General features: G+C 32.9%; 3 protein-coding genes across 10 annotated transcripts; 2 read left to right on the forward strand and 1 right to left on the reverse strand.

The window, feature by feature from the left end:
- Positions 1-1,871: 1,871 nt before the first annotated feature.
- pygo (pygopus family PHD finger) lies at positions 1,872-11,860 on the forward strand. 2 transcript variants are annotated; one of them, XM_088225950.1, is made up of 3 exons: positions 1,872-2,255; positions 6,583-8,620; positions 8,802-11,860. In XM_088225950.1, exons 2-3 carry the CDS (start codon positions 6,645-6,647, stop codon positions 8,920-8,922), a joined length of 2,097 nt encoding a protein of 698 aa, XP_088082076.1. In that variant the 5' UTR covers positions 1,872-2,255; positions 6,583-6,644; the 3' UTR covers positions 8,923-11,860. The 2 variants fall into 2 exon arrangements, with proteins under 2 accessions (XP_088082076.1, XP_088082077.1); XM_088225951.1 differs by having other exon boundaries at positions 1,872-2,134.
- LOC148281894 (tubulin polyglutamylase ttll6-like) lies at positions 11,072-37,313 on the reverse strand. Of its 7 annotated transcripts, XM_088225944.1 has the most exons (19): positions 36,841-37,228; positions 36,587-36,729; positions 32,693-32,783; positions 31,509-31,764; positions 30,866-30,958; positions 28,631-28,888; positions 26,716-26,844; positions 26,325-26,478; positions 25,790-25,861; positions 25,530-25,699; positions 23,049-23,159; positions 20,790-20,916; positions 20,542-20,700; positions 18,071-18,193; positions 16,731-16,934; positions 14,866-14,920; positions 14,130-14,277; positions 12,006-12,037; positions 11,072-11,185 (listed from the first exon to the last, which is right to left on the reverse strand). In XM_088225944.1, the coding sequence occupies exons 1-19, from the start codon at positions 36,956-36,958 to the stop codon at positions 11,172-11,174; spliced, it is 2,457 nt and encodes an 818-aa protein (XP_088082070.1). In that variant the 5' UTR covers positions 36,959-37,228; the 3' UTR covers positions 11,072-11,171. The 7 variants fall into 7 exon arrangements, 6 of the variants coding, with proteins under 6 accessions (XP_088082070.1, XP_088082073.1, XP_088082071.1 ...); XM_088225947.1 differs by lacking the exon at positions 36,587-36,729 and having other exon boundaries at positions 36,841-37,313; XM_088225945.1 differs by lacking the exon at positions 25,790-25,861 and having other exon boundaries at positions 36,841-37,229.
- A 1,562-nt stretch (positions 37,314-38,875) lies between these two features.
- Ubqn (ubiquilin) lies at positions 38,876-57,239 on the forward strand. Its single transcript, XM_088225952.1, has 11 exons — positions 38,876-39,023; positions 39,166-39,352; positions 43,003-43,100; positions 48,595-48,738; positions 49,368-49,506; positions 50,065-50,172; positions 50,257-50,504; positions 52,229-52,342; positions 54,030-54,203; positions 55,591-55,720; positions 55,993-57,239. Exons 1-11 carry the CDS (start codon positions 38,922-38,924, stop codon positions 56,067-56,069), a joined length of 1,521 nt encoding a protein of 506 aa, XP_088082078.1. The 5' UTR covers positions 38,876-38,921; the 3' UTR covers positions 56,070-57,239.
- Positions 57,240-72,089: the final 14,850 nt, after the last annotated feature.

Below are 72,089 nucleotides of genomic sequence, written 5' to 3' on the forward strand. Positions count from 1 at the left end.
TTTCCATGGAGACAGGACTGATAAGAATACTGTCTGACGTTATAGTGGCGATAGACTCTGGCCATCTGGTGTTGATGGCTCTTTTGGACATGAGTGCTGCATTTGATATTGTAGACTATAATAGACCGTCTCAAGAAAACTTATGGTATCCATAATCAGGCACACCTGTAGTTCAGTTCATATCTTCATGAAAGAGAATATGCAGATATATTCCAGGGTAAAAGCTAACCCGACTTTCAGGTGTCTACTGGAGTACTTCAAGGGTTAGTACTCGGACCACTTCTCTATCTCCTATACACTAAAGATGTACAGAGAACATTATCAAAATGCGGTTTGTGGTCTTACTGCTATGCAGATGATACACAAGTCTATTTTTATTGTAAACCAGTGAGATAAGTGTGATTGTTAATTTAATTGATGGATACATTGAGAATATTTGAAATTTGGTGGCTGAAAATAGACTAACATTAAACCCCTCTAAAACGGAGCAACTATGGATGGCTTCAGCCAGACGACGGAATTTAATTTATGATACGGCACTACCCGATGTAAGGAAAACCGCTTTACCCACCGTTAAACTACCACTGTGAGTCTTCCTTAATTCTGACCTTTCTCTTGAGGCTCAAATTTGTAGAACGATAAGTTCATGCTTCCACCAGCTGAGACAAATTAAATGTATATGCAAAAATTTGCCTGATGATGCAAACAGTCAATTAATAAATGCATTTGTAGTGTTTAGAGTCGATCATGGTAATGATGTCTACGCAGGTCTACCAATGAATAAAATGACTCGCCTGTAGTCTGTTTTAAATGCCACAACGAGACTAATTTTTGGAATCCATAAGTTCAGTCATATCACTCCACTACTTCAGGAATTACACTGACTCGCTTCAAGGGAGGGTGGATCACAAACTCTGTGGGCTTATGTATAAGTCACAGCACAACTCTGCTTCGGATCTGGAATATATAAAAGAACTATGCATCCCAGATGAACTAGCTGACAGACGCCTTACGCTTATATCAGCTACATCTACGGCGAGGGGAAGAGTTATTATACCTCTATGCAAAAGCATACTAAATTTGCCATAAGTGGCATGGAATGCTTTCCCAGCAGAAGTGTGAATTTGTGAGAGTGAAGTGATATTTCGGAAATAATTTATAACTCACATGTTTTCTAAATCATTTTAATTAATCCGTAGACTGTGATAACAAAATAAATATTGTTTTACTTAAATTACTAGTTCAAAATTTTAAATTAAGCTTATTTATTTATAGAACTACTTTTCAAAGCGTCTTTGAGGTATGATATTACGTAAATGGCTCTATATAAGTTATCCATAATATTAACATACATAATAATCTTTCGTATCAGATTTACGAGTTTGTTTATTTTCTATCGTGTTTCTTGAGAATTTCCTTTATAGAGCACACAAAAAGCCGCTCACTAGTCCGGCTTACTTTATTTGATCTTTTTGGCACTTTTTTATTAAATAAACTCAAATTATTTAAAGAATTGAATAGAACCTTTTACATAATAAAAGCATGTCATAAATAAAAATATATTCCGTCACAATTTTATTTTTATTTTTAGACACTAAATGCTTAATAGTTCATTTTTTAATGAAACACAAATCACTTTTATTTTTCATGGACCCATCCAAAGATGTTGAGCCAGCGCATTTATTTTTTTATTTGTAATAATAATGTCCATTTTAATTTACGTAAAACATGAACAATATGTACTGTTTTTATTATTGAACTTACCCCTATAAATTTATGGCTAGATATACATTTGATTATATAACGTAAAAATTCCAAAATGGCGTCTGTTTTTAGACTGCCATCTAGCGGTGGTAGATTGCATTAAATTACATCATGAATGTGGCGTGTGTTGTTTGGCTTTCGGGAGATAATTCGTAAATAAAAATTGTTTTTAATTGTTACGGATTAACACAAAACAAACCTCAAATATTAAAGTGTATTGCAAAGTTTTTACGGATGTGAGTGGTCAGCGAATTGTATCCAATACATTTTTTGAATTTCTTGGATATAAGTTGACGAAATGCGTTCGGTTCATGGACACCCGAAAAGGACAAAAAGTAACAAGATTCTTAAGTGTTAGAGAAGTTATGATGTTAGTGCATTTCATTAGTAATACAATTTAACTCATATGTTTACATTTTTAAATGGATGCACACAACAATTCAACCTGATGCTTCTACTGAAAGCTGACAAATACTTTGTCGTAATGCTAGGTTAGTAGACTTGTGGTATAAAATGTCATTCGGCCAAATATCTCTATAAACACAGCTTTTCCATCCCTTTAAACCCATCTTTGGCACTATTGTTATTTTTTATTCGGCACATTTATCAAACTATTATTTATACTGTTTTCTGATATTATGATAAATCTGCAATTAATCCATTATATCTTACCATTATTTTATGGGATTATATTATGGTACTTGTGTCTGCAAAAGACAAAAATAAACCTTTTTCAAAGTGAAATATAATGTGCGTTTACTTGAATAATGTATCACCAATAAAAACTCGCCTTTATTTTTGTCAACAAAATATATAGGTAATGTAATAATGAATTGAAGTACATTTATAAAGATTTTAATGAATCAAATTAAGAACTTACATGTTCATTGGGTAATCAAATAATTATTTTTAATATTATAAGTAGTTATAATTTAATGAAAATATTCCATTTATTACTAACTTATTAAGTATGTGTTTCTATCTAATCTTAGCTTGTTTAATTTTTAGTTAGCAATACAGATGCCATATTTTAAGCTGTCCAATGTAAATTTCCTTCGAATAGTGGGTTTTTTCTAACTAGTTTAGGAAATTCATAAATAAATATGTCTTCATTTATTTTGAATTTTAAATAACACTTGCTATCGCAACAAATTTTCTCTTGGGCGTTGAATAAATTAAATTTGTTATGATAACTTGAGAGTACAATAATAGACATATTATAACTATCAATTTGTGTGTTTTATATTTATTTAGTCAATCAACTGGTTAAAACTTTAAAAGTAACAAAAACATGGTCATAACATGCGTAAATGCTATGCAGATGATACACAGATTTATTTTTATTGCAAACCAGGCGAGAGAAGTGTGCTTGTCAATTTAATTTATGGATGCATCGAGAAAATAAGAAACTGGATGGCTGAAAACAGACTAACATTAAACCCATAAAAAACTGAACAACTATGGGTGGCTTCAGCCAGATGACAGAATTTGATCCAGGATACAGCCCTACGCCATGTAGGGAGTACCGCTTTACCCACCGTTAAACTACTGGGAGTTTTACTCAATTCTGACCTTTCTCTTGATGCTCAAATTAGTATAACGATAAGTTCATTCTTCTACCAGCTGAGACAAGTTAAAAGCATACGCAAAAATTTGCCGGTTGATGCCGCCTGTCAATAAATAAATGCATTTGTAGTGTCTAGAGTCAATTATTGTAATGGTATCTATGCAGGTCTACCAATGAACAAAATGACTCGCCTACAATCTGTATTGAATGCTGCAGCGAGACTTATTTTCGGAATTTCTAAGTTCATCATATCACTCCACTACTTCGGGAACTACACTGGCTACGTTTTCCACAGAGGGTCGAATACAAACTCTGTTGGCTTATGTATAAGTCACTGCACAACTCTGCTCCGGAATATCTAAGGGAACTATGCATTCCATATGAACTAGCTGACAGGCGTCTCACGCTTAGATCAGCTACGTCTACGGCGAGAGGAAAAGTTATTATACCTCTACGCAAACAGCGCACTAAATTTAGTGAACGCGCATTTGCGGTCGCAGGCCCTATGGCATGGAATGTTCTCCCAGCAGAGGTGCGAGGCTGTGAAAGTGAAGTGATGTTTCGGAAAAAACTTAAAACCCGCTTGTTCTCTAAAGCATTTGAATAAATCCGTAGCATGTGACAACAAAATAAATTGTTTTAATTAAATTACAAATTTAAAGGCTTCAATTAAATTAATTTTACTATAGAATCACTATGTAAAGCGCCCTTGAGGTATTATATTATGAAAATGGCTCTATATAAGTTATCCATGATAATAATAATAAAAAAATGCTTTATTTATTCAACTAGTTGTTTATTGTTTACTTATTTATCATAAACATTTTACAGATCCGTTCATCCATGCGCTTTGTAGTTACAAGACGTCGGCTAAATGTATATAAAATTATTTCATACTTCAATTTTGTAAATAGGGTCTAGTATTCCAACTATCCTTGCGCTCCATAGCGTAAACAATAAAAAAAATGCACTCAAAAGTCAATCAGTAAATAATGTAAATTCATACCGTCCTTACGCTCTGTAGTTCCAATCTAGCTACTATTTGTTATTAAATTCTATCATAATTGGAAACGAGGAACTAGAATCCCAACCATCCATGTGCTCTGAAGCTGCGAGACGTGTTCGGATACTTATTGTAAAACGCCCTTGAGGTGATTTTCATAAAAACGGTGCTTTTTAAATTATCCGTAATAATAATAGTAAGCAGTATACAGAAGAAAAAAGCTAATACAGCATAGTTCAGGTACAGACGATATTGGTTCAATGTTTGTCTAGGGTGTGAAAGAAGAAATAAAAGTGCTTCTTCTGGAATTATTGCCTTCGCTGTAGGAACACATCTTCACAGATATTTGAGAAAATTTACTGCACTCTCTTACATACAAGTAGAGGAGAAAATAAGATGTTGGTTCTAAAATTTCCTACGGCAAACACAGCATCTATTCACATATTGTGTGGAATATTGAAGTTGATCATGGGCATCTACATACTTACATAGCTTAAAACTACTACTACCATCACGCAATTTCACTGTAGGGGTAAACAGAAAGGATGGAGCGTCTATCCTAATATATTCTTATATTCTTCCACATTCTTTCATCTTGTCATACATACCCTTCAATTGTATCTGCTTTTTGCATGGCCAGGTTTAAGATTTTGGTTTATCTGATCATGCCACATCTTTCTTGGTTGTCCTCATCTTACATTACCATTCATTTTTGCCATATATTAATCTGTTTTACCATTCATTCTTCATTAATTCATTCGTTCCACATGAACAAACCATGTTTATTTTTTTTTGCACCACAACAGGCCAGGAGGCCCAATTACAGTGGTGAATTACAACACAGAACACCCAGGCTTGAGAAAAATCACATTTAATTTTTGTGTTCTCACCGGGAATCGAACCCGGAACCTTTCGTGTGTGAGTCAAGCGTTTTGACCACTACACCACGGAGGCCGCCTCCTGTTGGTGATCCTTTCATAATCTTATCAATTATGCCTGTATTTGTTTTACAAAAAAAGTTCAAAGTGTTCCAATAGTAATAAAATCCTTATAATCTCCATAGCGAGTTCAATCATTTGATTGGTCCTATTTTATTAACGGATATTCAATAATGTTTTACGATTATTTCCGACTCAGCACTTGTTTTCTAGCGAGTGGGAGCAGGTACACAGATACAGATGTGTCGTTTTATGTTCTTGCTGTATTAATTGCTTTCTTTTAATTCCCCGTAAGACTGTGATCATGATATGTCTGATAAGAGAACTCTACTAAGAAGTGATAAATTTGTTATTGATTAAGAATAATTTGGTACTACTCTGACCATTTTCTTTTATTATTCTTTTCTATCCGTCTCTCGCTGGTAACCTGTATCAAAATTTACAGTTTAGCGTAACACCATTGTAACATCCATAAAAGGTACACTAGTCTCACACCGGAGTATCAAATTTTATAATAAATATTTAATAAATGTTTTTAAATATTTGGAATTATTTTGTCAGGACACCAAATAAACCACCATGCAAAACCCACTATACTTTTTATATTTAATATTGAATTACAATATTTTGAGTTTGTGGACAAAATACTGGATTTCCATTGCCACTTAAACCAGCCAACGACAGGTCATAAGCCCTGTAAATGCCTAGACTTCCATATTCCCTTCTCTAAAATGTTCTCTATCTTTGTTGTAATTTGTTAATCTTAATGTTGAATGTTTTTTATCTAGTCTACTATTTGTTCATCGTCGGTTACTAATGAGAATGCCCTATGCATTATTGGTCAAATGTGTTTTGTTAAAACTACATTTCATCAATTCTAAATCAACCTGATTATAGAAATTATGGTAGAAAATACATTTGTTTTTTAAGACCTCGCACAAAGTCCTAAAAACAATGTTACTTTCTATCATCAATTTAATAATGTAATTCCACAAAGTAAAAGCTAAAACCATAACCATAATAATACTCTTATAATTTAAAACAAAAAATCCCTATCTAAGAACAGGGTGAGCCATGTTAGATGGAGACTAACCTAACCAGAGGACGCTCCATATTCGTGCTCAAATGCTCTAGTCGCCCGTCTGATGGCAAAACAATGCATTTATAGATGCATCTATAGGAAAGATCTGTTTTAAATTCCATAAAACATTTTAAAGAAAATTATCTCAGCAATAAATTTATAAATAAATAAACAGTAAAGCTTAATGATTGTTTGTTATAATAATATTTATGTTGTGTTAATTTTCTAGCGAGCAGCAGTCTATAGAGCGCACAAAGTAAGATGGCCAGCAGGTAGGAGGCGCCGCTCAGTATGAGTCACAACCTGGCGGGCATGGCACCCTACCGCCTCCCCGGGGCGGGGCTCGGCCCCCCGGACTTCAAGCCCCCGCTGGACACCCCCGTCATCCCCGCCCCCGCGCCCAGCAACCCCAAGAAGAGGCGAAAAACCTCGGCGGCCAACAGCCAACTGCCGCCTCAGCCTCCCCCCTCTGTGCAGGATCTCCTCCCGCCACCCCTCACCGGGTACGGAGACACCATCGTGGCCTCCAATCCCTTTGACGACTCCCCTCCCGTCTCGCACAACGGCCCCATGATGGGTATCCACATGGGCGGCATGCCTCACCATCCGCTGCGCCACATGAGCCCGCTACCACACATGAGCCCGATGGGCCAGCAGATGCCGCAGCGAGGGGGGATTAGCCCCATGGGCAACATGAGCCCCATGGGCCACATGGGAGGCATGCCCGGTATGGGAGTCAGCAATCATAGCATGGGCCCTTCTCGCTCCATGGGCAGTCCTATGAGTGGCGGGCCGCTGGGCAGCCCCATGAACATGCCCATGGGCTCCCCTATGGGAGGCGGCCCTATGGGCAGTCCGATGAACAGCATGGGATCCATGCCCGGGGGACACATGAGCAGCAGCCCCATGGGCCCTCCCCTCCACAGTCCACTGGGAGGTGGCTCTATGAATGGGCCCATGGGGTCGGTCCCCACGAGTATGAGTGGCCCGAGAATGAACGGACCCATGGGACCGAATTGTTCGAATGGTTCGTTAGTTTCATCAAATAACTCTATGGTATCAAGTCCCATGTCATCGGGAGCTATGGGACCGGGGCATTGTGGTCCTCTTAGGCATAACAGTCCTATGGGCCCTAATAGTGGACCAATGGGCCCTAATGGACCCATGGGGTCTATGGGACCAGGGCCACCGTATGGAGGAAATTCAATGGGACCCATGAGTCATATGGGTCCAGGGGGGCACATGGGACCTATGGGACCGAATGGACAAATGGGTGGATCTATGGGACCAAATTGTTCCATGGGTCCAAATGGTCCGATGGGTCCAAACGGTCCTATGGGACCAAATGGTCCTATGGGTCACAATGGTCCCATGGGCCATAATGGCCCTATGGGACCTAATGGACCAATGGGTCCTAATGGGCCAATGGGGCCTGGACCTATGGGGCCCAATGGACCTATGGGACCTAATGGCCCGATGGGTCCTAACGGTCCTATGGGTCCAAATGGTCCTATGGTGCCTAGTGGACCAATGGGTCCAAATGGCCCGATGGGACCGAATGGACCTATGGGGCCAAACGGACCTATGGGACCTAACGGACCAATGGGACCTAATGGCTCATTAGGTCCTAATGGCCAAATGGGCCCTAATGGTCCAATGGGTCCTAATGGTCCGATGGGTCCAAATGGTCCAATGGGTTCAAGTGGAGGTATGGGACCTAATGGACCTATGGGACCTAATGGACCTATGGGACCAAATGGTCCTATGGGACCAAACGGTCCTATGGGCCCAAACGGTCCTATGGGCCCAAACGGTCCTATGGGCCCTAACGGTCCTATGGGCCCAAACGGTCCTATGAACATGGGACCTAATGGGCCGATGGGTCCTAATGGGCCTATGGGACCCAACGGCCCCATGGGACCTAACGGGCCTATGGGGCCAAACTCGGGCAACAGCGGCAACTCCATGGGCGGATGTGGTCCACTAGCCAACATGAGCAACATGGCAGCCATGGGTGGCCCCAACATGCAGGGCATGGGGATGGGAATGAACCACCAAATGGGACAGATCGGGCCCATGGGAATGTTTGGCCCTAAACCGATGCCCGTCAGTGCGGGGAAAGTGTACCCTCCCGACCAGCCGATGGTGTTCAACCCCCAGAATCCGAACGCCCCCCCCATCTACCCGTGCGGAGTGTGTCACAAGGAGGTCCACGATAATGACCAGGCCATCCTCTGTGAATCTGGCTGCAATTTCTGGTTTCACAGGTGTGTATATTTGTTTTGTTATACATTTTAGCGCTAAATTTGTTTACTGGCTCGCTCTGCGTAACATTCACCATTCTGCCTATGTTTAAATATCCACATTACCTCAACTCTATCATGTGTGTATCTTCAGTCGAGCAAAGTTTCAATATGCATGTGTAATTCGAGGCTTTTTTACTTACAGAGGATGTACGGGCTTAACGGAACCGGCTTTCCAGCTCCTCACTGCAGAAGTATATGCGGAATGGGTGTGTGACAAGTGCTTATCTTCCAAAAACATACCTCTAGTAAAGTTCAAGCCATAATGCACATTGAGCGGCTTTGTGCCACATAGTTAGTTAGTGCATAAGACAATTTGAACAATGTGTTAGTGTATTCGGAAGACTTTATAATCGGCGATATTGCGGGCATTCAACAAACCTTTTGACTTTAAACCGAACCGTATCCTCGTGGCGATACGACGACTGTCAGACGGAAAGTAGCGACACGATTTTATAGTTAAATTTTTTACAATTATTTTGTTGTCACATTTATCCTTGCCAATATTATAAGTTCTTTGTTTTCCTGTGTACCTTTTTAAAAAGTTTTTTGTTTTGAGATTCTGTATTGTGTGCATTCGAATTTGTTTAGAGAATTGTAATGGACGGTATCGAGGGAGTATGTCTCGTCGCACTGATACTACTTACAATTTAAGTAGCCATTTTAAGCGCACGAATGTTTAAAAGCATTTTCGATTTTAGTTTGTCACGATTGTTGCTTTAACTTGGGAATTTTATTAATTATGTATGTGTAAGATTAATTTTGGTGCAAGTGACAATTGTTGCGCAAAATTGAGTATAGTTTAGAAATAAATCTAAATATAAATGTCTCTTTAAGGACTTCTTCGGCCTGTAAATTGTAAATAATCATCCCAGAAAGTAACGTTACGCTTTATTCTGTATTGTCGGTACTTAGTATTATAGTTTTGTAAAGGGCTTCAAATCTTGCGACATCTGTAAACGAGAATAAATTTGACTTAATACTCACGTAAGTAGAATAGCACTTCCGAGTCTGGCGGAACTTTCCCAGTGGATATTCATAAAATTAGATGAAGCCAATTACAATTGTACATTTATACACTGTGGTCATGTTTCGCTTTAAACTGTTGCCTTTGTCTAATTTTATGAATATGCCTTTAGATGTTAAGGGTTTGTGCGTGTCAATAGGAGATTAGAAACTTCCGAGCTAAATTTATTATTGTGTAAAAAACTATATTATTTTTAGTACAAAAAAGCTATCAAAATTGACTTTTCAAAAATGTATTTGACAAACCGCCTCTTAATGTAAATGGGATACTTAAATTACATTATAAGTATTTTTATGGCGTTTATATTTAACAATAATGTATGACTTGAAATAACTTTGCATAATCCAAGTGACATTTTATGTTTTGCTTTATACTTGTTTGTAATATATTTTGCAATTTGATTTTTTGATTTATTTATTTAATTATACATATCTTTCTGTGCATACCAAAATTGATGCTCTGTGCTAAGAAACACATGTACATAGTAATTATGTATTAATTCATTTTATATTTGAGATATTATGGGATATAAGTATTTTTTTCCAATTTAAATCTGAAACTACTGTAGAAAATTCTAAAATCATCCCGAAGTCGCAAATTTATTTCACTGCTTCCGATAACTTATTTTCTACATAATTATAATGTAACTCAAAGCCATTCAAATAAATTTATTGAACTTTTTTTTACACTATATATAAATATTTTAAATTTTTTAATAACTATTCTTCGATACGGAAGATTTAAATCCAGCAGTGTCATAATTTTATTCTCAATACTGAATGTAATATTTATTACGCTAAGTGTATTTTAAAAAAAATCGCACAAAATGACTGAAACATAAAAGGAATACAATTGCACATAAAATCACAATCTTTTTGGCTTACTTAATCTGATAATGATCTTTGTTCTTTTGGCATAATTTTCCATATAATGGAGCAAATTGAAAATGCAATGTGTAATATTGACAATCTTTAACTTACTGTCTATTTAAACTCTCACTCGGAATATTAAATATCAACATTATCTTAAAATATTTTATGTATGAAAAATGGAATTGATTATTGACATCGAAAATGGCTAATTAAATGTTGTTCTGCTTGTTGGAGCAGTTGGATTAGGATAGTCACAAGATTGCCCAATAATATTAGTAGATTATCAAAAATTGAAATTCAATTAGAGATTCTATCGTAATGCTATGTGTTTTTATTTATTTTTGCAAGTAGAAAATTGACATGGGATTTTTATCAGTACTTAAGAAATATCTTGCGTTTGAATAAAAAGAATAAATAATTCTCATAAATTTATTAGTTGTAAAAAGTGGAATTATTTTGGTATATAAAAAATATCAATATTGATTAAATATAAATATTATGAAAATTGTATAAAAATTTAATGAAATTTGTGGTTTTTGTGAACTTTAAAAATATTATCCATTGGATCTTGATCTTTTACAAATACTTGAAATTAATTTTGCCTTCACCGACAGCATTAATCATCTACACCTGAAACAAATGCAATATAAGTTACATATGTAAATATTTTATCGTTTAATATAAATCCCTAAAATAGAGGTCGATTTATACTCGGTTGGCGATAGGGATTTAACAGGGGAAGGGTAATGAATCTCTTGAAAATTTCCAATAGCGGTTTGCAGAAACTAATAGTAGTCTAGATAATCCCAGTTTGTACAGAAGGCACCCACAACCGACCTCCGATATAAGGCAGCATCCTATTCATGGTCTGTGTTCGTTACTCACTACTTACGCGCCGGCAGTTCGGAACCGGTTATAATATTTGTAAGCGACGTTCAATATTTTTATAAAAATGCAATTGCTTACTGAATGTAAATATTATGTGAGGTTTCCTTGTTATAATGTAACTTTATTTTCCGAAGATTATCGTGACTTGTACAGCTTATTTTATTAATCTAAGCGTCTACTTATATTTGTAGCCAGATTGTTTATTTTAATCGACATCAATCATACTTGAATGTTAAATGAACTTCCAGATTCTTATTGAATGAATTTTTAGAAATATTTGTGTAATAAGTACTGTCGACTTAATTGACTAACAAATATTGATCATTATGGTAAACAAATCTGTGCATAGTTTATTTTTTATTATGTGAATATTACTACTAAATATCAGCAATAATTAATAAAATTGTTATACATTAATGTCCATCTTTTTACTCTGTACTTCCCCATTCTCCCCTCCTTTCTCCTTAAATCCTCGTAAATATATTATGATCCCTTACAATTCATATTATGACCCATCTTGAAGTAGGTATCACTATTCACATCTCAATATATCTTTACTAACCTGCATCGAATTTGGCTCTTCTTGGGTCAATGCTGAAATAATAAAAAATATTCATCAGTATAAATCAGAAGACAAATCCACAGGCTTTCTTGTAATATGTACAGCAGTGGCGACTTTCCCTTATGTCCATTGGGGTCAATGACCCCCCAAAATTTGCAACCAATTTAAATAATTTACTTAAAATACATTATAAAAAAGTATATAATATAATGCAATTGGGTTTTATAATATTTTCAAAAAAATCATTCGTTCAAATATATAATGACCTATTGATATTCATGTTTTTATAGATGTCATCTAGAAAACTATTAAGCCGTCAAATATTCGAATGCGCGGGTCATTTCTGTAACTGTCCCAAAGCTAGCGTCGTATCTTTAGATTTTCTCACAAAAAGAAAGAGCTGAAATGTCCCGTGCGTACATTGTCCCGGTAAAGATAACTATATGAAACAAGGAAGATAAGAATAAGATTGATAATCATAATATAACATTGGCATTGGTCTAGACTGGAAGGGATACGATGATAAATGAATTCCTATGTATTTTACATACCTATGCTTAAAAAGGAGGAATTCTTAATGGAAAGGATTAAAATAAGTTTATAATTTTTTGTCCCATTTTTACAAGATTGAAATGTGTTTTGTGAATTAATATTATTATAATATATTGTTTCTTGCACATATGTTATTCGACGCTAAAGCGAATAAAGACCTCTTTAAGAAACTCTATGAGCCAAGGTAAAGTGCACTCGCTATGATAGGTATTTTGTAAATTTGTGTATCATGTTGAAAAAATCGAAATAGACATAGATATATTCATGTATTTTTACAAAAAAAAATTGTGCGAAAATTATTATGAAATACGCATGTACCTATTTAGTAAAAAAAATGACCCCCCCATTTTAAACTTTTTCAGCCGCCACTGATGTACAGTATTATGTAATAATATATCTGACTGTTTTTGACTTTGTAGTAAATTATGCAATGTAAAAAAAAATTTGTCAAAGAATAATGTGTACCATAAAGACAATGTCAGCCTCTTGGTCTAACAGTCAGTGCGTTTGCCTACCATGCAAGAGATCTCAGGTTTGATTGCCGACATGGTTGACATGAAATATTTTTTTTACACTAAAATATTTTTTTAGTCCCTGGACTGGGACCTAAAGTGTAAGACTGATCATCTTAACTTTATGTAACGCAAAAATAATCGAGATATGCTGCGGTTGGTAGACCAATGCAGTGCCCTATGCACCATTAGGTGCAAATAGGGAAATTATGATGATGACACAGACAATTTATCTAATTAATCAAGTAAAAAAAATAAAACACAGTAAAAGACTGATTTTTTTAAATAGCAGAAAAAAGTATGTAACAAATGCTATTTTTTTAAGGCTGCTTTTTACCAATCGCACAAAATATACTATTTCAAGATGAAGCAAGTAAAAGAAAAATCATCATGTTCTTCAATTTCTTACGTATTTCTTCATACTTTTGCTAAAAAGAGAGAACGTAATTTTTGCAAGATTATTATATTTTATTTTATTTAGTAGATGTGCGTACAACAATTTGGAAAACTACTTAAAATACAACTAAAAATCTGCGCAAACCTACTTCTGAAGATTGTGTGCGGTGTTTTTTAAAATACATTTAAAGTTTTAAAATAAATCACTATGCACCAGAGAGCATGTTTACAGGACCGGATTATTTGGTCACTAACTTATTTATCAATTTAACTTTTACGATTCAAACCATAGATTAAAAATAATTATGTATAATCCACTAAGTTTTGTTGAATATCGATATATTTTAAAACTTGTACATGCAAATATACTTGGAATCACTTAATTACAACAAAATACTAAGTTTTATTTACTGTCAGTACATATGTATGTGTAATCCATTATCATCTGTTGATTTTTCGGATGATGGGCATTATATTGACTAGAACACATTTTTTCCTAAAAAAAAAACTTTTAAATTACTCCCCCATAACAGTACTACCCTCTTACTATAGCTTTACAACTTGATATAGTTTTTATCTGTTGTTTCAAAATTAACTTTAGACTAGGAATGTGTGAATGTGAACAATTCATTACTAGTAAACATACTCAATAATTTATACTTACACATTAACAATAGGATTTAATAGCTGTCTTGTATCAGACATTACATGTTTGATTCTACTTTTTTTAATCCCTCTACTTGGAACATCATAAAAAATACTAGGTAAATTTGGCTTTTTTACATGCAATGGAAGTTCAGAACAATGTAATTCTGAAAAATTATTTTATGCAAGATCAATATATACTACTATGCGAGATAAAAAGTTCATTATTTCAATAAAATCTTACTAAAACACTTATTTATGTTTTAAAAAAAACATTAAAATAACAGCAACAATAAATAAAACAGGAGAGGATGAAAAGCAATAGGACAGATCCGCCGCTTTAAGCATTACAATATAAATCCAATTAGCATGATTTAATTTACACAATGCAACCAATCATTATGTCGTATATATTTTTTTATCATTTACAATAGGTTTATATTTGACATAATCTCATTTCGTTTCTATTATAAATAATCTATTTTTATATTACCTCCCAATATTCTAGGTACCATTTATTCGTCAAATACTCGAAAAATAATGGTGTGTGGCGTACTACATTTTCATAGAGGAGAATCAACAAAATAACCTAAGTTCATAAATAATAACTAATTTTGTTCAAACACGTTTTCACAAACACATTTATTACATAATAAAAGCAGATGAACTTGGAGAAAAATTGTTTTAGTTGAAAATGACATGTACCGTTTCCACAATAATGGTTAATTAAAATAAGTAATTCATAGCATACATACCTTCATTTAAAGTACTTTTTGTTTCAAAATCACGAAGAGAAAATGTTGGAGGCAGCTAAAAATAAAATAAATAAATATACTACTTATATATACATCAATATATAAATCGAGTGGCCAAAGCATTTAACGTAAAATAAATATAAAAACAGCATACGAATAATGTTAACAACGACAAAAAAAAACATTGTTCAGTCCTTAGAACAGTGTGTAGAACTCTTTTAAATTTGTATTTTATAATGTATAAGATATAAAAAAACATATTGCTAGCTGGCAAAAGTGTCATAACACAAAAACCTTTCAACAATGTTTTGAGTATGTCCAAATGCTTGCAGACTGGCTGGATTTTCTCCCTAAGGAGTTCATATTTAAATTTGTTGCAACAGAGAGGGAAAACATTTTTGAGAAGGGAATATGTGAGTCTAGGCATTTACAGGGCTTATGACCTGTAATTGGCTGGTTTAAGTGGCCACTTTATACACAGTGTAACATTCACCATTCTGCCTATGTTTAAACATCCACATTTCCTCAACTCATCCATCTGTTGACAGGTCATAAGCCCTGTAAATGCCTAAACTCCCATATTCCCTTCTCAAAAATGTTTTCTCTCTCTGTTGCAACAAATTTTAAAACAAAAACCTTTGTTTCAAGAAAATTGGGTTTTTATGATTTTTTAATATTTACCGTGTTGATAGTGTAAAAACTGAACTAGTTTCATCATTGAAATTTTATTTACAAATGGCTTGTTTATTTATATATCATATGGCTTAATACAATTTTTTTAAAGTAACTTTCAAGAAACAATAAATTAGAAGTAGGTATGTTTTAACTCTTTTTTGGAGACATTGTGAGTAGTTTAAGAAATGATACACTTTTTATGAGGTGTTCAAACTATATTTTACTAATACAAAATAGGAAATAATAACAAAACCGAATATTAAAAAAAAAAACAGCTCAGTGAAAAAGAGAAGAACTTAGTGCTATATTTCTGCAGCTAAGCGCAACACAATAATGAAACTTTTACAGCTGACCAAATGGAACATTTGCTATTGAATAAAATAACTATGTCAAAACGTAATTATTATGTGTTATGACAATTTTTTTGCCGGTAAGCGATATGCTCTCTGTTTCATCTTGGATTATTTATTTGTAATAACTTGGACTTTGCTCTTAGTTCCCCGTGTCCGAGTGCAATTGAAAATACAGTTCTGTGGCTGAAAAAGAACCAGAACCCTAGACGAGTGTTTTTGACTCAATGGATACTTTTAAGTAAAATCATGAAAAGGAAATCGAGTGGGGATTAGTCTGCCTTGAGGTCTAATGGTAAACGTGTTCGCCTCGCTTAAAGTCCTGGGTCCAATTTTCGACAAGGCTGATGAGAAATATTTATTTAACAAGTGGCTTTTACCACAATATTGCAAAGTCCCTTGACTGAGACTTATAATTTTTCCTTTATATATATTACAAATCACGACGTAAGTTTAAAGCCAAAGTGCAAATTTCTAATTTTTGAGGTTTAAATGCAAAACCACCATATTTGTCACAAGCTTGAAAGTATAAAAGGGAAGTTAGTTTAAATTAAAACAACTAACACATAAACGAAAAGATAAAATAAAAATCTCAAATCTCCCATATCTTTAAACTGCAGTATACTATAGTTTTACACCCAAGGTACGAAATGATCTCTCATACGCCGCGATCCAAGAGCCCTATGCATCATGGAGTGTGGATTATGGAATGACAATAATGAGTTTCTTAATTTTTTTTTATAAGAGAAATTGTTACTATGTATTTAAGTTGGAATAATACACAACTTTAAAAAAAGAAATACTTATAAAGAAAGGTGCTTTAATTTCAGTTGTGATTACCATATTTGTCTGTGAGCTGGTAAACACATTAGAGGATTTTTTTAGGTTTAGTACACTGGACAAATTTGAGTTATTCTGTATATCTGCACCATCGGCCATCACTATCTCATTGTTGCTTTTGTGCTCCGACATCCTGTCATATAATCCATATTTTACTCTATCGTGTGGCCTGAGTGTACCCGCTTGCTTCATCGCTTGATAAATCTAGACATTTGAAAATATTTATATTTTAGATTAAGAAGACACTCTACAGGACTAAAGTCACGTGTTGAGTTGTGACTGATATATTTTATTATGATTAATTATCATACTTAAGATTTTTTATTTTATTTATTGAGACGAAACGTGAAAACGTATTCCTGTTTTCTCTCCCTAGATTATGGCACAAGAGCAGTGATTCTTTTACACACTAGATATTTATCAACAGTTTATTTGTCATCATTTTATTTATCAATCTTTTTGCTTTTTTGATAAATTGTTTTTTATGGGAGCTAAGATCATCAAAAAACCCATAAAAGCGCACAGTTTTATCTGCCGTCTTTGGACATACGGTATACAGATAAATCATTTTGAAAAACAGAAAAGGTACCAACACAGAAAATTTCATTCTGATACTCTTTTTTGAAAAAATAACAAAATCAGATCAGTTTTGGGTGCGGAAACTGGACAATGAAACATCAATTTTAGGTGGACATAATCAGTCCGACGTGCAGTTGTCTTTTTCAGGAGGCATTTGTGAGAGAGTGACAGAAAAACAATGTTCAAATACCTATTCATCAAAATTGTCTGGCTCCACATATCCTCTAAAGGGGTTATTTACAGACATTGTCATTTATACAATTCATAGGGATAAATATTAGCATATAAGAACAGTTCAAAACATTAAAAAATAATAAAAGAAGCATTGACAAAACATAAGATATTGAGTTATGATGGAATAATAATAAAAAAACATTATTAATTATTTTAGATAACTACTTTATTATAAGTAATATGTATAAAGTAAATTACAATCCATTAAAATATTTAATACCCTCTGCTTTATGTGTGCGTGTCACAATAAGTTTTCATATAAATCATTCAAGTGTGAAACGAAATTTGTATGTTTGCTTGGTTCACTGACAGGCACCAAGACATAAATAAAGAGTTATTAAACATTTGAACGCACTATATCTACTATCTTTATTACCACTTAAAAGTTGCTAATAATTCATATATTTTAGTTTATGGTACTGTATTTTATATTTTTTGTTCTCTTGCTTTTATTTTTTTTAAATAATCATTTTGTTATTATTTTTATAGTAGGTATAGCACATATCATTAAATATTATAGTTTATACCTGTTCCAGAAGACCATAACTACGAATAAGGAAATCTCTGCGGGACAGTTGTGTTATCCTCTCTCTCTCCTCAGCCTCCACAATCGGCATTGGTTCAAATGAATTAAGAGAAAATCGTTTCACCTGGACCAAAAATAAATAAAAACTATTTCACTCTAGATATTATTATCTGTGATGATGGGAAAAATAAGTCAGGTTATTTACTGTATTTCTTAGTTTTATGCAAAAGAGGAGACCTGGGTGGGAATGTTCAAAACGACGTAGTCACAATAAATGTTTCTGACTAGGGGTAGCTGCGTGCCAGAAAAAAATTAATGATGGCGGAAAAAGTAGCTGTAGGAGAAGCTAAAATCCTTAATTAGTACTTTTTAAAATAATTAAAAAAACTGTGGATGCCTGTAGTTAATGGTACATGTCATGTGAAAGGCTATGGTATTCTGAAAATGCAATTTATTCTCTTGGAAATGGGAATATTAATCAATGATTCTGGTTTTAACTGCACGTATTTTACAGTCGGTGGGATTATGATTTTCTGATCCTGATATCTGATTCTGATCGGGGGATTTCGCCGATAGGCGGAGGTATTTTAAATACACAAAAGCAAATGTAAACACAAATGACTTTAATGTGTCCAATCACCATTCTTGCAAAGTTCAAGAAAAATGGCGATGGCAACTACTTTTAATTTCTTCTCAGAATTTCCCCTTAGCTTTGCAAAGCGCTATATAAAACAAAAATAATATTTATGTATGTAAAACTGTTGGTCTCCCAAATAAAATAAAATAATACGTAGCAACATTGGGAGGATCATTATTGCACCGCATCTACAGGCAATATTACCAAAATATTTTCTCCACACTGGCAGACGCAGCTAACTTCTGTCGTCATCACCAAACTACTTTCGAGATGACCCAAATCTTTACCGGACACGGAGCTCTGTTACCTACATTGGTTTAAAATAAGGAAAGTCGACTTTAGTCCATGCCGTAATATCTCCTCACAAAGTGTCGAACATCTGTTATTTGACTATCCGTTTTGCAGCTGACAATGCCATCATCTTGAAGCAGAAGCATGAAAGATGAAATATCCCTAACAGATGTTCACATTGGCATTACATTATATACGAGGCGAGTTTTTTAAGCAATTACTGTTTTGATATTCCGCCGCAACAGTGCTGCGATCGGTGTCCCGCGCAGGCGCACTGTGTACCTGCATCTGTTGACAAGCCACAGAAGCCATCGCGGCATTCGTCAATCATGTTACATTTGCTTTTGCATATTTAAAATGCCTCCGCCAATAGAACATCCTGCGGACTGTGAAATACGCACAGTTATATGTTTTCTTAGTGCTTGAGGCGAGAAAGCAGTTGACATTCACCGCTAAATTTGTGAAGTGTATGGACAAAACATTATGAGTGATGGAATGATACGCAAATGGGTCAGAGCTTTCAAAGATGGCAGAACGAATATTCATGACGAGGAACGGAGTGGGCGACCCTCAGTAATCACTGTAGATTTGGTGCAGAAAGTCGATAAAAAAGTGAAATAGAACAGACACTTGACGATTTTTTTGTTAGCAGAGTAGTTCCCTCAAGTTTCAAGAAGTGTTCTCTATGAAATTGTTACCGAATGCTTAAACTCTCGAAAACGTAATGCGTACCAAAAATGATGACGGAGGCGCACAAAACCAAACGTTTAGGCAGCGCCTTGAACGTTATAATGCTGAAGGTGACCATTATTTAAGCCAAATTGTCACAGGCGATGAAACATGGGTGGCCTATGTTACACCAGACACAAAACAACAATCCGTGGAATGGTGGCATTCAACAACGCTCAAGAAAGTAAAATTTAACCAGATCTGCCTTGGAAATCATGTGTACATGTTTTGGGACAGGAAGGGGGTGTTGCTTGTTGATTTTTTGCCTCGTGGTGACACAATAAATTCCCAAACATATTGTGAGACCTTAAAAAAACTGCGCCTTGTAATTCAAAACAAAAGGCGCAGCATGCTGAGTAAAGGGATCGTTTTCTGTATGACAACGCCCGTCCACATGTGGCCAATCGAACTCAAGATCTCATTCCATCGTTTGGCTGGGAACAATTTGATCATCCACCGTACAGCCCAGTGACTACCACGTTTTCTACATCTGAAGAAGCATCTTGGAGGTCAACGCCACGATGATGATGATAGCCTAAAAATGGCCATGTTGCAGTGGCTATCAAATCAGGCGGCAAACTTCTATCACGACGAAATGGTGTCTTAATATTGATGATAATTATCTGGAAAAGTAAATAAAACTGTGGACTTTCATATAAAAATGAAAAAGATTACTTGATTTTTTAAATATCAAAACGGTACTTACTTAAAAAACACGCCTCGTACATAGCTATGAAATATAATGTTTTCAGTATAATAAAAGTACAGAGTGGATTTGCAGTTATGACGCATGTTTGATTTTGTCTTTAACTTACACAATTAGATTTTATTGGTTTAAGTTTTTCTTTTTTTTCATGGGCATGGATGTTCTCCTTAGTGTCTTTATTTGTTTGTCCCTGAGTTTCTGCATCAACCTGTTCCTTAAAGTTTCTCAATGGCAGTTTCTTGAGTGCCTCAGCCTTCAGTCTTGCTTGCTAAAAATATAAATGAATTAAACTGTAAGAGAACTGAAGAATGGAATAGTTATTAAAAGAGCAATATTTTATGCCGTAAACATGAATACCTCTATTTCTTCACGCTGCTGTCGGGCACAATCTCCTCTCAGTCTGGAACTGGTTGTGCTTGTATAAAGAGAACTGGATGGCTGATGGAAGAACTCTGAATAATCATCGCCAGAAGGATATACACGTCTAAAAAAATAATAAACAAAGATGGCATACTATTATTATTATTATGGATGACTTTTATAATGCCAGTTTTGTAATATGCATAATACCATGAATATTTATTTAAATTTGACTTAAAATTTAGTGCGCTGGTTGCGCAGAGGTATAATTACTTTTTCTATAGCCATAGATATAGCTGATCTAGGCATAAAACGTCTGTCAGTTAGTTCAACTAGAATGCACAGTTCTTTTAGATATTTCGGAACAGAGTTGTGTAGTGACTTATACATAAGCCAACAAAGTTTGTATTCCACCCTCTGTGGAAAAGGTAGCCAGTGTAATTCCCGAAGTAGTGTGATATGATAAAATGATATCGACTGAACTTAGAGATTCCAAAAATAAGTCTAGCTGTGGCCACTATATACACTAATGTAATACATTACAGTAATGCCTTTTTTAAAAAGCCATGTTGGAATCGGATCTAATGTGCATTGTTTGTAGGGTAATGCTGCAACAATCTAATATTATACTATGTGTGTAAGTTATTGGACATAGTTTACACGGCAAGTTTGAATAAAGGGCTAGAGATGAATATTTCCAAGACTAAATGTATGGTTATTCGGAAAAAGCCACAAACTTTCCCAATGACTTTAAAACTTGGAGCGCAGTTTATTGAGCAAGTTCATCAATATAGATATTTAGGATGCTGGCTGAATGATAAATGGGATCACTCGCAAGAGATCAAAGTCAGAATAGAGGTGGCGCGAGACTGCTTTTTCAGGATGCGTGACCTTCTTTGCAGTAGAGACTTTAATTTAGACCTCCGAATGCGCATTACTCAATGTTACGTCTTCTCGGTACTTTTTTACAGCGTCAAAATGTGGACACTCACCCAAAACACTTCAAAAAAGATCGAAGCCTTTGAAATGTGGTGCTACAGGAGGATATTAAAAATCTCCTGGGTGGATAGAGTCCGAAGCGATGATGTTCTCCGACGGATGGAAAAAGATAAAGAGGTACTGAAGACCATAAAGAAAAGAAAACTTGAGTAATTTGGGCATGTGATGAGAGGCGAAAAATATAAAATTTTACAAGTCATTCTACAGGGAAGGATTGAAGGGAGACGCAGTGCAGGTAGAAGGCGCATCTCTTGGCTTAAGAACTTGCGCGACTGGTTCCATTGCAGCACTCAGTCCTTGTTCAGGGCAGCTGCCAATAAAGTACGAATCGCAATGAAGATTTCCAACCTCCATCGGGGAGAGGAACCATAAGAAGAAGAAGATGTAAGTCTAACAATTTAATACCATTGATTTTGGTTATTATTTTTATTATTAATATACTGTCAACTTAAAGGTTGTGTTTGATGCACTTAGTTTTTGAAAAAATTATGATGATATTATCATACATATTATGTAACTGATTTGTAAACAAATTTATCCTCCATTATATTAATCACTTTCACAGGAAGACTGTTTCAAAATTTTACGACTAGGTTAGTAAAGAATTGCTTTCTTGTTTTGAAAATGAAAACAGCATAAAAAAGGGACAAGAAATATACCCAAATTGCAGCAGAAAATATTTCATATCGTACCTTAAGTAACAAAACCGCTTAAGTCATTTTTGTTATATTTACAGGACGGCGATTAAGACTGTAAATTTTTTTAAATTGAAGGGGAATTAGGCGTAAAAAATGTAATAGGCGACAGTTTATGGATAAAACGTTTCATTTCAATACATTTTAAGGCGTAATTTAATTGAGCTTTTTAATAAAATAAGCCGTTTTTTAAAAAATAACAAAAATGACTTACACGGTGTTGTTACTTAAGGGATGATGTCTTTAACAATTTAAAAGTAATTAATTTTGAGAGTGCTAGTAACAATAATACTTAATTTTTTCTTTTTTTTTCTTTTTTACTATGTAAAGTTTCACTTTTTATTTTGCATAGCAGTATGCTTTTTATTGTTTCTACAGGTATACAAAAAAGCGTTGTTTATTTTTTAAATTATTACTTACTATGTTTGTACTTACCTGTTTATTTTTTGTAAATGCCCCTTGGGCGTATTGTAAAATTAAATAAATAAATAAATAAATATTTACACATACATAAATATTTTTCAAGTGTTGAGACCAAAATGGATAGTCATATTTCACAGACCTGAAATTTCCAAGGTGTGCTTCTTCCCACTGTATTTGTGCAAGCCAGGGAGATTTCTCTTCTTCTTTCTGTATTTCTTTTTCAACACTATTCAACCTTTCGAGCATTACTCTGTTAGAAAATTGTTAAAGATTAATTACATATGTTTATGATTAAGAATTTGAAGATACTTTATTTATTATATTTATAAAATAATTTTTCATTTACTTCCCAATAATTGATAAGCTTTTAACAAATTACAACAGGGATGGAGAATACCTTAAATAAGGGAATATGGAAGTCAAGGCATTTACAGGGCTTATGACCTGTCATTGGCTGGTTTAAGTGGCCACTTTACACACTGTGTAACATTCACCATTTTGCCTATGTTTGAACACTCATATTTGTGAAATCCAGTCTTTTGTCTATGAATATTTGGACAAACTCAAATATTGTGATAAGCTTTTAATTACATTATTATTATAATGAAGAAAATGACCAAAATAAAAAACAACCTCTTAATTTTTCCATATTTTTCTAAGGAATAACATCAGTAACAAAAAATAGTATGTATTAAAAAAAAATGCTTGGTGAATATTTTGACACAGGCCTGCCTACTAAAGATACAGGGCACTGTAATAATTTATTATCAATTAAAATGATTTTAAAAAATTATAAAATTCTTTTATTTGTCGATTCTTATTATGATAAGCTATTTCTTAATGTCATATTATCCATGTGTCAATAATTGTGACGCTAAAAAACAAACGTGGCCATCTCCGCCGTTAGCCAAACCGAGTAAATATACTTTTTTTCTTTGAGCGATTAATATAACCACGGAGTTCCCGTAGTGCTATTCTATAAATGTGCTTTTATTAAAAAATACGATTTCGATAGTGAGTTATAGTCACAATTCGTTAAAAAAGTCGGAAATTGCATTTAAATTTTGGAGATGTCCATGTTTGTTTTGCACTGTCTGGATTTGGCCAGTTTTGAAATAAATCGCATTGGAGATGGACTGTTTTGTTTTGCACTCTATCTTTCGTGTCTCTCCAAAAATCAACAGGGATGTGCTAAGATAAAAAAGACACATTATAAAAAAAACATGTATATTAAAATGAATAAAAACAAAATTAAGTCTTTAGCAATACTTATAAGAACAACACTCTAGACAACGCAACGTTAAAAAAAATATAGGAATATACTCATATAAAAGAACAATAATTTAAATCTGATACATAATAAATTGTATTTTTAAAATGCAATTCAGTACATCATCAACATTATCATTTTCCCATGTACACCCTGTGGTGCATAGAGAACTTAATTATATGGCAAATATAAAACATACATTAAGGCAAAATGATAAGTTTAACGCTTCAGCTCTAGTCCAAGGACTATGAAATATAACAAAATAAACCCATTTATTTGATATATTTATCTTAATGTTGCCGGGAATTAAACCCAGTACCTTCATTGCTTTTTGGGGTTTTATAGTACACAACTATATTATTTATTTTGCTAAGATACTAGGCTTTGCAATTAACCATATTTTTTGGTCTTCTTCTTTCGGTAGTTGATGTTTTGATAAATTGTAGCAGGAAATTGTTTTTATTTAAATTTATTTCAACAGAGAGGGAAAAAAAATTTGAGAAGGGAATATGGAAGTCTAGGCATTTACAGGGCTTATGACCTGTCATTGGCTGGTTTAAGTGGCCACTTTACTTATTTATCTAAACAAAAGTAAATTAAATGATAACAAAAAATAATGTAGATATTAGGGACAGCCCTAGCAAGTTTAAGACGTTGAAAGTTTAAGAAGTTGAATTTCGAAATCACCTTACAGTTTTTCAGTCGTATTTGTACGTTTAATGCTGTAATTAGATATGGTAATCTTTCGTGCTTTATCTGCAGTCACTTTTTCTATATTAGTCGTATTGTTTTCCATACACCATACACTTAAAAACTCAAAGAGCACACACCGCAAGAACGACAATCTTTTGGGCAATGGAACCCATCTTGATAAAATGCTACGATCTGATTGGTTCAAACGGATATGGACACGTTTGATTTAAAACACTCAATGGACATGGCCACGTTTGAAAAATAATACGATTTTCAAATTGTTTTTTTAGAAAAAATAAAAGAGACTGGGTTGTTTAAACTTAATATTATTATGTAAAACATCGTAAGCATTAATATTAACCAAAAATCTCAAATATCACGGTGGGTGGAGATGGCCACGTTTGTTTTTTAGCGTCACAATTATCCATGGTGGTTTTGTTTTGTGTAAAATTTATTTTGGGTAAATAAATACAAATTAGATATTAATGTGGAGTGAAAATAATATTATATTCACATCTATTGGAGTTCACCCAGTGAGACATTCATAAAAAAAGCAAATGAATAATGTTATTAATTCAGATAACTGGGAAATGTTTTGGCTTTTACCATATAATTATGTATTTTGAATGATTTAGCAAGATGTTATTATGTATTTACTTGTGTGGCTTCTGAAGTAACCTATCCTTGATCCTTCGGCGATCTTCTTCCAATACTTTTCTCCTGTCACATTGTGAGATGTTCAGTAGTTGAAATGTATCAGACAAAAGACTATCCTTGACTTCTTTGTCCAGAGCGGTTTCCGTGTGGAAGCTGGGCGAATGATTGACCTGTTCATTTTATAATAAAATATTTGTGTACCCAAAATATGTTAAGAATTTTATGATTATCAAATAAACCTATCTTCATAAAGAACATACCTCTAAAATAAAGGGCTGCAAATTTTGATCCAAAAGTATGTCAAAACCCAAAATTTCAAAACAAGCTTGGACCTAAAACATTAGACCAAATATTTTTCTATTTAATTTACACAAAGAAGGATGTAGCCAATATTTTGGCAGCAAGCTGACTTACATAATTTGTATTCCGTAGAAAGCAAAATAACAAATTAAACACATCTAAAGAAGGTACAGAACTTGATAGATTATTCGAAACTATATATTTAAACGTAAATATTTTAAAGTTAGTAAAAATACTGTTACAGCATTTTCCCCCCCCCCCCCGAGTCTTTATTAAGTCTCAAATTAACTAAAGTAATAATGCTCCCTGAAACCAAAATGCTAATAAAGAACTAGTTTGGAAGACCTGATTAAGATAAGTCTTTTATCCCATTTGGTGGAAGACATTTGATCGGCATGACTTTAAATAGCATTATAAATAAAAACACATGATTAGTTTCATCTTATTAAAAATAAAAGTATTTTGGTTTTTGTGGAGTATAATCGGAGAACTTACAGTGTCGTGTGAAGGGAAACAAGCTTTATAACTATGTCTCAGAATAGGCCATGCAGATATGACTGTTTTCACAATAGCTTGGTCAATGGATTGCCACATAGCTTCCGTATCAACTCCCTGCGAATTTAGCAGCACATTCAGAGTAGATATTTTACTGAAAAATAAAGATATAAACAATAACATAATATATAATCTTACAAACAAAAATTTCAATGCTATTATTGAGTATAAATACGCGATATTTTCTAAGACAAAGGCATAGGAAGTATTATTTATAATCAATATTCCAATTCCTATTTCTGTGAAGCTGTGGAGTAACTGTTTTTTATCTTTAGCACACGGATATGCAAAACACAATAAGTAATAAATGAATAAATATTATAGTTCAAACCGTTTGCTTCCTGATTCATTATCATTAACAAATGTCCGGCTATGTCTGTTTACAGCATAGTTAGTGAGGTGCATGAATACATTAGTGGTATTTTGACTGTTAGGGTCTGCATACTGACTTGTAGCAAATCTAGAAAAAAACAAAAAACAAAACCATATATTGCACCTCCTCGTCAAGAGTGTCACAAGCCCAGCACATAACTACTAATTACTTTTCAACCTGCAAATTACGCCCCTTCAAATTCAGACTAAACTAAGGTTCATTGGTACTCATATAAAAACAAAGTATTGATGTTAGGTTTGTTCTTATGATTTGAAGATAAAAATAACATAAATGTTATCAAAGCAATACCTTTAATATTTGTTTTTGAAAAGAAATACAAGAATTTTAAATCATACTAATTTTGTGCTATTTTGATTAAATTATGCCTTCAACAATGTTTTTTTTTTGTTAATTTGAACACATAATAATTATTTATTACTATCGGGCAAGTCAGCTATCACCGAATGTTACATGCTAGAAAATTCAACAGAGAGAGAAAACATTTCTTAGAAGGAAATATGGAAGTCTAGGCATTTACAGGGCTTATGACCTGTCTACAAACATCTGGACATACTCAAAACATTGTTAACTAAACTAACTGGTATAAGAAGAAGTATACAAATTTAAAGGTATTTTCAAACATTACCTAGTAGGTGAAAATTCAGCTAGATGAATCTCACCTACATCCATAAAGGTTTCAGATCTTTTTTTTTCAATCCAAATTTTCATATAAATTTAATACATATATTTATATCAACGAACCCATTTTACTTCACAAAAATGAGAAACAGATGGAAGAGTTGAGGAAATGTGGATATTTAAACATAGACAGAATGGTGAATGTAATGTGGCCACTTAAACCAGTCAACATACCCGTCAGAAAAGTTGTTCCAATACATGAAGGTGCTGGATATGAGACACCTGTACCTGAAAGAAGCACTTACACACTTCTGGTAAAACAATAAGGAGAGATCTCAGCAAAATGTTCGTACGAGGTTTTCGCAGAGTACGAATTATGTCATACCAAAATACCGTATGACTTTTGCCTAGAGACATCTCTCCTTTATCGCATCGAGGGTGTTTAATATTTTGGAAGAGCGCATTAAGGACAAAAACTAATTTGAAGAGAGGAGTTAAGGACAGGATTTTCCTTAGTGGGAGGGATTTGAGTAGGAAACTCCTTGATGATTTTCCGAATGTTTGAGTTTTGCTGTTTACCACATTGATGTGCCATATATTTATTTTTTTAAATTATTATTATGTTTCTGACCCAATATAATATTTGTGGTAACATATTCAAATGTCCTGTGTCAACTAATTACTCGTCCCAACTTAACACAGGACTTTTAGTCCCATGGAGTTGGGACTTATGTTTCAAAAAATGTGTAATAAACTATTTATAAGTAACAAATTACAACAGGGATGGAGAATACCTTAAATAAGGGAATATGGAAGTCAAGGCATTTACAGGGCTTATGACCTGTCATTGGCTGGTTTAAGTAAATAAAATAATAAAAATAAATGAAAAATCATAAACCCTGTAAATGCCTAGGCTTCCACATTCCCTTCTCAAAAATGTTTCCGTCTGCGTTGCAATAAATTTCGATATTAATAACTCCCTAGGGAGGGAAATCCAGCCTGTCTACAAACATTTAGAGATACTCACATAAATGAATTAAAAACATTATTTAATATCATTACCATAAATGAGACTCTTAAAACTTTTTGTATTTCAATAAAACTTTTTTTTATTATTAAGTTACTAAGATTAATTTAATTGTATAAATAGATTTATAGTGCAGAGGAGGCCTCATATGCCTATGTAATTATTTTTTTGTAAATTTATTCTCATAAAAATGTAATAAAAGCATACCTTACAAGCCCTTCTTTGTAAACAAAAAGGCGCAATGGATCACAAGATGTTATCAAAGTGTAAACGCGGATATCAAATTTGTATCCATCTATTAAGTAGGGTTTGGAAATGTACTGTTGACAAATCAGTCTTTCGGAAATCTTCAAGTCCTTAAGATTTTTTGTGAGAAATATTCCTCTACCTTGACTTCCACATTCGGGTTTGATGATGAATGTTTTGTTCTTGTGCAATTTGTTGTAATTTAGAGCGTCATTCAGCCTATGAAAAGAATTTGAATGGGTAAAATTGGATATAAAAGAGGTTTTCTTACAAATTAATTCAATAAAAATTAGAGCATTAAATTGTACTGCAGAGTTTCTGGAAAATTTATGAAAAAAATAATCAAAGATATTTTAATAAACTAATTAACTACTTTGAACGACGTCACTAGTTCATATGAATCAATCCATAATGATAAAACAGTTGTGAAAGATTTACGGTACGTCAACGGACCAATTGGCAGAACTGACTGAGAAGAAGCGGAAGAGATCTTGAGACCTCACAATTGGAGTAGTTTCAGAAATACAAAACTTCATCAAAAAATCATTGCTCTGATAATACGATACAATAAAAAAATTAATTAAAAACCACTAACTTCCTCATTACATTAACTCTGAGCATTTGATGACAATCTGTTAGTATAACACTTTACGGGGCGTAATTATATTGTACCTAGTCCTGCCATAAATATGGTTACACGAGTTCGAAAATTCATAAAATGTAAACAAAAGCAGGCAAAGACCCGTAATCTTTTTTCAGGTAAAGTACCAACCCTTATACTATTGCTATAATTAGTCACTCGTTGAACGTCAACGAGTAAACATGGAGTGTGGTGTTGAAGAAAACTGAATCGCTGTAATCGCATTACAGAAAGTTGGGGAGAAGCCAGGAGACATTTTTAACACCCTAAAACTTTTAGGTATAAGTCGCAAGTTTGTGTATCGAGCTATTAATCGGTTCAAGAATTTTCAAAGTGCTGAAGACCGACAAAGATCTAGGCGTCCTTGAACTGTGCGGACTCCGGGAGCTATTAAGCAGAATTCATAGAAATCGGCTCCGTAAACAAAAAATCTTGTCCAGGGAGATGAATATATCGACTCGAAGTATGTCTCTCATCATCAAATTTGACCTAAAGATGGGGGCTTACAGAAGAAGCACTGGTCATTTGCTTACTCCACCTTTAAGGGACATTAAGAAGACCAGAGCAAAAAAACTTATTTCACGATTCGCGAATAATTTGCATTGAAAAGAAAAGTTTTCTGATGAAAAAATATTTGACATCAAATAAAACTTCAACAAGCAAAATGATCGAGCGTATGCTCATAGCTCTCGAAAAGCCACTCAAGTCATTCCTCAAAAAGGTCAAAAAGGTCATCATCCAGCAGCAGTGATGATTTGGTGGGGTGTCTCCTACGAAGGGGTTTCTGAGCTTCATTTTTGTGCTAGTAATAAAAAAAAACTTTTGTAAAATTAATTGCTTTTTTATTATAATAAAAACAGTTTGTAACAGTATTTATGGCAGGACTGGGTATTTTACATTTTTGTAAAATAATGTTGTATTTTATGTAATTATTTTTTCCATAAAGACTTTAAAAATTAATCTAAAAAAATCATGCAGAGCACATTGGTATGAAGTACTCCAAAAATTATATTATATATTTTTTACACTACAACTGCTCAAGAGGACAGATTACAGCTTGCACACCACATATGAGGACATAAGCCTCCTTGGCGGTGCCAACATGCACGGAAAAATTGCTCATTGCCGAACGAGAAAAGCTGCCCTAAGAACCTCTCTTATTTTTGGTAGCCTTAGCACCTTTGTGCTGAAAGAAGATAATCCAGAAGTACATAATATGTTCTTTATTGGATTGAGGAAAAGAGGGAAGTGAATTATTCACTGAATAAATTAATTTGACATGAAAAATTCGAAAAACTTTTTAAAAGCCTTGAAATTCTTTTTGAAAGGCCAGATTACCAATATAAATTACAGAAAAAAACACCAGGCTTGAAAAAAAGCACATTTTAATATTGTGATCTCACCAGGAATCAAGCCCGGAACCTCCGTGGGTTTTAGCCACTACACCACTGCAGCTCTCTACCAAGGAATGGAATAAAAATATTTACTATCCATACTTTTAAAAGAAGTCTTAATGTCACAATATAATAAAATGCGATTGTTAATTTTGAACTTACTCGGTTGGTAGGCACCAGGTTTTGGGGAAAAAATTATATTCCTTCGGAAAAGATTTTTGCATTCTGTTTAAATTTCGGGCAAGTAAGTCCTTTCTGAAATAATATTAATAATATTTTTATATAATTTCTATATCAATCATAATTTATTTATTTATTAAAAAGGAATTAAACAGTCTTTAAAATTTGTAAACCACAATATTTTTATCCCGTGTCCGCTCCTTAGTAGAGCATACGGAGTCTACAAATAGACATCTCTGTCAGCAGTCAACTTCTGTCCATATTTAAATATTCTGCAAGCATTTGGACATAATCAAACATTGTTGAACTTCTGTCCATCTTAGTTCAGACTTTAACTGTCAGTAGTGGATGTTCGGGATGTCCTGGATGTTAAGAATCTATGTGTGTTAAGAGCTTTAACTCTTAGGAGGCATATATAGTATATGACCCAGTCAAGCGAGATGAATTAAATAAGTGATTTAACCAATTGTATCATAAATTCCATATTTATTATTCAACCAATTGTATAATAAGTTTCATGTTCATGATGTTTTTTAAGTATCTGCATATGTGTGGGAATTTTATATGTATACATTTGTAAATATTTGTAAGGGAGAGAAAGGGTGTGCAAGAGTGTATTACATACCGGCAAATCTCTAGCATTCCAGGAAAATGATTAATTCTTTGGAATCTTTTCATTTCCTTCGCCCTCTCCACCGATATACTCATATCTGTCCAATAAAAATTCCATGTATCATCATCCGTTACTTCTTTCATTCCATAGGATGAAGCCACCCTTCGTACAGAAGCGTAGCGACAATTTGATATACATATTGTGACTCTGCGCTTCCTTCGTTTCTTCCGCAATAACGTTTTACTATCAAATGTGCCATCGTGTACATCTGTAATACATAAATAAAATTATAAAACTGTGTGAAACCAATAAAAACGTGAACAGTATGTAAAAGTGTACCACTATAAATTATGTGCTATAATTTATAGTGGTACACTTTTACATACATTTGAACCTTCCAGCCCTGGATATTTATAATGAGATGGGAAAAAGATTTACTGATGTTTGTCAATGAAAACTCTTATATTCCATACAAAAATTTAGACAATTGTATGAAATTTTGTCAGTAACGTAATCAGGAAGTTTTGTGGTTTTATTTTGTATTTTTTTATTTGTAATTAGACTATCACTAAGCCAAAAAAATCTATTTTATTTTTACATATCGTATTATATGTTATATTTATTATGTAGTTTTTTATGCACCACAACAGGCCAAGAGGCCCAATTTAAGTGGTGAATTACATTACGGAACACCCAGGCTTGTGAAAAGTCACATTTATTTTTTTGTGTTCTCACCGGGAATCGAACCCGGAACCTTCCGTGTGTGTCAAGTGTCTTGACCACGACACTACGGAGGCCCGTATTATCATCGCTACGATTTTTTTAAGTTTTCTAATTTTTGGTGAGTTGTCCTGGTTGGTGGGTTGGCTTCCCGGTAACCGGAAACCTATCACAACACTCTATCATTAGTTGATTTAGAACTTGAAAGTAGTTCAATTTTCATACATTTAAGAGAAACTAAATGCTCTAATTTTTACGGCTTGTAAGAAAATATTTCCTGTGGCACTGACCTTTCTCATTGATATTATATAACAAATAAAGGCAACTAAAAATTTTGTAAAAATAGTATATTTTGTGATTGAGGTGAGTTTAGAGATACAAAACTTTAAGAATGTCTCTCACCGTTCCTTTATAAATAATGGGACATTTTAAATATTTGACCACATGATTTTAATTAAATTATAATAAATATTTACCTAAATTTGTGGAAGACTGGAGAGATTTAAAGTCTGATGGCAAATTGGAATCTGATGCTAATGATGCACTGTCCTCAGATTGATAAGATTTCTAAGAAAAAATCATTGAAAAAAAACAATTAGTAAATAACATACTTTTCATTATATATTGAACTAGGTGATTTAAAAAATATTAATTGTAAATTAACTACTGAAGAGAAGTAAAAGAAAAAATGTAATGAAATGTAAATTGTCTTAAATCTATGTGTGTACTGAAATATTGGTTTCATAGAATGCTAAGACCACAATGACTTATTTGTTCCATCATATAGAAAAAACTAATTGAAATAACATCTATGAAACCCTAGAAATAGAAGCAAATAACTCTTTCTACACTGAAATTTACTTAAAGTGTTAAAACCTTAGAATTTATCTACAAAATAGTTAAATAGAATTGGTTTCAAATGTCAAAGATACCTAGCTACATCAATATTTTAGAAATGTGGTTTTAAATTAGATAAAATTGCATGGTTTCATTAGATCAAAAGTGTTTTTCCTACAACCGTTAATTGTAAAATTATTGTGCAAGAAAATCATGTAAAACTATTAATTTATCAATTAGTGGTGATTGAGTGAGGGAGTGTAAAGTTGCAAATCCTAATGAGAAGATATTCCTTTTTTGATATGTTATTTTAAAAATAGACTATTTAATTAATTAAAGCACTCTGTTTTGAATTAAACTTTGGCCTTTACTGTTAATAAATTACAGGCAAGTAATCTTTGCTAATGTGTGTATTTTTTGTACTTTTTACCTAAATCATGTCTCATATTATAAATAAATTTTCAACTGGTCTGTAGAAGAGATAGCAAAATCATCCATTAGTCATTTGTTGCTTATACTGGAAACAAAGTTTTACTAACAAAGAGATGAATCAATTAGTTCTATAAAAAATATCAAATCATTGGGTCCTGACTTTGTTCCTACATTTGTGTTAAAGGGTTGCAGTCATATTATAAAGAAACCACTATTTATTCATTTCGCTATTTAATCTATCCCTAAAAAAGGCACTTTTTCAGAGATATGGAAGACTTCCTAAATTTCTCCTGTATTTGATAAAAGACAATAAAATGTGCATTGAAAATTATAGACCTGTGGCAAATTTATCTACACCTGCGAAGGTATTTGAGTGGTTAATACACCATTTTATCAATCCCAAAATAGAGCCATTTATAGCAAATGAACAGCATGGATTTCGGTCAGGGCGCTCAACTATCACAAATTTTATGATATTTACGAACTTTGTAGATAGAAAGCAGTATGTGTCATGTAGACTCTATCAATCTGCAGTTTTTCACACCTCCTCAGGAGTGCTCCGGGAATCTAATTTAGGACCAATGTTGTTCATAATATTCATAAATGACATTAGCAATGACATAAAACTTTCCAATTTTTTTTATTAGCTGACAACTTGAAAATTTTCTGTGAAATACAAACTCCTTTGGACTGTTTGAAATTTCAGTATGACATTCAAAATATTATACAATGGAGTAAATGAAACAAACTGTTTTTCAATGTCTCTAAATGTTTTGTCATGTCGTACACAAGAGCGTCCAAAACAATTTTTTTCTGTTATATCATGGATGGAGTAAAGCTTGAATAAGCGTCGACGTCCAGGGATCTCGGGGTGCTGTTTGATGCCAAGTTATTGATTAATCTACATGTAATATCATTATGCAGTAGCCCCTTATAACGCTTGGATTTGTTCTTAGAAATGACAAGATTTTATCAAATATTCAGGTTCTGAAAACATTGTATAATTCCTTGGTAAGAAGTCGCTTGGAATTTAGTTCCATCATTTGGTCACTAAATGAAACCACATATTCTTTAATGATAGAGAGGGTGCAGAAAAAAATTCTGCGTTATCTGTATCTCAGGGAGTATGGATATTGCCCGTGGCTTTCCCGGCTGACTTCTTACCAGGAATGCTGGGCTACCAATCATTGTTGGGGAGAAGGGATATTCATTCGGGTGTTCACTTTTTTCAACTCATCGGTGGTCGCATACATAATTCCGATATTCTGAATGAATTCAGTCTATTTGTCCCTGATATTATATTGTCTATTTCTATCTTCGAAAAAGGCAACACAAGTTGTTCTACCTACCACGATGCGGAACAAACCTGCCGATGGTTATGCCGGTAGGTAGAGTAATCGTGTTATTCGATCGTATCGCCTCGGATGTCGATACATTTCATGACAGTGGAATTTATCTTAGGAAGGCAATTTCCAAATTGTAATTTCCATTTTACATGTCTTTTTTCTTTTCTTTCCTATTTGATAAATCTGATGTGTATATTTCGTAATGTATTGAGAACGAATTGGATGTAATGTTTTCAATGTAAATAAAAAATAAATAAATTAAATGAAATGAAAGTAAGATTTTGAATGAGAATTTGGTATAACATAAGTTTGGATCTTTAAATATATTATTTTGCTGGGGAAATTCATAGTAAATATACATTTTTAGAATCTGGTATATTTCTATATTATGAATAATACTTATATAGGTATTTATTTCTGCGATGTAAAATTACAATAGAATCACAGAATAGTCACGTCTGAAGAAACATCTGCTTTCTCTTCCTTAATCTCTCCTCCGTTCTTTTTTCCTCTTTTTTCCTTTTTCCCATTGATTAATAGTTTTGATTTAAGGTAATTTATAAACAAACACGTTTATTTATATTTTTATTTATCTTTTAACTTTTTAATCTTTATTTTCTATTGAATATGTTTTGTAACTTGAATTATAAAAATAAAACTATTATTTTATTGGTTGGTTGGAAGAAATTGCCATTTGGAAATAAGCCTGCCAATGTACAAATAACATTATGAACAAAAAGTTAAATAAAAAAAATAAATTGATTCACACACATACACTTGAGACTAATCAGTCTAATCACGTATAATTTTATTATTATGACTTTACTGGGAATTAAACCCCGAATCAATATTATGTTTCTATAAATAAGAGACGTGAATAAATCCATCTTTATTCACGTTGCCCTCGTTTGACTTGGCTACATAGTCTTATATTATTTTTATTGTTGTATTAAACCACAAGATGGAAACTGTAAATAACTCACTATTAGAATGTGAAAATAAAATTGTTATAGTGAGGTTCGAACATCGGACCCTTGATCCGCCAGTCCGCAATAAATACTGCCACAGAACCACAAGTCAGTTCTAATCAGTTTTATAATTAGATTGTTCTATAATCCAATACCTACACCTTATTCCTTTTCTAAGAATCTGTAGCCTGGATGAGAAACCCTGAACACATGTTAGCAAATGTATTTTATATACTTATGATAGTAATATAAAGCTTTGGTAACATTAAAAATAATATTTTTGGTTGATTTTCACACCTCGAGAAAGGGAGCAGTTGTGTTAAAAAACCGGTGAGCGTATTAATTTAAATTTAATTATTTTATACAAAATAAATATGTGCCTAGCTAAATTAATTTTATGAGAAATTTAAAAAATATTTTAACTCATTATTGCAAACATTACATACATTAAAAAAAAACATGCATTCATTCTTTTAAATATGTTTTACTTGCTATAAAACATATATTTATATTGATGACCATCAAACAATGATACGCGGAGAGTTGGAAAATGTAGTGTAAATATATGTGTATAATCTGTAACCAGTAATCCAGTACCACCTTTTCATATTGCGTTCGCGTATCTTCTAACAATGGTTGATTTATATTTTTTACATTTTAATTTTACAATAAATCGCTGAATAATTAAAATACTGCCTATATTATGTGAGCAATCATGTATATGAAAATATATCAATTAAGCTACAAAAGCAATATATCAATTAAGCTATTGGTGTGCTACACATACATTAGTTTTGAGATAAAAATTGGAATCATTCAGTTTACTCAGATGGACCTTAGAAGAATCTTGGGTCTTTGATAATTTAAATGTGGGGTATCCGTATTTTTCATATATTTGTGAATAAGTTCTATTCAAAGAAGATGATTTATCTGTAAAACATATCGCAAACATTTTACAGCTTTCACATACAAGCGAAATATTACAAAATAAAATAATCACGGCTCAGTAAATAAAAAAAAAATCAATATAAAATTACTTACTTGGACCGTTGGCAATTTTTAATTTGTAAATATGGTGGCATTCTTTGTTGTTATTGTCGTCCGAAGATGAGTTTTTGTTTCGAGAATCAAGATACTTCTCATCTTCATTCTGCATCATTCATTCCAAGCAGATATAATTTTATCTAAATCCTAGATAGCTTACATTAATAATTGAAAAAAAATATACATATTCCTGAAAAATATCAATAGTATAAACGACGATTATTAAATATTGGTTCGCATGAACCTAACCAGTAGACAATATAACACAAAACCAACGTGTTATTGAATTAGAAAATTTTTAAATATAATTTCCGCAAAATTGACATAAATTATTTAATTACTATTGTCACACGATTGTTTTTTTCATTTTCGTTCAAATGTCAAGCAGTGCAGCCACAACGACAACAAATAAATATTTTATTATATTTCTTAATGTACAACTTATCAATATTGAGATACTTACCTTGAATGAATAAAAAGTATTCTTCATGCATGTTCTTCGATAAACATGTAATTATTAAAAACTAACAATACTATGATCGCTACTAGAATATAATTTTATTAATTGGAGGCCTGCAAATACAAGTAAACCATGTTTTACTGACATATTCCACTTCAAATGTTTTGTACTGAGATCAATTAATTTGAATAAAAAAAACTTTTTATGCTGATTTACATGTAAGAAAATAAGTTGTGGAATTTAGAAAATGCATTACTGTTTTTTAGTAAAGCTAGGGTTTCCTAGGACAGCGGTACCCGTATCTTAACGGCCGTAGTGAACGGTGATGCGGTGGATAACCGTCGTAACGTCGACTAGAGAGTGGTTTTCTAGGGAAACGGTGTTAAATGGTGTTGATAACACCGTTTTCTTAAGAAACCACTCTCTAGTCACCGTTACGACGGTTATCCACCGCATCACCGTTCGCTACGGCCGTTAAAATACGGGCACCGCTGTCCTAGGAAACCCTAGCTTAAGAATGCTACAATACCAAGTCACATGGTTTATTTTTTTCCTTAAAGTGTATAAATTTATTAACCTTTTGGTGTACTTATCTCATATTTTTTAAATAAAGGTGGACATGATACTACTTGTATTTTCAGGCCTCCTTTTATTTTTCTCTTTTTGTTCACGCATAATTTTGGGACGAAAAAATGTTTTACAACATTTTCCTTTTAATACATAATTTGTGGTACATATTACAGTGTTTCTGTTTGAATGATATATTATCTATAAAACTGCAGTTCAAGAGAGCAACAAGTATCGGTGGCCTCAATGATGTAGTGGCTAAGGTGTTTGGCTCACGATCGGGTTCCGGGTTCGATTCCCGTTGAGAATACAAGAATTAATTTTTAAAAGTTTAAAGCGCGGGTGTAAACAAAATACCAACACAGAATAGAATAACTTGTGACTAAGGAAAGATAAAACGTTTTTTTAGAGCATATTTCTGTGGCTTGGATTTAAAAGTGGATAAAAAGTATCAGGTTTCCTTTATTTTCTAGCCAACATTTTTTAGATGGCCGATTTCAAGTTAAGTTAATTTATTTTATATACACACACATATGAGTGTAAATTTTTATTTTTTATTTTTATACCTTATCAATTATATCAAACCATTCATTATAATGACACAGAAATGGCTCAAAAAATGCTCTTCTGTAATATTGCAAATTATGGCATTGGCCCTTGTAGATCCAATCCAGAGATTTATCGTTTGTTCAACCACCAAATATAATACATTTACAGATAAAAAACAATACATACAGCCCAAGCATAACAGAATTTGTTCAAAAGGCTGTATCACTCACATATTATCATCATCATACCCTTGTCCAAATCCAATGGTGCATAGTACATAGCATAACTTCTCATTTATTTTCTTTTCTCTCATTCATTTATTCCTGGCTCGTATTTTTTTTGTTCATCTTCAAGTATATTGGAGAAGAACATTTATCCCCGATTTACTATGATTCTAAACTTTTTGAGTAAGTACTTTAATTAAATGAGGCATGGCTGAACAAGGTGTGCATTTTCACAGATACATCAAACGCCAAATTAGAGAGTCATGTAGATTGCCAAAATGGCAGAGGGACAGGAAAGCTCGAAAAAAATAACTATCACGGTTAAAACACTGAAAGAAAAACAAACTTTCGAAATTGAGGAGGATGCTGATATTAAACGGGTACGTTTTAAATCCACTGAATGTATACTGGAGACGTACATTCATAGATTTTCTTCAGACGCCATGCATGACGACACTTGGCAATGACTGTAGGCTAGGTTCAATCGTTATCATTTTAATTATATGAAATTCATGTTTTTAGTTAAAAGAAGTGGTTTTGGAGAAGTTTTCTGCTGAACCAGACCAATTATGCTTGATATTCGCCGGTAAAATATTGAAAGATAGTGAAACTCTCCGGACACAAAACATCAAAGATGGATCTACAGTTCATCTTGTTATCAAAACTCCTCCAAGGCCAGAACCCGAGAGCGGCCCTCGAAGACCCCCAGGTATTTATAATATGTGTAGTATTTATTTGTCCATTGGTAAAAAATGTTGGAAAATGCATTGGATTAAAAATGAGTAACTGAAATTTGCACTGTCAAATGAATAGAAGAATCTGGAAAGATTTCATAATGTTCTGGATTATTAAGTAATTTGTTTGTTCATCGGTTAGTTTAATATTGGTCTTGTGCACACAAACAATTGAAAATTGTGTATTTCTTAAATATTTTTGGTAAGTGAAAATGTAAATAATTATCTATTTAAACAAAATAATTTTCACGATCTTTTTATAAATTAAGTTTTGCTTTATCAACACAATTTGTAGTAAGCTTAGTTCGTTTCTCTTGAATTCACGTTGTAAATAAATATAGGCCTTTGTTATAATTTATTTTTTAAACCTCAGAAATTTGCAACGCTTTTGTTCTATGAATTGTGTCTCTACAGGCATAGCGCATCATTACTCTGAGGTATTAACACTGTATGATACATATTAATAAGTTAGAGTTAAATTTTAAATGTGGTTAGTAACTATAATTTCTTTAAGTTATTTTCTATGTAATTTTATCAAATAGCCTTGAAAATGGATTTTTGTAACTGAATTTAATTCAAGTGAATTAATACAGCTTTTGCCACCATTCATGCAATTGCAATATGGTCTGTCACGAGGAAGTATGACAATATCCGACATCAGCCTTCCATATAATTTGCCAAACTCACAATAAAGGGGGCAGTGAAAATTTATTTATTTATTTATACATACATTTCATATTTTAAGAAATGGCACAAAAAACACTGACAAATTCTGCTTGTACTAGGAGTTGGCTCAGTATATGAAGGGTCGGCAAGCCAGAAATATTAGCATGCCTAATGTTGCTATCGGTTCCTATATGGGCAAATGCCGGTTTTAAGAAACTGATTTGTTGCGGCAAATATGGTTATAGAATATGTTCCCAATAAATAAAAATAAACAATATTTTGAGTTTGTCCAAATTTTTGTAGACAAGGACTGGATTCAACTCCCTGGGGAGCTGTTTATATTAACATATTACAACAGAGATGAAGAGACTTCCATATTACCTTCTCTTAAATGTTCTTCATCTCTGTTGTAATATGTTAAAATAAAAATAATATTAAAGAAATAGAAAAACAGTTATAGCCCAAAAAATGTAAAAATATGTATACAATTAACGTTAAAATAAAAATATTTATAGATATGAAATATGATTCAATGGAATTGTATAATATTTAAATTACTATCCTTAATAAATTCTCAGATTCCTTACTTCCAATGTCTGTCAACCTTGTAATTCACTTTTGCAATTATTATTATGGATAACTTATATAGCGCCATTTTCGTAATAAAATACCTCAAGGGCGCAATACTAATGATTTATCAGATTTCCAAACACACGGAATCAGGTTATATAGTTAAGGGACGTTGTATAGAAATGATTTTTGGAATACCGCTGGACGTGGTATTGGAATCACCAAATCGTTTCTTTCTGTACTTCTGGTTGAGTGCGCATGCGCGTGCAGTTCTCACAATCGCCTGAGTGCTATTTTTGTGAATGTCAAGTATGACTTTGGAGTAGAAGAGTTAAATTCCATTAAAATCCAGGCTTATTAAATTTTAATATGAGCAAAACCGATAGGAAGACCCTCGATCTTTAAAACAGTTTTCGAGTATGTGAAGTAAATACTTTCACTGTTGACTTTTGTGTGTAAGTAATCACTTAAACTGGCCAATGACAGGCCATAAGCCCTCTAAATGCTTAGACTTCCATATTCCCTCAAAGATGTTTTACTCTCTCAGTTTCAATAAATGTCTGTTTTGATAACTCCAATCTACATCTACAAATATTTGGACACATACTCAAAATATTGTCAATTTAAATAACTTTATAATCTCAATTAAAGAAAAACAAATTATATTGTAAAAAAATAAATATAAAACAACTTTTTTCCAACCACTTATTTTTTATTTTTCTACTGACCTACAACCTACTCAAAGCTACATAAGCTTCTTTATCAAGCTATACTTAACAAATTAATTCTATACTATTTTATTTTTACAGTGATTACTAAATATTACATCGTTACATATGGAGCTAATAAGTCAAGTCTTTTTGGCATGTAGTTCTTTTAAAGGGGGGGAAGTGTAAAGTGAGATGGATATGATCTTTAAAACTAGACAGGAGTGGACTAAAGGAAATATTGTTTATTTGGTTGTTTATTTTTTTTTCTAATTAAGAATATCTTTTTTAATTCCTAAGATTTCCAAGTTGAATTTAATATTTAATTTTCAACATGAAGAACTTTTAATCCAATGTCTTTATTAAAACTAGGTATTATTTAGTTAAGTTATAAGTGTTCTTTTGCGCTATTATTAAAGTTTTTTTAGTTTTTCCAATGTTGATTGAATTGCAATCCTTACAATTAAATTGGTATATGCCAGATTTATTATATTTAGGGACATTATCTTTGTTTTTTTTTTTAATGTTCCTATATTATTAATTGTGCAGAATGCAGGTTGAATGTTTGATGGTAGGGAATTAGAAAAGTTTTAAAGAGCGTATCCATCTCACTCCACACCTCCCATATTTACAAGAACATGACAAAAAGACTTGACTTATTAGCTCCATATGTTTAGATTTAATATTTAATAAACACTGTTAAATTAAAATATGATAAGATTCATTTAGAAAATTATACCTTGATAAATAAGCTTATTGGTAGAAGAAAAAAAATATGTGGTCAAAAACAAATTTGTTTTATATTTATTTTATTATAATGAATAACCACAAAGTAAGTGCTTCAAATATAAATTTTATATTAGTAACATCAATTTAAATAACTATTATTATTTTTAAAAGTTACTTAACTCTGGCGGGCCCTAGTTACACTCACCAGGTGGAAGAGTTGAGGAAACGAATTTAAAGCAGCCAATGACAGGTCATAAGCCCTGTATTACAATTTCCTCCTTTGTTGCAATAAATGACAATCATCATTAAAATTCATTTGACAATGTATGATCAAGTGTACCTAAATTATGACTCTACTTTTAATTGACTCTTATATTGTAGATATTGTAGATAAGAAATAAAACAATAAAAATATATTGTAGATAAGAAATAAAACAAAACTACTTGTCACCATTTTTCTATTCTATTTCAGTGCCAAGTGGCATTTAGTTTTTTATTCAATAATTTATACGATTGCATACAATATGGATTTCATCATTCTGTTTCTATGAAAATATTTTTTTTATTGATATTTTAACTTACCATAACAATTGTATCTTTCATCTTGTCACAATAGAAATGATTGAGATAAACATCACACTAGCAAAAGTGTACAATTTTGCCATAGATCTTAATTGAATTTTTTGTAAAAAAGCTGATAGATTATTTCGGTATAGGCTTCTACTTTTTTAAATTTTGTTCAATTAGCTGCAACATCCCATTTCCACAAAAAACACTTGAATAAATGGTTGATTATTTTATTTATATTGTGTTATTTTTCTGCTTATGTAATCGGTATTTAATTAATTACTATTTCTGTAAATTAACCTTCCAGGGAAAAAGTTCACTATGTAGCTATCTATAAATAATGTTTTTATGCATTATTATTACTAAAATATGTACATTTTTTATAGCTGACATCAGTGCAACACCATTTGGATTAAACTCTCTTGGAGGACTCGCAGGATTAGAAAATATGGGGCTTGGGCAAGGTTCCTTTATGGATATACAGGTAACAGCTAACCTATTATTATTACTATATTTGGTTAATTTATATGGTGCCATTTTTGTGAAAATCACCTCAAGGGTGCTGTATAGGGTGTCCCAGAAAAATTAAAGTTTTATTCTTTCAATGCATACCCTTTAATTTTGTTTGAATGATGTCAAAACACTTATAAATAAAATTTCACGTAAATTGAATCACGGCAACCCGTGCCAACTTCCATCGGAACTTGTCAGAACTTACATAGTACGGCGCGCGCGAACTAAGTGTTAATGTGCTTATTATATCGTGTTTGTTTTTATTAGTGAACGCGTTGTTTTCGTTGTGTCAACATGTCTGTGGAGTTACGCAGTTCTAAAAAGGAAATATTTTTGGTTCGAGATATAAAACATCAAATTACAGGTTCTAAACTTCCCTCTAATGGACAAGTGCTGGCGGTTTTATTTTATAATATTCGCAAAGTCAATTTAAGCGTCGATTAAAGTGCAAATCTTACTATTCGTGAGTGCATTATTTATTGGGAAAAGGCACGTATACCGACTAAATCTTTACCTAACTGTGTCAAGAATCTTGTAGCCTTATACCAAGATTGGAGAAATTTGCAAAAATATGCAAACAAAACTCAAGATGTGTTTGAGCAGCATCGACAAGAGTTTGTTACAAATACAAAAAAAATATTTGATATTGCACATGCCGATGCGCTTGAATTAATAAAGATAAATGAAGATAAGATTTTCTTACAAAAGCAGAGAGAGCCAGGACGACCTGGTCATTTAGCTGGAGTGGACAAAAAATTGACAGAAAAGGAGGAAAAGGCGAGTCTTAGAAATATCCAGGAGCAAAAGCAGCTGGCCACTTATTTGGCATCCATAACACCCTCTACGTCTTCTCATGAGCCATTACAAGAAACTTCATCTTCTGATTCTGAAGTAACGGACTTACAAGAAGATTTGTCCATTCCAATTGAGAGGAAACAGCCCGATACTATTAAAACTTCTGTGAAGAAAAATTTTGTTACTCCGAAACTGGTGGCGGCATTAGACAGGTGTCAGTTAACTATGAGAGATTCTGTCTTTATTATTGAAGCACTTGGCCACAACACTGACGAATTTCCTATAAGCAAGTCCTCCATCCAAAGAATTCGTACAGAAAAGCGAAAACAGCGCGCAGAAGCTGTAAAACTTAATTTTCAAAACGATGTACCAGATACTGTAACTGTCCACTGGGATGGAAAACTGTTGCCGGCTTTAGATGTACGCAAATCTAAAGAGGAACGTCTACCAATCGTTATTTCATACGATAATAAAGAACAACTTATTGCTGTGCCAAAATTAGAAAACTCATCGGGAAGCGAACAGGCACAAGCATTTTGGAATACTATTGTTGACTGGAATCTTGAAGATAAATCACAGATCCTCTGTTGTGATACTACTGCTTCTAACATAGGCCGAAATTGAACAGAGAAATGTTGATTTTTGCTTGCCGCCATCACATCTACGAATTGGTACTAAAAGCTGTGTTCGAGGCCAAAATCAGCCAAGTCACTACAAGTCCCGATATCCCTTTATTCAAAAATTTTCGATCAAACTGGAAAAACATCAATGTAGAGAAGATACAAAGCTACAAAGAAACGCTATTACGTCTGAACGATTCTAAAATTGATGAACTTTTAGAGTATTACAGAACTGAATTGACCATAGAAATTGTAAGAGATAACTATCGAGAGTTAATAGAGCTCTGCATAATATTTCTTCTCGGAGATAAAGTTAATGAATTTAAAATTCGGCTTCCAGGCGCCATGCACCAAGCAAAATGGATGGCGAGAGCTATTTATTCATTAAAAATATCGTTGTTTAGCTCTCAATTCAAAATGTCAAATAAGGACAAAACAGCTCTATTAGACGTCTGCCTGTTAATCGCGACATCCTATGTCAAGCCTTGGCTGCAATGCACTTTAGCGGTAAAAGCTCCCTACCAGGACTTGTGCTTTTTGAAGGCTGTGAAGGCATACGAAATGGTCGACAAAACTATAACAAAAGCAGCTATACAGAAGTTTTGCCAGCATTTGTGGTATTTAGCAGACGAAGTGTCTATCTTGTCTCTATTTGACGATGATATTAACCAAGAAAGTAAGGTAAAAATAGTTGCTAATTTGGCCAAAGAAAATCCATCGGTCCACAAACGCTACATTCCATCGAGAGAAGAACTTAGCGGGCCTCTTTTCGAAAAAAACATCGATGACTTTGTTTCCATGAACAGCAGATCCTTTTTCAGGCGACTCATAATTGATGACAGTTTTCTCATGGAGTGTCCTACTTCGTGGCTTGCTAATGCTTCGTTTCAACACGCTAAAATGAAGGTGCAGTCACTGAAAGCAGTTAATGATATGGCTGAAAGAGCTGTTAAGTTGATGCAAGACTTTCATGGCTTAATCACAGTGGACGAGGAACAAAAACAATATTTATTACGTTGCGTACAAGAACACAGAAAAGTATATCCTGACTGTAAAAAACAAACCTTAAAAAGAAAATTTAATTAATAATGTTCTTTAAATAATTAATATGTATAATACATAATAAATATGATACAATAATCAAAGTACCATTGTTTTATTTACAAAATAAATATTAAGTTAAAATATTCCCCTATGGTTTCCATACAAACTTTTATATTCAAAGTTTGACATAAAGTCGGTACGGGCTATCGCTATCCGATTTCAATAATATTTATTATTTCAGTTATTAAGGTCAAATGGAACAAAATAAGAGGGTATACGTGTCTCAATCTATAAAAAAAAATGCCCTTATAGTCTGGGACACCCTAGCGCTATACAATAAATAAATATCACAGCACGTCTTGCAGCTACAGAGCGCATGGACAGCTGGGATTCTAGTTCCTCGTCTCCAATTATGATATATAGGAGCTAGATTACAGCACGTCTTGAAGCTCCAAAGCGCATGGGCGAGTGAAATTCTAGCAACTTTAAATTATTAATAAATTTACAAAACTAAACATTGAGCATGATAAAAAGTAAACAATAAAAGAACTAAACAGATAAAGCACCGTTTCAACTCTATGGATTGTTATCCACAGAGTTGAAACTTTAAACAAATAAAAATATCCTTAGGCCAGCTTTTGTAGATTTTTGGTAGTTACTGTCCCACGTGTGGCTAACAGGGTGTTTGCTAATTCCTGGAAGGTGTTTGATATTAGACAAATGTGTGTATGAGGTTTAAGGATTGACGTATCATTTTGTATGTTATTAAAAAGAAGATCTTTAATATATAAGTTTGGGAAAAAGTAATTTCATATTTTTCGCTTTATTTCAATGTTTTATAAAAAGTGTTACAATCATCCTAATAAAATATGCTGTTGGTCCCAAGCATGCCCAAGGGGAATGCAGTGGGATAGAGCCATGGATAACTACCATACTCCCTCGTGTAATTGAAATGAGGATGTTCAGTGTTAGGGGAATTTGGATATAAAAAAATAAAATTCTTACGCGCTGTAAAAATTATAGCATTAAATTGTACGGCGAAGTTTCTTAAAAATGTATGAAAATAATAATAATTATTATGCATATTAATAAATTTAATAAACAACGTCACTAGTTTTTTTAAATCAACTAATTATGGAGTATTTGTGATAGATTTCTGGTTTACGGGAAGCCGATTCACCAATCAGCAGAACTCACCAAAAAGAATTTGTGATGTCACACGTGGAGTATTTTCAAAATTACAAAACTTTTTTTTGCTTAGTTTAATAGTCTATTAACAAATAAATAAAAAACCACTTCTAAGAACTTCCTCATTGCCTTGAGACAAAATACCCGCCCTTATATGTTTATAAACTGTATATTATACCACGACGTCTGTCATCATTCTTATATTCATTGATACAGTTATTTTTGAACTGCATAAATTGGAAATCCACCATCAAGCAAACAATTACCGCCTATGCTTTGCTGTGCTTTAAAGTAAATCTATCAGAATCATAGAAGATACTATGCCGTAGCCGTGTGATTTCTTTTCCGGTTTCTTTTTGTTGTAAAATCAAAAGGCCTTATGGTTGATAGTTGCGTATATTTAAAAGTGTTATTGGCTTTCCATGTTAATAAAAAATACAAATGATTCTTGGTCGAGATTACAGATGAATGAATAGTTTCACTTTCATTCTCTACCCTGAGATAGACTTGAAGTTGAATGTAGTTATGCAGAAAACATCCACAATTTTGAAAAAACTATATATTGGTGTTATTGGGTGCAGTAAGATCAATTCTATGTTCTGCTAAAAACGGCCATGCTGCTTTCATAAACTGTTATAATCACCTTCCGAAAATAGTGTTGATCACTAAAACGGCAATTCTCCACTTGCAGAAAACACCTGGCAAAACACCTTTAAGGTGACACACCAATAAAATTATTTAAAAAACACCCACAGCTCTACAAAAATCTAGTGGTATAGATGCTTATGGGAAGATTAATGCGCCTAGAAATCTAGTTCTCTTAAATAAATTAAAATGGATGAATACTTAGTAATTTCATTTTTTAAATTTAAATACCAAGTATGTTAAAAAAAATGGTTTTAATATAGAATGTCGCCTCATGCATTCAAAGTTTGAATGAGATATCATTCAATATCATATCTGGCTGTTTTCTGCAAAAAAACATAAGTTGTGTGGCTAGCCAGACCACATTGTGCATTTTGTAATATAAATAAATACAGACGTACATAAATTAATTATAAATATAAATACGTAGTGTTTAAAACTGTCTGAACATTTTGTTAATTATCTCTGTTTATTATGCTAGTCTTCTTTGTTTATTCTCAAATGTAAAAATATTTATAAAAAAAAGTATATTGTTAAGTGTTCTCGGCACGGGCAACCCCAGTAGGTCACATTATTTTTATTATTAATTATACCGTGTAAGAGAAAAAATATGAATAAACAAAAAAAAAACATAAAAACCACCAAAACTCCTTTAGCGCATAATTAAATTGTTTTAAAAGTTATTGTAACAAATGAATTAAGTGATTCTTCACAATTAAGTATCCTAATATGAAAAAAATATAATATGTTTAATACATAATGACACACACATATTAAAGTTTTATGGGGCTGGCTGTTTTCTGCAAAATGCACATCTTAGGTTGTGTGGTCAGCCAGACTTTAAAAATCATTGAAACTGGTCAAATACATAATAAAATTATTTTTTCTATAGTAAAAAAAAAAATGTTTGCATTATTTATCATTTGTAAACGTAAAAATCATTTCAACTGTTGTGTAGATTGAGTTATTCACTCTTTTCATAAAAGTGCTATTATCTCAGTTTTACTTTTCTATGGCTGGCTGCTTTCTGCATAACTGAGTTCAATTGTAAATCGAGTCACCTTGATATTGATTTATTATCATGACAATACCAACGCAGTGTCTTGCTATTATGTATATGTTATACATTGATATTTCTCTTAATACTTCAATATTAATATATTTAAATTGTAGGCCCGTATGCAATCGGAATTATTATCTAACCCTGACATGCTGAGACAGGTGTTAGATAATCCTCTGGTACAACAAATGATGAATGATCCGGAGAACATGCGTAGTCTGATCACCTCACATCCGCAGATGCAAGACCTTATATCTGTAAGTCTAATATTTTTATTACTTTGATCCAAAACAAAAACATCTGCCTCTCTCACAATTTTAAGACAATGTACTTAATCTTGATTTATATTATGTTCATTTTGTTGATCGAGGGGACTATTTTGCTTTTTTTCATCTCACAACAACTAAGCAAATGATAAATTAAATATTTAAATTAGGTATCAGCAATACAAATATATGTAAATACAAATTGAATCTGTACAGTAAAATGAAAATTCTGGATAATTTAGCTATATGCTTGATTGAATTATATTTATCAGTAAATTCTTGCTTTATTTTAAAGTATATTGTACGTTATATGAAATTTTTTGCTGCATTTCATAATTAAACTGAATCCTCTTTTAATACTTGTAAAAACTTTTGTCGTTTGGATTTTGAAATTTGAATATTGTATTGAAGATTTAAATCTAAAGATACAGGTACATAGCATCTTAAGATACAAAATCATAGCTTAATTTGATGTTTGTCGTAACATTAGCATCCATTTTCCATTATCCACCTTACCATGTTTGCATTATTTATTTTTTATTTAAGATTGATCGATGGTGTATACTAATCATATTTTGTAATAAATACATACTGGTATCATGTTTTTAATATGTTTACAGCGTAATCCCGAAATAAACCGTATGCTAAATAATCCAGAATTGCTACGACAAACTATGGAATTAGCTCGGAATCCAGCTATGCTACAAGAACTCATGCGCTCTCATGATCGTGCAATGTCTAATTTGGAGAGCATACCAGGTATGTTTGTTTTATATATTTAATTTCAATATTTTTCTCAAGTCTCTGCTCCAAGGCCATGCAAGTAATCTTAGCATTTTTTTCCGACCTCCAAAAATTTAGCCAACTGCACCTTTTTGTAATCTGATATTCCAGTGAACAGCGATGATACAGGAGATAAAATTATGACTTTAGTTTAGTGAATAGTTGGATGAAAAAATATATATTTGACATGTTTTGTTCATTTAATTAATTTTTATCCTAAAGGGAAATTTGATTTGTTGAAGAATTTAGCAATTTTATCTATTGTATGTACAGCATGGCCGCCTCTGTGTCAAATGGTCAGCACATTTGCCTACCATGCGAAAGATATCAGGTCCGCTTCCCGACAGGGTGGGTTGACATGAAATATTTATTTAAAAGGATATTTTAACACCAAAATATTTTATGGTCCCTGGCATCTGAAGCGTAAGACTTACCTTACTGCGATTAGTGTAGCAGTGCAGTGTTCTATGCACCATTAGGTTTGAAAACGGAATAATGTAAAAGTGCATGTGCAATATTGTGTACTTATTGCAGGCGGTTACAACGCCCTACAGAGGATGTACAGAGACATACAAGAGCCAATGTTGGCAGCTGCCAGCAGTTTTGCTGGAAATCCATTTTCTGGTTTAGTTGATAATTCTGGTGAGTTCTTACTGCTGTTTATTATGACAAAATAGATCAACTGTTTAAACGTCTGTGTATTACTAGTCGTGAGTTTGTTTGTAGATGGCACCAACCCACAGCAAGGCAGCGAGAACCGAGAACCGCTCCCCAACCCATGGGGGGCGCAGGGCGGCGGCGGGGGCGGGGGCGCTCCCCCGGGGCTGCTCAACACCCCGGGCATGCAGTCACTGCTGCAGCAGATGTCGGAGAACCCTCGCCTCATGCAGTCAATGCTAAGCGCCCCCTACACGCAGTCCATGCTGCAAGCCTTTCAGGCTGACCCCAACATGGCCACACAGATCATCAACCAGGTTCCTATTAAATTATTCATATCAATCCTAATGTATTCATGTGAAGGATAGAAATAATTTCAAACTTGGTTATAACGATCACGGAAATAGCGAGATCTCAGATGAGGAGGAAACATTCCTTGATATTTTAGTTTATGGTTTTTTCCATACATTTACTAACTTTTATAACGATCTGCTTCTCGGACATACCGAACAAAAATAAAATATTGTCGACAGTTAAGCAAAAATTCTTCAATCCTTTCAAAACATAATTTTCGAACTAATATCCAAGTAATAAAATCCAAACGGGCTCCAATAACGTTTATGATACTATATAACTGTCTAAGTACCTAATTGGTGTTTTTGCCGACAACATTGACAAAATATCACATATGGTTGAAATTGTTTGTAAAAAATTCTAGCCTTGTGAACACGTTAGTTCCTGCTCGGCACCACATTACAATTTACAACTTTGGGTTTTTATAATGTTTTTCAGATTTTTTAATGTTTTATAGTCAATGGATAATAAACGTTACGAGTGTTATCAGTTGAAAACTAACCCTCGAATTATAAACACTTACAAGGAAGTGTCTCAATTTGTAAAAAAGTTATTTGTGAAATAGAATGTAGCATGAAAAATGTTGAAGTTAGTAAAAAGTTATCTCTATCCTTATCCACAGTGTAAACATTGTGAAAAAATATGAATGTTTATTTATCTGCATTTGTAATTTAGAAAGTGGTATCTTTGTTAGCATTTATTATGATTTTTTTTTAACAGTTTTATTTTTTATCTGTATGCATTATACATATATCAATTTGTTTCCTTGGTGACAATATGCAATGACGATTAGATTTTTAAAAAGCCTATCTCGGGTATAACGAGTAATGCTTATCATGAGCAAATTCGATCGGTCCCATCTTCTTTGTAATAACCAAGTTTGATGAGTTCCAATGCTGTCAAAATTTGATCTCATTTGAGGGTCAGATATTAAAAACATCACATTGCATCATTCCAATAGAAGCAAGAAATATCACTGAAGATTAAACTGTTAATTCTACACGGATAGTTAGGTAAATATCTAAGGTATACAATGAAATTGAAATTTTTAAAATCCTATGAAAAATAAATGCAGGGACTTACTTAAAAACTTGCAAAATGCCTTTTCTGTCATGCTCCAAGCACCTGTTATTTTATTAAGAAATCTTTTCATAATCCCAGATAAAATAAGCTAAATAATGCTCTAAATCTCTTAAAATCACTTCAATGTAATTAAATTTTCATTGGGATTCAGTAAAATTTCGGGAATATGTTGAAACGCTAGAATTGCCTGTGTCCATAGAAATTTATTTTTTGCAAATTAAAAAAAAATTCTAACAATATTTGTCAGTTCAGAGAAATACTTTGAGCTGAACGCACATAGGCGGGTTGTGGGACTGTGTAAGTAAAATTAAATATCTAGCGCCGGGGGCCGGCTAGTTCGTATCTTTGGCCCTAAGAGATTGTATGGTAAAATCATTTATGATAGGAGGTTCATGCAAAATGTTGAGATAAGCATTATCGGCAAAATAAAGAAACCTGAAAAGATGCATGAATGTAGGAAAAACTAGGTCTGTATGTAAAAATAGAGTGGTGCGGCATTTATTTTATTATCTCTATCTACCTTCTCGAAGAAATTACATGAGTCTTCTATTGTTATTGTTGTAATGAGGGAATGACGAAAGAATAATGTTTTTTTTTCCTTCAGAATCCCATGTTTGCTGGAAATCCACAACTACAAGAGAGTGTACGTTCAATGATGCCCCAGTTTCTATCCCAGCTACAGAATCCGGAAATTTCACAAATGATGACAAATCCTCAGGTTAGTGTAAAATTTTACTTTTCAATATCGGAATTGATCCAGTCGTAAACAAAATATTTTTTAATTCAAGGTTTGTAAGTGAAAATTCTTGATGGAAATTCATTGTAATTTATTATATAAATAAAAGACCAGTGGTACTTTAATCCACAAACTTGGGAAAAACAAGTTTATAATGGATTCATTGTTTTCGCGACATCTCCGAGACAGGCATCTTATTAAAGTATCACTCGTCTTTTATTTCTATAATAAAATATGTTTAGTTATAAAATAAATTGCTGATTCTTTAATTGTTGTGTTAAATACAAACCTTACCATGAGGAATGTTCCTCTATTTTGTGGCCTGGCCCTGAAACACCAAGTATTAAAAAAAATAAATTATGCCTGATAAAATGTTTATATATTTTTATTTATTAAATACTTCTTATAATCGGAATACATTACATAATTGAATTAATCATGTATTTCTCACTGGGAAAACCCGTGCCAAGGAATATATTTTAATTAAGTTTTAATTATTTTAAATCTCTAAATACAAACTATAATTACTTTGGCGGACTTATTGCTAAAGACAATCTCTTCCAGCAAACCAAAATACAGACTGGTCAAAAGAAGAGTAAATTGGTCAAAATTTACACAAAAAATAGATTTTGACTAGTCTTTTTACTTACACAATAAATAATTGATTTAAAATTTAAATACATTGTTACAAATCTCAACTAAATGTATGTAATATTTTGAGTTTGTCCAAATTTTTGTAGACAAGAACTGGATTCAACTCCCTGGGGAGCTGTTTATATTAACATATTATAACAGAGATGAAGGACATTTAAGAGAAGGTAATATAGAAGTCTAGGCATCTACAGGGCTTATGACCTGTCAATGGCTGGTTTAAGTGGCCACTTTACACACTGTGTAACATTTACCATTCTGCCTGTATTTGAACATCTATATTCCTTCAATTCTTTCATCTGTTGATGTTTGTGAAGTTAAAGAGCTAAAACCTTTATTTATGCGGGTGAGATTCATCCAATTGAATTATTTCACCTACATACTAGATAATATTATTTTTTCAATTTCTATACTTCTTCATGGACCAGGTAATTTATCAACAATATTTTGAGTTTGTCCAAATTTTTGTAGACAAGAACTGGATTCCAATTGGAAATATAGGCAGAATGGTGAATGTTACACAGTGTGTAAAGTGGCCACTTAAACCAGCCATTGACAGGTCATAAGCCCTGTAGATGCCTAGACTTCTATATTACCTTCTCTTAAACGTTCTTCATCTCTGTTGTAATATGTTAATAAATGTAAGTAGATTGGATTATTGGGTGACCATAGTTTCAAGGTTAGTTGGACTTCCATTTATCAATATATATTTTTGCTTGTATTTGGAGTATTTTGTAAATTTTTATTTTGAATTTTCTTTCGGGTATTAAAAAAAAATATATGTTTTGAATCTTGAAATAGTATTGTATACTGTCCCAAACATATTTTGGCAGACTATTAAAGGATGTAGGTCCAAGATGTAAAAAGGAACATTGATCATATATTATGATTTACATATACAATGACATTGGGATTTTCAGTTAAAATTTGTTCAAGAATGGAGTAAATGATCCTAATAGAAAAAAAGTAATGTAAAAATAACAGTGTGTTTCACATGTCTTGTTTGTGTTCTTTTCAGGCCCTAAATGCACTGCTCCAGATTCAGCAGGGGGTGGAACAGCTGAGGACTGCCGTGCCAGGGCTGGGAGGAGCCCTAGGTCTTGGGGCTACCGTGCCCCCGCCAGTCCCTCCCACCAACACCTCCACCACCACTACGGCCCCAACACCCAACAACCCTGATATATTCTCACAGGTAAATACCACCAACGAGACTTGCTGATGATTTGATACAGCACCATTGAAAATTAGATAAAAATATAAATTATTGAGCAGTGATAGTACATAGGATCATAAAACAGTGCATGGTAAACCATGTCACATCTGAATCACGCTGATGCATTGCCATACAAATATTTCCGTCAATAAATGTTTTTCATCACCCCAGTTTTGTGTTTAATTTCATTTGATGTGTCATAAAGTTACAAAGTAAGATTGACATAAAAACGGTACTGCGGGCTAGGTGTGCTGAAACTAAAGAATAAAAGCAGGTAATCATCAAATAAAGGTTGAACTATCGTCTCAAACTAAATTTGAAATGGGTGCAGTGTAATTGACATTTTTGTGTTTTAAAGTTTTTTGTCGGCCTCGTGGTGTAATGGTCAGGGCGTTTGCCTACCATTCAAGGGGTCTCGTGTTCGATTCCCGACATGGTTGGCATGAAATATGTATTTAAAAGGGTGTTTTCACACTAGAATATTTCATAGTCCCTGAAGCGTAAGATTGATCATCTTACCTTCATGTAACAAAAAATTGTCAAGATACGCTGCGATTGGTGTACCAATGCAGTGCCCTATGTACCATTAGGTGCGGAAAGGGAATGATGATGATGTTTTAAAAGCTATTTTGAAACATTTTTCAATCAAACATTCTTAGTGACGTTTTCCTAGTGATAATGCGCACTGTAACACATTCTAACTATGGACATTTTATTATCTAATCCCCTCTAGGGTTAGTTTTTATTAAATCTTCGTACATTTTCTGAACAAAATTTTATAATGACCATTTTACTGAATTGTTCCTGCAGTTGACATGTTTAGGAAGAATAAAACTTTATATCAATAAATTATGATGCAGAATGTTTATAAATGTTGATATAGACTCAGGCTGGAGAAAACAAGATTACATCTAAACCTAATGAAATCATTTAAAAATAAGTAAAAATATTCATAATCCCCAATTATGACAGTTTTTACAATCGCTATTTCTTTGGCAGTATTTACATATTAGTCTAGAACATTAATTTCATGTAATGACATTTTTTTCATACATTTCTCATTTCCTCACTTTGTGTTTCCTTAGTTTTACACTTTTTTTTGTTTCTTTGAAGAATGTAAAAAAGGGGTTTTTGCTGCATTACATGCGCTATTTCAAATTCCCCGTAACCTATACTTTGTTTAAAAACAACCCTATGCATTACATTTTTAATTTAAAAAAATCACAGTGCCAGCAAAATAACAGCAATAAAAAGTTTTACCTTAGTTAAATTGTAGCTGGTACTGTTATATATGATAAATTGCAAAAAAAAATACTCCAAACTTTCTTATTCAGTAATGGTTTGTCATGTGAATGTTGTGTTTTAGTTTATGCAACGCATGGTGTCCTCTATGGGAAATAACGCAGACCCGAATGTCGCCCCCGAGCAACGCTACAGCCAGCAGCTAGAGCAGCTTGCAGCCATGGGATTCATGAACAGGGATGCCAATTTGCAAGGTTATTATTCCATACATCATTGATATGCTTTGAAATAGTGTTATAGTTATCCTTCCAATTGTAAAAAGTAGGTTCATGGACTTTGTAATACATTAAAATAATTAACTCTTTATTTCTCTGGAGTACCATATCCGAATACAATGACATAATCAATAATGTGCAGGTATTTTTATTTTACTACACTAACTAATACATAGTAACATTTTTTTTATTGAATTGATGAACGTTTAGTATGAGTGTGTAGATTTCATTATGCTGTGGTATATTTACAGCTCTGACTGCAACATTCGGTGACATCAACGCTGCGGTGGAGAGACTACTGGCACTTGGACAGCTTTCCTTAAGCTAACACTCTTAATCCAATTTATGAAGTTATAAAACAATCTATTCAATGACCCGGTTTCACTATCAAATCCCACGCAGTATAAATGCGATTTGTCACATGGAAATTTCTTATTGCATCCATTTTTCTGTAATTTTTTGATTGCTCTAATGCTTTTTAAAATTTATTATTGTATCGAAATACGGGCTGATTTATTTATCAATATTAAAGTTAGTAATTTATTAATTACTTTAAAATCGTTTACGCTTTTCGTCGACATTTCATTGGTCAATGGTTACGGTGTTATGTTTTGCATATTACACAATACATTTTTTGTTTGTTTTTTTTATGTTTCCAATGTGTTTTGTGAACCTTTTAATATTATTTTATTTCAAAATATTTTTTTAACTCATCCGATTTCATTAAAATAATTATATTAAAAATATTTTTAAACTCCGCTATCATTCCTTAATATTTTAGATGTTTTTGTACCTATACTATTTGAGGGTAGTCAAATGAGAAATTAACTTCCGAGCGAAGGTATTACTTGATGTCCCTATGTTTATTTTCTTTAGTGCTACAATATGGTGGTTAGTTATTAGACACTGTGGTAAAAGTTCATATTATTTTTAATAATGTATAATTTATAATCATTTAAAACCTAATTTCAATAACGCACTTGTTTGTTGTTTACACATTTTTTCTACATTTATTTATATTTTTGACCAATTTCCCCTTATCTTAAAATAGCCTCGACATACCTTTAAATGTATTTAACTTATTTACTATGAAACATTATTAAAACTGTGTATCTAGCGTTAGAATGAATAATGTCTCTGCAAAATTATCTGTGTTTAATGTGTCTAGTTTTTTAATGTCACTTGGCAATACATAATACCACAGTTCAGAAGTACCATTCCCAGAGTGATATTGGATAGGAAAAAGAAAGTTTGAGCATGCCTGCATTGTTAATGTTTACTTGTGTGCCTAGACTTACTCGGATCAGAGGAATAATTGGATCACACTTGGCCCGTAGGATCTGTGTCCAAGCAGATGGTGTTCTATATAGAAAGCTAATGGTATTTAGGTATTGAAATTGAAAGGTAATCAATCTACTATCATAATTATATGATGAAAATATGAAATTCATGTAAGGAATATTATTTGCTAAATACATCAACTGAAAATTCCTTTAAATGGTTTGTTTTATTAATCCCTTCCTTGCATCATCATTACTGCACTCATCGGTACTCTAATCGCGGGGTATTAGTGATCATTTGTTTTGTAGATAATTTACAAGAAGGCTAGATCAGTCTTACAAAAAACCAGTTAAATATTTTACATCAATCTTGCCAGGAATCGAACCCAGGATTTCGGGTATAGTAGGCAAACAAACTAATGATTCCGCCACTAATCTCCACTTCCTTTTCTTTTTCACATATTTTACCAGAGAGTAGCCGTCGAGTTGAAAACACTCGCCTGGGATTCTGGTTCAATTTTACGTACATCAATTTCGCCTGGGCACTGACTGAATCATTTCTTGTATACAATGTTGAAAATTTTGGTACTAAATATAATTTAAACTCTTGGGTTTACCATTCTTGAGATAGTCAATAATGATAAATATTGTGTATTTCTTATAAATAAAGTTAGTTGGTTTTACTAACTAAATTGATAATATTGTTGAGGTAAATCAACTTAAGATTGCCAAAGTAGGTATAAACAGGATCTACGTTTATTATTCACAAATACTTTATATTTGTAGTAAATAACATGCCAATTTTTATCACAAAACTCAACCGGGCAGCGTCACAACACACTACCGCATCCCTTCCGTGCATCTTAAATGTAGACCGTTGATAGGTATTTTAGATCTACGCACAAAATGCATCTGTTAACAAGAATTGGAGTTGTTTTTACATTTTGATAACTTTACTGTATACTTGAAAGATTTTGAGATGACCTAATGTTCCACTCCTAAATTCTATTTTGTTATTTAATAAGAGTATATTGTTATAATACCATTGTTACTTTTGCATTCATTGACAAAATACAAGATAACAATAAAAATAACCTATTCATTCAAATGAAGCAAGGTGTTTTTTAGTCTAATTAAAAAGATTTAGTACTGCGCTAGTGTACGTGAAAATGGAAACATCATGTCAAGTGACTGATAGAAATGCAAGGCTTTTCATAGCATTTAAAGACAAACTAAGATGACTACAGTAGCGAACATTAAATTTTTTTTAACTCTACAAAAACGGTTTTTATATTCTATTTATTCTTATATTATTTATAGTTTTAAATGTCATATTATTAAGTGATAGGTTTCTAAAAGGGTAAACTAAAAAAAAGGATTATTGACCTGAAAAATGTTTTTTCTTGGATTTGAATAGAAATGTGTACTCTACGCCAAAGACCCCAATGAAATGATAATCTCCTCGAAAAAAGTAAATACTAAGATTGGAAATTAACCAGAAAAAAACGAAAATAACTATCATTGATCGGTCTCAGGGGTTTGGTGATCTTGGAAACTCATTCCGAGAATTATGGTGAGTGAGTTCCTGTACTTTAGATTTCAAATTGACAACAAAGGGAAATGAGAAAGAGTAATCAAATGTCGCATCGCTATTTCCAAAAGTGCCATGTCTAACCTTGATGAAATCTGGAAAGACATGGCAGGACTAAAAGTACCATGGTAAAGCTTGTCAAAAGTATGGTCCTCTCCATTTTCCTATATGCTGCAGAGGCATTAAAGATGAATAATTGAGGCTTTTGAAATATGGTGCTTGCCCCGAATCTCGTGGACAGCTAGGCATACCAACGAATCCATCCGTCAGGAATTGAACCTTGATGGCTTAATTCTGGCTAATGTCCGCCTAAGACGTATTTTCCTTTTCTGTTTACACTTAAAATGCTGCAATGAAGATAGCCTGGAACGACTGGTTGTGGAGGGGAAAAGAGGAAGAGAAAGATCCCCTACACGGTGGACCGATCATAAATTTCAATTTTACTTTTTTAGACACACGAAGATGACTGTTTACTTCCCATTGTAATTGGGCCTTAGAGAAGAATTATCGGGGGTGGTTCATGATCCTGTCATGAGGACAGCTATGTGTTTTTTTGAGGAAAGAATCAATAAATAAAATAATTTTCTTCTCGGATAATTTAATTAAAATAAAAAATTACACATTTTAACAAATATATTTCATTAGTTAATGAGAAATATAGGTCATTAATATTTATTTGAAAAATATAGATCATTGATATTTATTTGGCCCTTTTTTGTTTTTTATCACCTATCCAATGGCATGGTATTCTCCAAATTTTGGAGGTTGTCTTTAGTCAAAAAAATCGTACTATACTTTTTCAACAGTTTTTTTTATAGTATTCATTTTATGAAGGCTTTGATGAGTTTATTTCCATCACCACCACATGCCACAGGTTCTCAATGAGGAAGTTAGGTGGTTTAAAAAAAAGTAAATATACTATCAAACTTAGCCAAACATTAAAAAAAAAACTTTTATGGATGTGAAATTACTCCGCGCGTGACGTCACAAGTTCAATCTATGGGAATTAAAAGTTTAAAAATAAACTTAGATATTTACAGTTCAATTGATGAGTGCCAAATGTACCTCTCCGTAGAAAAAATCATCCCCAGTTCAGATGGCAAGACGTTTCACTGTTGATTGAACAAACTCAGTGCTTAATAATTCTCCAGATCTTCCGTCTTTATACTGGATTCCATCCAAACCAAAAAGATTAGATTTACACTTACCAGAATAAATGGCATGTTGCTAATCTATTATTCTAATTTATTTTTATGTGGTTTTTATGTAGACCTCCTTACACAAAAGCCTCATTCATGGAGTATACGACGTATAGTATGAACGAAAACTGCAAATTGTTTCAGCAATCGATCATCAGCCGGATTTGTCTTTTTTTTCTTCCCTGAACTTTTTTTTTGTTTCAGACATGCAGCCACCTTGAAATTTTTTAACACAATTTCACATTGTAGTTTGACTACATTTAATCTGAAGTTTTATAGCTCTAGAACTTAGTTTTTGCGACACTAAAGTAAGAATGAAATGTTTTTATTAACATGCTAATTTCTTCACTTTTCCCATACTTTTAATACAGATTTATTTAAAATTAATCTAATGTGTTAACTTGTTGATATTCACCATCGCTATTCCTATTTTCAATGACTAAAAACATTTAAATACTCGCTACTGTAAATTGAAAGAATATTGAAAAAAGTTTAACAAAATATTGTTGATAAAATAATTATTATATTTGGACAATTTAAATACCGCCATTTTTGTGAAAATCACCTCAAGGGCGCTGTACCATAAATAAATATCGCAGCACGTCTAGCAGCTACAGTGCGCATGGTTGGTAAGAAACCCGTTTACATTTTTTTTTAATTTGACAATGAAGTTTAGTGTTTTAATGATATTTTTAAAAAAATGATGAAAATAAGAGTTAGATTGCATCAAGTCTTGCAGCTTGCAGAGGGTTGAAATTCTAGACCCCATTTACAAAATTTTAGTATTTAATATTTGATAACGTTTACATATTGAAGTTAGATTACCAATTGTCTTGCAGCTGCAAAGCGTACGAAGGAGTGGAATTTTAGCAACTTAAAATTGTATCAATAAATTTACAAAAATAAACACTGAGCAATGAGGTTAATTATATAATAGGATATTTATTTTAGCCATGGCAACTCCTTGCTGTTCTTTATTCATAGTAAATTAATGTTCATTCTGTGAATGACAAAAAGTTAGAAAGATATTTTATATTATTAGTAATGATGAAGTGAACTCGAATTCAATTTCATTACCAATCTCACTTTTTTTTTTAAATTACCCATTGGTCCCGCCATCAGTTGAAAACCAATTCAATAAAATGAAATGTTATATGTGTTGTACCTTGGATAAAAATAATAAAATATTCTGTGAATAAATATGCTGGAATTTCGTGTTTTAAAATAATATTATGCAAATGAATTTGAAGATAGAAGGTAACTTGATAACTATAATATCCGTAAATTTATCTAGACAAATACAATATGGCGGGTGTTGTCATTTCTGGCAGTCGCGGGAATTATACTAAATGTTGTGATTTAAAGTGCATTTATGTGATGAAATCAGTTGCCTAGAGGTTCAAAGGTATCTAATCAATATTTTATTTTCTTGTTTTGGTTTTTAATGCCTTTGGATGCATATTTTTCAATGCAAACCTAATGTCTGTCGGCTACCTGTCTAAATAGTTTTGACATTTCACGTGCGACAGGTGAGTTTATTTTACATTTGCATCGTTATTACTGTTTATTTTAAGAATAAGTTGTTATTTAGATCGTTGATCGGAGTCCGTTCATTCCTTTCGCGTGTTATAAAGTGTTGACAAAAGTTTTCTTAAACTATCAGTGACATACTTTCGAAAACTATCTTTCCGTTGATAATATTGTACTTGACGTCTACAAAGTAAGAACAAACAATAAAACTAAGTATTGTCAGAACTGTTACCAATAATAATAATATGTCACAACACGAACTATGTATTATAATTTAATGTTTAGAATTTTAACATTTAAAAGTGTATACGTGTTTCTTAAAAAAAACATTGCTTTGTTTGTATAATATATTTAAAAAAAACTGGATTATCTAATTTTATTAGTGGGTGGTGTAGGTAACACACTTCCTTGTATTTTTTGTTAAATCCTTTAATGTTACACACATGTTGGAAAAAATAAGTGGACTTAAAATTATTATTCGATGAATCTAATGTATCGTAAAAATGTAATACCCATTGTAAAAATTGACGAATTTTATGAATAGTAAAGATAGCTAATAACCTCGAATAATAATTACTAATAAAAGATAGGCAACCTTGATCATAAGTTGAGATTGTTAATTGTTACAGTATATAAATAATTATGTAAAATCATTTTATAATAATTAGTTTATTATAATTGATAAAAATGTAACATTTCTTATCCTCTTTGCACATTGGTTCGCCCTTAATCGAACCAATGTGTTTGCTGTTCCGGCCAGTATCCCATTTTGTCCCAGTCCCGCGCCGCGGCCACGCAATAATGAAAAAAAGAAGTCCTGAAAAATGTAAATTCCAACAAGAAATACGATTATTGGTGGTCCAATACAATAAGTAGTACCGATAAGTAACAATAAGTCCAAGAAGAAGTTAATAATTGGAAAATTGTTTTCAGGCGTTGCCTAGTATGTGAAATAATTCAGTCAGATGAATCTCTTCTCACCAATAAAGGTTTCAGCTCTTTAACTTCACTAAAGCTAGGGTTTCCTAGGACAGCGGTACCCGTATTTTAACGGTCGTAGTGAACGGTGATGCGGTGGACAGCCGTCGTAACGTTGACAAGAGAGTGGTTTCCTAGAGAAATGGTGTAAAATGGTGTTGATAACACCGTTTTCCTAGGAAACCACACTCTAGTCATCGTTACGACGTCTGTCCACGGCATCACCGTACACTATGGCCGTTAAAATACGGGCACCGCTGTCCTAGGAAACCCTAGCTTAACATCAACAAATGGAAGAATTGAAGAAATATGGATGTTCAAACTTATTTAGACTTCCATATTCCCTTCTTTCAGGTATTCTCCATCCCTGTTGTAATTTGTTAGTAAGTAAATAAAATAATATAGCTGATTTGCTTCAAGCTTAGCGTTTATAATTTATGATCTTCATTTTTTCAAGTGTATTTATCGTTTTAACTCATCTGCCTAGAATTACATAGAAAGACAAACCATCCAGCCGTTTCCTCTTAGAGGTAGGCAGAGAGGATAGAACCCCACATCACTCTGCGCACATACCTCGTTTCCTCTACATTCATACATGTTCTCATGCACGCACGCCGATTATTTCTACTCTTGACATGTCCATCTTCAAGTATTTGACGGACTTGATGACCATGCCTTTCTCGGGCTTCCTCGTTTTCTGCATCCATCAACATCCGCACCGTAGATCCTTTTAGCCGTTCTTTCGTTGTCCATTCGCTCTACATGTTCAAACCAACGCAGCGGCAGCACCCCTTTCTCGATTCTGTCAAAAATGCTTGTCTCAGCCTTACATAGTTCACGAATGTCGGAATCTGAGCACCTATCATGCATCGTTTTACCACACATTCGCCGCTATTCGAAAATCTCGTAAACCTAAACTCTAAACAGACTGAAGCAACAAAAGTTAGATCTAAATAACTCCCTAGGGAGGAAATCCAGCCAGTCTGCAAACATTTTCATCATCATCAATTTGTCGGCCCCGTGGTGTTATGGTCAGCGCGTTAGCCTGCCATGCAAGAGGTCTTGGGTTCGATTTCCGACATGGTTGATATGAAATATTATTTAAAAGGGTATTTTCACACTAGAATATTTCATAGTCCCTGGACTGGTACCTGAAGCGTAAGACTGATCATCTTACCTTCATGTAACAAAAATGATCAAGATACGCGGCGGTTGGTGTACCAATGCAGTGCCCTATGCACCATTAGGTTCGACAAGGGAATGGTGATGATGATAAAATTGGAAAATTGTTTTCAGGCGTGTCTAGTAGGTGAATTGGTTCAGCCGAATGAATCTCACCCACAAGGTTTCAGCTCTTTTACTTCACAAAAGTCAAAAGATGGAAGAGTTGACGAAATGTGGATGTTTAAACATAGGCAGAATGGTGAGTGTTACACATTGTGTAAAGTGGCCACTTAGACCAGCCAATGACAGGTCATAAGCCCTGTAAATGTCTAGACTTTCATATTCACTTTTCAAAAATGTTTACCCTCTCGGTTGCGACAAAAGTTAGATTGAATTATGTATTACCAAGTAATCACCAAGTTGGTAATTTCGTTGCTCAGTAATCATTCTAAAAGATTTATACATTTAAAAATGAATATTTTCTCTGGCCGGGCGGATGAAAAATACAGTTTTGAGTGTGAAATGAACCAGAACCCTGGACGAGTGTTTCCGAGTCGATGGCTAATCCCAGGTGAAAGTCCCGAAAAGAGGAATCGAGTGGAGACAAAGTAAATTTATTTATTTAATCGTTTTCCGACGCCCAAAGGGCCTTAACATGTCCAATCGAAAATAATAGCAAATATAATATAACAACCATATTTTAAGTATATCCAAATGCTTGTAGACAAGTACTAGATATATAGGGAGTTTATCGTAATTGACAAATATTACAACAGAGATGGAGAACACTTTTTAGAAGTTTAGGCATTTACATGGCTTAGGAGCTATTGTTGACCGGTTTATGCTGTCACTTTGCATACTGTGTAACATGAACAATTCTGCCTATATTCGAACATCCGTATGTTTCAATTCTTCCATCTGTTGATTTTAGTGATGTAAAAGAGCTTAAACATCTGTTGATGTGAGTAAGCCTCTTATTTTTTTTATTTAATATAATATAAAGTTACAACATTTCAACAAAAAGAAATATATAATAAAGCAAAATTACAGAAAACAAAAAACGAAACGAAATACCACACCAAAAAGAGGGAACCTCTTGTGCTTGCTGTGGGATTATAATATTAATAATTTAAGTACGAAATACACATATATTTCATAAAATAAATGAAGGGATATAAAACATTTTTTTATAAATAAGTTCATGTACATATGCATGAAAATGCGCATGCGTGCGCACGCATGTATAATTATACACACATATACACGCACATTAACTCACACCCTCCTACATACATACTATAACACGGTGAAGAAAATTATATAGTAAGATATTCAAGTTGCTTAACAAAAGAACTTAAAGTATTGTAGAAAAATTATATGTAAAAATATACATATTTCCTTAATTTTAAAATGAAAACTTAAATATGACTTAATTTATTCAATAAGCTATTAAAACTAATATATCAATAAATAAATCCAAAGTTTTTTTTTCTCATGTAGGTATATTCAAAATTACATAAATTCTAATAAATAAATAACTATACCAGTGTAAGTCACTCCCCAAGCACAAGATCTAGTCTCTTTTTTTGGAGAGTTACAGTTATAACCTTTACTAGATGTATAAAAGTAGATTTGTATGAGAATAAAAAAAACATGAATCATTTATGAAAATATATTGATTAATTTTTTTTAAATTAAAAAAATGATTCATCTGAACTATTTCACCTGATAAGCGGCGCCTGAAAATATTTTTCATTTTTTATAGTTCTTCCCGACCAGTCGGTTCAATGAATAATATTTTGAATATGTCCATATCACAAAAATGAATTATGGAAGAATTGAAGATGTACGCATTGTGTAAAGTGGCCACTTAAACCACCTAATGACCGACCATAAAAGCCTTGTAAATGTCTAGACTTTGATATTCCCTTCTCATAAATGTTCTCCATCTCTGTTGCAATATGTATATGTCAGATATAATATCGATTTGCTTTCAAAAATAGCTGAATCCTTTGTTGATTGCAAATAATGAAGTGACGTAAATGGGATGTCAGTCAATTTAGACATTTCCTGGCGTTGTGTTCACATCGATACCAACCCAACCCCCTCCCTTTTTCGATTTTGCATAAAAGCGTGTATTGATGTTTTCAGGCGTCATGATTACTATAAACATAGCCCAAAAACAGTGTTCAAAACTCATTTATTCATCGTAGCTGTTCCAGAAAACACCAAGAAACTTCAAACTTTAGATACGACATATGAACATTGAAAAAGAAAATTGGCTTAGTTTAATAGTCCATTTACAAATAAAAATAAACCACTGAACTTCCTCATTTCAAATCAGTGAATTATATTGTAAAACTCCTTCTTCACTTTATTTCATCATCCTCAACCTTCTCACAGTGCTCTTCTTTCTTTTTTTTGTGTACTTTAATAAATTAAAAAATAAATACCAATCCGTACAAAAATAATCAACAAATATAAATACAGTACAACATTCGACATCGCTGCAGTACGTATCTACTACAATGTCAAGTCGTAAACTTCGTAAATATTTCTTTATTTTCTTAAAGGTGTTCTGGAGAACATGTGGAAGAAGATGTTCTGGAGAGATGGATCTGTTGTAAAATATACTAACCAGGATAATATGTGTATTAGTTTTCGTTTGTGCCTACAACTCGCGACGTAATAAATAAATGACCGAGGACCATTTTCTTGTCTTTATGTATACGTTTTTATGAGTACTAAAAGCCTATTAAGGGTTGACCTACCCTCGCCCAGTAGATAACCATTAATAGTGTATGCTACCTTTATACAATGACCCTAAAGGGCGCGGCTCTTCTTTGACCGACTTTCGTTAAATTCGAAACAAAAATGTCCAAAGTTACGTGGAAAATTTAGTCTACTTTGATTATTTAATTTCAAGGGATGTCTTTCAGCTTGTGATAGAACATCAACATCCGTCGGCGGAAATTTGAAATGCTGTAAGGTACAAAGTTAATTTGTTCAAGGAAGAGGAAAGAAAATTAAAAATAAATTATCTTTTTTGATGTTGTTTTTACCTACTACAACAAATAGTATAGAGCGAAAGTTTGTATTTTTGTATTATTTACAAAAATATAGTATATATGTTTTCTCTTTACTCTCTTTAACAATATTATAAATTTTATACTTTGTCCCTTACAGCAAAAATCAAATATCGATCAAATATATTTTGAACCATGTTCAAATACCGGTTACTGACGAAGATAGGTACTTAAAATATTCATACAAATATACACATTTTCGTGAAAAAAAAAATCCGTTTTACTTTATAGACGACTGAATATAAATTTTTATTGTAATCGGGGCACAGGACTGTGGTGACAAACGCCATCTTCATCGGTACTAGAGACGGTATAAAGTAAAATCGATATTTATGTACGAAAATGTGTATATTTGTATGAAAATTTAAAGTATCTTCTTCGGCTACCTATATTTGTACATTTTTAGAGAATACAAATTATACATATTCTATTTTTCATACTGACAACTGAATTTTACTTTGTGGATAAAATTAAAGATAAATGTTAACTTCCTTTTGAAATACGGGCCGAGAACCTTTATCACAAGAGGAGGGTATGAGATTTACCGACTTTTGTCGATATAGCTAACCCGAATTTTCTAAAAAGATATGTAGCAAGACAACACCGTCCCCAGGTCCTGTTCGCAGTCCCAGTAGGGTGGTTGAGTCTGATATGGAGCGAATATGTGACATCTGGAAGAATAATTTGTGCGGGGTCTTTAATCGCCCACCTCCCTCGGACCTATTTGATATTTCGGCAGAGGCTGTTCAAATAAACATCCCTAGAGCAGCCAATATCCTTGACCATTCGCCAAGAACTGATGAAATCGTCAATGCGGTGAAATGCCTGAAGAATGGGAAGGCGCCGGGTGAAGATGGAATTAGTCCCGAGTTGATAAAAAGTAGTTTGGATGCAATTGTTCAGCCTCACCACACTTTATTATCAAAAATCTGGGATGAATAACGGTGTCTGAGGGGTTGGATCAATGGTACGATTATTACACTTCATAAGAAATAATTACCGCGGAATAACTCTGCTGAGAGTTCCAGGAAAGATTCTTGCACACATAACCTTGGGCAGAATACAAGCTCCTGTACTGCAGATCCTGAGTCAACCAAACTGGTTTTATTCCTAGTAAGTCGGGTGCGGACCATATTGATAATAAAAGATGCATTCTCCAACAGAGCAATGAAATGAATTCACCGTTGATTCATTGACTACGAGAAAGCATTTGATAGTCCGCATCGACCATCTCTTTTGGAAAATTCTCGATGCCAATGGTACTCTTCCCAAAAGTATTGCTGTTATAAAAGCGCTCCACATAAACAGCAATTGTCATGTGAGAATCGGTAGCTCTTTGACTGATTGGTCCGGGGTCTCCACTGGAGTGAGGCAAGGCTGCGTCCTTGCTCCGTTCTTATTCATCATATTGATGGATTTTATCTTATGCAAATCAATACCACCTGATCGAGGCATAGAAGTGAATTCCCCCCTAAAGTTGTGCGACTTGCAGTATGCACACGATGCGGTTATTCTTGAAAAAAATGTTGGTGATTTTCAAGAAATTGTTGACAAACTGCAGGAAAACTCTACTCGTCTGAGTCTTAATGTTAATACCAAAAAGACGCAGATTATGTGCAACAAATCCTGTCCTAACCCTAATCAGCCTATCTATTATAATGGACAGAAGATCGAAAAAGTTGACAGCTTTAAATATTTGGGAGTTCATATAACTGAGAATGGACGCATGAACAAAGAGCTCGCAACCCGCCCAGGTATTGTTGGAGCAACTTAAAACATGTTGCGTGTTGTCTGGAACTCTAGTCTATACTCGGTCAAAACGAAATGCCGATTATTCTACTTTTGTATAGTGCCAGTTATCTGTAAAATTTCAAAGAAATAATATTACATTCGTTTTTCGTATGGTTAATTAGAATTTGTTGTATTTAAAATCATTGATTACTTTTTCTTACCGTTTTATTGTGTGAAATAGAAACAGAATCCTGGTCGAGTATTTTGAAGTCGGTGGACACTTTTCAGGTAAAAATCCTGAAAAAAAAATCGAGTGGAGAAAAGTCCGCCTCGTAGTATAGTGGTTGACGCGTTCGCCTACTACGCTGAAAGCCCCGGGATCGATTCCTGCAAAGGTCGACATGAAATTGAACCAGATTGTGGTCTCGTGGCTAGTGTCGCGAACTCATGGATCAGGGCTCGAACCCTACTCTACCGCAACTTGATTTCCATTTTATAATTGTGAGTTATTTACAACGCGTTGCAAATGACCCTCAAAATTGAAATATTTCTGTAAATAATAAGAACGCAAATATTTCTAACGTGGTTTTACACTGTAATATTTTACATTTCTGCTACCATTTGTGTAATTGCAATATGCTCATGAGGACGAATGATAATATCTATAACTTTCCAAACCCATAGTGAAAGGGGCAGTGAAAGCGGATGAGTAAAATTCAATTAAAATCTCGCTTTATGAAGTTGAAATTTTTAAAGAGTACCTCTTAATTGACAAAAAATATTATTTATTTTGGTATGAGAGAAACCGATAGGAAAAGACCCACAGTCTTTCAAAATGGTTTCGGGTATGTGGAGGCAGTTCGTTTACTGCAATATTGTACAACTGGTGCGGATAAGGGTATGAACATTATTTTTCTCTGGTGTTATTCATATTACTTTGTATCTGGAGTCATTTTGGCGAATTGATCATGTCCAACCAATTTAATCCCAGTCAGTGAAGAATACACTTCCCTCTTTTCTCAATCCAATCAAGTGCATATTATGTACTTCTGGTTTACTTTCTTTTAGCTTAAAGATGCTAAGGCTACCAGATTACAGAGAGCTCCTTCAGGCAGCTTTTCTCGTTCGGCAACGGCAATTTTCCGTGTATGTGGGCACCGCCAAGGGGACTTATGTTCTTAGATGCGGAGTGCGGTATGTGGTGGGCAAGCTGTATCTGGAGTTATTCATATTGTATTTATTTGTTGAAATATTAAAAATAAGTCTAAATACGTTTACAACTACACACGTGTGATGAACTAACACAAAAATGTCCATGTATTTAACAGTACGATTTAAGTACCAACTTAAAATATTGCTATTCTTGTTCACAGCGCATAAAAAGACAAATCATGAACTGAAAGCTTAGACTTTAGACTTCATTGTTACCTAGTTCACTAGTTGCATGTTACAATGCTTTTATTACCATCGCGATAATAAGTGACACCATGACCCCATATTGTATCACAACAATATTAAGTGAAAAATACGATTATTATGTTATTTTCAGATACGTATTTTTAATTGAATTTATATTAAAATTAATTTGTTTTCAATTTTAAAACGCGGCGCCATTTCGATCTTGTGCCATAAAATTATAAATTAAAAATATTAAATTTGACGATATTTTGTTTACGGCCTAAGCCATTTACAACACTACATGAATAAAAATATGCACAAGAAACTGAACAAACAGGACATAATACATGTAGCGAATTGCAGTTTTTTTTATCTTACATGTAAAGGGGCTTTTGAAACAATTGACAGATAAATAATTATTTAAAAAATATTAATTCGAGGAACAGCAGTAACACGATGCTTGTATTCCTTTTCAAAAACAAAAAAAATAGATTTGGCCACCACAGTTATTTAACACTTTATATACATATACAATTACTTTCGTTTGTTCAGTTTATTATCTTTAAATCATTTGACCAAAGTTTACTTTCATACTAAGTCTTTACATGAGAATCAGTGTACCAATGTTCGGTCTAAATTTTAAGAGGCGTAATCTGCTGGTCGAAAAGTAATTATATTTTAGTTAAACAGAACTATTATTTATAGGTATAATTATTGCGTACTTTTCAACAGAAATACCTTTAAAAAATATTGTTCTTATCTTATGCATTTTGACTAATTTTTTTTTATTGCGCGATTTTGAAATAGTTAAATTGTATGATTTCCTTACTTTTTATGAAACTACAGCCTTAAGTTCTTCGGCAGTTTACGTCTGAACTATAGGACGCGGACCTGGCTTACGAGGGAGAGACGTTGTGAATGCCATATGCTCCACCTAGGGAGCGGACAACATATTATCGTGTCCTCATGTCCTGGCTCAGGCCTTGTCGATCGAACTTAGGCATTGTGTACACATAGAGTTACACTCGTAAACATGCCATTATTAGTTTATGTGCTAAGCTTATTTGTGAGTAGAGTTTGCGATATATATTATTTAAGTGGAGGCCACCTAAGGTGAGCTGAGATACGAATTCAGTGTTTCACAGTACGAGTTCAATATTTGATTTTTATACCCATTTTAATGCCAGCTTCTATTTCGGTTTCATGTCAGACATTCGTCTCGAGACCTACTATATTTTTGCTATTTTAATTGTCTTCTCAATATACATAAAATATATTAACGTTTTCAATAACATTATTTTCTTTCAAATTCTTGAAAATGTCCGACGAAATGCGTCCCATTATACTCCCTTGTATATTTTGTTCCCTGAACATACATTTAGTAGAGTTTTTAAACTTTTACTTTTTGAATTATATTATTTATAGCTTGAAAACCATTATATATTTTTCTTGTTATTTTTTGAAAACTTTATATTAAAAAAAGGTGGTACAAACTTGTACTATCGGGAAATTGCTTTAAAAAAGTTGTTATTTTTCCAAAACGATATATTTACAAAAATAAATGTAAAACCCGCATTATAATCAAATCACAAAAACATTTTTTAAAAAAACCTTCTTTCTATCATAATTATAAAATTGAGTTTTGTAAAGGAATAGTAATTTTATACAACGGGTGACAGCTCTACGAAAAACTAATCCCCAGGAGTAATTTTTTTTGAACTAATTACATCAAAATGACCGAAACTACTCAAAAATGTCCAAATATGTACCGACAGTAATTAGTTGCATCAAATGTACTCTCACATAAGAGAGTTATTTTCACCTGGCGAAATTTGTACCATCAGGGTGCAAAGAGTTAAGAAATAAATGATGTAGAAATACTTTGTTTTATATTTGGTAATATTTTATTTTGAATACCTTATCAATAATCGAAAATATCCCTTAACAAAAAAATATAAAATACGTATAATATGTCTACTGCAGTAAAAATAAACATACAACAATAAATAATGGATAATTTTTCGAAATTATATGATAATAAACAATTCAAATAAATGATGTTCAATATTTTTTGTACATTTTGTTCGTAATGTCGATTAAGGTTTTTCGAGGTACCTCTCAGCTTGAGGAAAAAAAATTCTCATTAATATAGTTTTTTTTAAATAAATACAATAAAAAAATTAAGAATAGATTAGAAAACATAACGATAATAATAAAAATAAAAGCACAAATGTAAATTTAAAAAGATACAATTTATAATTAAAAAATTAAATATAAATGTAAATAATAATAAGAAAATTAAAACAAATATACATTTAAAAACATAAAAAATAGTATGTGAACAAAAACAATAAGGAGATATTTGACAATGAAAACCAACACAATTTTTAA

Source organism: Micrasema longulum, unplaced genomic scaffold, assembly GCF_059751315.1.
Source record: "Micrasema longulum isolate JH-2025_06_02 unplaced genomic scaffold, ASM5975131v1 h1tg000402l, whole genome shotgun sequence".
Classification (NCBI taxonomy): Eukaryota; Metazoa; Arthropoda; class Insecta; order Trichoptera; family Brachycentridae; genus Micrasema; species Micrasema longulum.

What these genes read in the sequence shown, in the direction of transcription:
- pygo (XM_088225950.1), top strand. Translation starts at nt 6,645, where the DNA reads ATGAGTCACAACCTGGCGGGCATGGCACCCTACCGCCTCCCCGGGGCG. An exon ending in TGCAATTTCTGGTTTCACAG is followed by an intron (nt 8,621 to 8,801) that starts GTGTGTATATTT and finishes TTTTACTTACAG; the next exon opens with AGGATGTACGGGCTTAACGG.
- LOC148281894 (XM_088225944.1), bottom strand. Translation starts at nt 36,958, where the DNA reads ATGATGCAGAATGAAGATGAGAAGTATCTTGATTCTCGAAACAAAAAC. An exon ending in AAAAAGTACTTTAAATGAAG is followed by an intron (nt 14,278 to 14,865) that starts GTATGTATGCTA and finishes ATAATTTTTCAG; the next exon opens with AATTACATTGTTCTGAACTT. An exon ending in TTAAATCCTATTGTTAATGT is followed by an intron (nt 12,038 to 14,129) that starts GTAAGTATAAAT and finishes TTATTATTTCAG; the next exon opens with CATTGACCCAAGAAGAGCCA.
- Ubqn (XM_088225952.1), top strand. Translation starts at nt 38,922, where the DNA reads ATGGCAGAGGGACAGGAAAGCTCGAAAAAAATAACTATCACGGTTAAA. An exon ending in CCACACAGATCATCAACCAG is followed by an intron (nt 50,505 to 52,228) that starts GTTCCTATTAAA and finishes TTTTTCCTTCAG; the next exon opens with AATCCCATGTTTGCTGGAAA. An exon ending in AAATGATGACAAATCCTCAG is followed by an intron (nt 52,343 to 54,029) that starts GTTAGTGTAAAA and finishes TGTTCTTTTCAG; the next exon opens with GCCCTAAATGCACTGCTCCA.